The sequence below is a fragment of the Emydura macquarii genome, unplaced genomic scaffold (genome assembly GCF_026122565.2).
Source record: "Emydura macquarii macquarii isolate MOO-44397 ecotype Brisbane River unplaced genomic scaffold, CSIRO-AGI_Emac_v2 contig_1027, whole genome shotgun sequence".
NCBI lineage: Eukaryota > Metazoa > Chordata > Testudines > Chelidae > Emydura > Emydura macquarii.
The window spans coordinates 2,734,744-2,806,832 of record NW_027131164.1 but is presented as its reverse complement, the minus strand read 5'-3'; the positions used below and the strand labels follow the sequence as shown (position 1 = coordinate 2,806,832).

The 72,089-nt window shown below is 40.9% G+C and overlaps 2 long non-coding RNA genes across 2 annotated transcripts; both read right to left on the bottom strand.

Annotated features, from left to right (window-relative positions):
- Nucleotides 1-7,129: 7,129 nt before the first annotated feature.
- Nucleotides 7,130-10,529, bottom strand: LOC137150804 (uncharacterized). The gene is made up of 3 exons (XR_010919063.1): nt 10,193-10,529; nt 8,290-8,455; nt 7,130-7,868 (listed from the first exon to the last, which is right to left on the bottom strand). It is a non-coding gene; the product is annotated as an uncharacterized lncRNA (long non-coding RNA).
- A 20,082-nt stretch (nt 10,530-30,611) lies between these two features.
- On the bottom strand, nt 30,612-32,426 carry LOC137150803 (uncharacterized). The gene is made up of 2 exons (XR_010919062.1): nt 32,311-32,426; nt 30,612-31,638 (listed from the first exon to the last, which is right to left on the bottom strand). It is a non-coding gene; the product is annotated as an uncharacterized lncRNA (long non-coding RNA).
- Between the last annotated feature and the right edge of the window lie 39,663 nt (nt 32,427-72,089).

Sequence of the window (72,089 nt, the reverse complement as noted above, 5' to 3'; positions counted from 1 at the left end):
TCCATTTATAATACACCAATTTATTCTTGCAGTGGTTCAACTGATATGTCTTTCCTTGTGATATGTATTGTTATTAAATATGATGGATAATTTGGATATATATTAGTTTCCTGCAAAATAGCTTAATAAAACAAGTATTTTAGGTCCTTTAAAGGCTTTAAGAAGCATTCATTAAGTAAATATTTAATGAGTCATTGACTCAATTTGGGGAATACACTTTTATATTTCTCAGCAGCATACTCCCCCCACACCTTTCTAGTTTCTTATGAAAACACATTTGTTTGCTTTAAAGCTTCCCTCATTGTAAATCATGTCCCACTTACATACTAAGCTTTGTTTGCCATCACAAATAGGATCCCCACACTTTCTTCCTTCCAATGAAATCATCTGCTCTTTGGCATTTAGTATACAGTATATGCCATTTCTTTCTAAATAAACCTATTGCTGCTTGCATTTATCTTATTGCTCAATTATAATGCACTCCAAATGCATTATGGAAAATCTGAAGCTATGGAAAGTAAAACATCATTTGCAAGAAAAGCATATACAAAAGGTCACCTTTCATAGTTAGATATGATTGATGCATTACTGCCTCCCGACTACTCTCTTTCTGATCCATGGTGCTGTATTGATAAGCATGCTTATCTTTCTCTGTGGTAAAAAATGTGCTGCATATTAGAATCAGTCAAGTGATACAAAAACTAGTGGGGTCTCCCCAGAGGCTTGTCCTCATGTCTAGTTGTTCATATTTGTGTTTTCAGCTGTCTCGCACAAGCACAGCGTCCACATTTGGGCACATTCATCACTTCAGCATTAGGAGGCTTATCACTTGCTGTCATAAGGTGATCCACTGACAGACATGCTGGCATTTTCATCATCCTTGACACTGTTTCCATTATATCTAGCATAGTTTCTCTAAGGGGAGATGACAAGCACATGTGGAGACAAATTCTTTGAAACACTATGTAAACCCTAGTTTTTCTTTTCAAGAAAGAGAGACTCTTTCTCTCTCTCTCTCTCACACACACACACACACTTTAAAAGGAGAAACTTTTCAATGAAAGTCTCGTATCCATAAGAAAATACAATTGTTTTAAATGATTTTGGTTCACCGCACTGCCTATTTATTGTACAACACAATCCATTTGAGGATCTCAAAGCATTTTTTAAATAAAATCTGTTTTCATGCCCATGTTCCTTTAGGGCAAGCATTATAAAAGCTTATCATGTGGTTAAACTGAAGCTCATAGAGATTATAAATAACCTGCCCAAAATCATGCAGTAAATCAGAATGCTCCCTCTTAGTAGGGCCATGTTATTATTGCTCCTACATGAAAGGATAGATGCACTGTTTCTTCACATTAAAGCAGGAAACCAGACAAGAAGGAATTTGGGGAAGGCTCTTGGCATAAGCTGTGCTGAGAAGAGGAGAGAGAGACTAAGTGGCTTTAGCGAGAACACTGCTTTATTACTAGAATAAAGTTCCTTGCTCAGTCTTAGAAGAAAAAGCTCTTTGTGATTCTTTGCTATTGTCAGTGGATAGTGTCAGCTGACAACCCTTCCTTCATATACAATGCAGCTGCTTCATAAACAGCTAGTCAGTCACCTTTCATATGCACATGCGCCAGCACAATAATAGGTGCATATGACTCCCTGGGTAACATTTCATTCTTCGATCTGCTCCCAGGGAAGACTGTACCCTATACTAGGGTACTGCTGTTGCTGCCTGATGTGCATGTACTCTTGATAGTATTTCCCACACTTAGGCAATATGGGATAGTTGCCCTGATTCTCACAGGGTTAGGGAATGGGACAGGTATGGATGTACAAACACTGCTGGGAATCAGCAGAGAGGCAGCGTGGGTGCAATTGAAAGTAGTATTTGTGCTAATTGGGTCAGATGTTATGATCTGGTTACAAAAATCCAGTTATACTTTTAGTGTGGGCAGGGTCACAGACAGTGTGCGTGTGTTGGTTGTTTGGTTTTGTTTTGTTTAATTATTGGGTGATGCGTTTGTGATAGTATATTTTGGTGATGTGGTATAGGAGCTTTGCAGAAGGAGTGACTTTTGAGGATGGACTTAAAAAGAGAATAGAGAAAATAATTATCCACTCTCTGTCATTTTTAAAAGATTCTGATATATCCTGTTAAACAAAGGCGCTTTTGTCCAAGTGTATTCTGGAGGTTTTACCTTTACAAAACCCCAGCCCAATTCTGCTCAGTGGTTTGACTGAGTTGGTGAAGCAGATTTTTTTGTGTGTGTGGTTAGGCAAATATCTACAGATTCTGTCTCTAGATCACATTCTTTGAGACCACAACCAAGGTTTGAGCATACACCATGTTCAGCCTTCTCCAAAACAAGGCTTTCATTGATTAGAACCTCACCCCACTCTTGAAATTTGAATTTATTAACCAGAGACAAGACTTAGAGTCCAGTGAACTTCATGGGAGCCCTTCAATGATTTCAATGGGAGCTGGATTGGGTCCAGGTTTATTTAAAATAAAACAACCTAGAGTTATTTCCTTAGGAATTCACTATCACAGACCTGATTTATCCTCCATTTTTTCATGGGTACGTGTGGGGATTGTTAAACTCATTCTTTTTAAGTTTACATCATAGAATCATGGCATCAAAGAAATTAAATGTGGAACCGATCTGCTGGATCATACATTCCATTCCCATTATACCCCAAGATTGTTCCTTTAAATATTTCCCAGTTTAAGATTGTTTTTTTGTTTTGTTTTTTGTTTGTTTTGTTTATAGTCCTATTTTAAAGAGTTGAAGTGAGCCAGTGGAGTGAGTCCATTTTGAAAGATTATTCAATGGGTTAACAGAACTCATCTTTACAAAAATATCCCTGATATTCACGTTAGATTTTCCTTTCCTTAATTACACCCTAACTCTTTGGGCCTGAGGGCCAAATATCTGATAAGGAAAATTCTCCTATTCACAACAAGATGCTTATTCATGAATCCCATTAGTATCAGTGATCTGTGCTTTAGGAAAGAACAAATTCCAGTCTCTATCATACCCAAATTATACAAGTTTAGTGAGCAAGGATATAAATAACAGCCCTGATGTGTCAGAGAATCAATTGATGTTCGCTGAACATGACAGGTTCTAGTAATTGAAGAACCTGTGATTGACTTAGCACTGCCTCTGTCACTGTATGTTACTATAGAATGAAGCTTTCCTTTGGTTGGGGTGAGGAAGAGAGGGGAAGAATTTTGTAAAAGAAGGAAGGAAATAAACTTCAAATGTCAGGGCCAAATTGCCCTTAATTTTGGTTCCTTTTAGTTCATCCATTATTACTGATATCTGTTCCTGTACTTTCAAAAATCAGGAGAAAAGTTTGAAATCGGAAAAGGATAAAAAAAATAGGGATTTTTACCTGATAGTTACTTTTCTGTTCACTAGTTCATAGCTGATGGCTGTTCTTGCATCTCAGAGGACTAGCTGTTTCAGTGAGATACAAAAAATGTACTCAGCACCTGAGGAGCTACTCAGAGGCAGTTGATCCTCAGGAACTTTTTCTTTAAAACCATTTGTAATTCGGTGTATTGCCATGGCTCAAACTGTTTGTTTTGAAGTAGCATTTAAAGGACTCATTTGACTTTATAATATCTAATTTGTGAATGTTGTTATCATAGGGAGTGGGTTTGACATGAGCACTGGGGGAAAAAAAGCATAAATTAAGACCGTAGCTTGTCATAACACTCTGAAATTCCCCTTATTGCTTGTCAGAAATAGTGTCTGAAACCCCCATTAAATGTTAAAACTGGGGTCTGAATGCTTATAACTGGTAAAGTAAAGCATGCGAGTGAGACAAACTCCTCCTGTCTGTTACTGCTCTGATAGTGGTTTTAATCAGGTGGATAATTAGCAGGGAATGAACTGTATTAGAAGGGAAGATTTTTTAGGTATGACATCAGAGATAGGTATGTTCCACAGAGTTCAGGTGTGAACTGAAGTTTCCTCCAGGTTCTCAGGTGTTTGGATTTAATGTCTAGTTTCAGGTTGTTCGTGATAAATGCCAAGTTGTGAAGTTCTGATCTGGATCCAAATTTCAACAAAGTTTTGGCCAGGCATTCAGATCCACTGTTCCACTCAGAGCTGTGGAGGTTCTCTCATGATACAGAAGAATCAGGAGTATGTTATAGTGGATTCAAAGTGTGTTTTTTGTGGAGGCTGCTGGATTCAAATAGTATCTTACGATTCTCTTTGGCTTTCTACCTCACAAGGTATCGAAACACTTTCTGCACCGTCTAATGCCACCACATATCAATCAATCACATACACATAGTCTACTAAGGACCATTGTGCCTGCCAGGGTGACCCCAGTTGATGGCATCATGTCAGGCATTGTGCAGTGAAGTTTCCAAATCTAGCTCAATCCTGCGAATCCATGAATCTCTGGGGCACCCCTCACATGGCACCAGCTAGAGACAGGGCATGCACCTCTTTGTGTGCTGATGGACAGTTTGAGAGCATGATGTGCTGGGGTGTTTTTGTCCATCCTGGCAACGTGGCTGAAGAGTATGTGACGCCACTTTTGAATATAATGAGCGATTGATAGATCTTTGCGATATTGTGACATTTTGCACAAAGTCAAATTACTTTATGCTCAGGATTGGTTCTGACAGCACAAATGGAATGTCTCTAGTCACTCTAAGTCTGTCTGTAAGAGGGTCCTGGTTTCTGTCCCGTATAGCAGTACAAGCAATACACAGGTTTGGTAGATTCTGAACTTAGTCTCAGGACAAAGATGTTTTTGCGTCAATAAGTGAGACATGGACTTCATGCAGAAGGTGGCAAAAACTAAAACATCTGGTTTGCTGCAATCAATTGAACTGTGATTGCTGTCTAGGTAGATGAATTCATCAGTGCTCTCCATGATTCTTGACCCCACCTGCACCAAGGGTTCGGGTGGCTCAACTTCAAGATTCTGGACGTTGGTCCTCTCCTAGGAGATATTCAACCCCATAGTGTGAGTGGCATCTTGGAGAGTGGGGCTGAAATTCTCTGACTTCTCCACAAGCAAAGCAGCATAGTTGGCATAATCTTGGTCTGTCTGTAAATACTTCTTGACCAACCTTGATTCCAACATATGGAGCAGCAAGTCCTAATATCCAGTCTATAGCTTGAAATAATTATGCCCTATATGGTGTCCCTAATTCCTGGCCAGGACTAAACAGTCATGACTAGACTATTGGAACATCTCTAGATTAAATAAATACATAATATAAAACACTGGGAATATTATGGAGCTCAAGTCTGAACTTTTGACAGTCAGGAGCTGTGCATTCTCAAAACTAAGGTTGACAATTATGGACTTCACTTGCACCACAAATAAATTAGTGTCTGATTCTCAGTAACTTCATGAAGAACTGCAGAGCACATTTTTTTAGGCATGCATTTCCCATAAATAACCAGATGGTAGGATTTTCAACGCAGCCCTCACAAAAGTCAACTACAAGCATCTGATCATTGCAAAAAGGTGGATTAGAATGAGAAAGCAAGAGATGAGTATTCTTCCTCTTAGAATTCATCTGGGACGGGATCCAGAAAGGGATTTTGTCATTTCCACACTGAATATCGCAGTGCCTAACTTTCAGATGCCTAGAAAATCACAAAATCAACAATATAATCTACAAAACCAAGCTAGGTGCCTAGGCCCCCTACACAACGAACAGACAGAGAGAGAGGCATCTTAGAATGCAGTCCACAAAATCCAGCACATTAGGTGGAAAGCTGACTGAGCTAGCGAAAGGGAGATGCCAACCACAGGAGTGTGTGATAAATCCCACCTCTCTTACAGAGATAGTTTGGGCTGCAAGCAACGCCTATCTCTGCTTAGGAACCCATAAATGGGAACCAGCTTCTGGGAGTCAGGCAGTTTAGGTGCCTAAGTGTTTCTGGTGGGAACGAGTTAGGCACCTGCCTGTCTCCACACAAAACAGCCACCAGAGAGAAGATGCCCAACTTACAGCTCACTCAATGTGGGAGTCCAGGTTCACTTTCCCTCCTACTTGCTAGAGGAGGAGGAAGGGTTTTAACAGGGGTCTCCCCTCTCTTAAAAAGTCTCTTGACATTGATTACTGGGATAGTTTGATGTGAGGCTTCCTCAGTCTCTTTAGTGGAAACTGTTCCACTGGGGATAAATAATAAAAGAGTGAGAGGAGCAGGGAATTGGACCCTGGATCTCCCACCTCATAACTGGGTGCCTTAACCACTGGACTACAGAGCAATTCTCTTGTTTGTTTGCTCACTCTCCTTCTCTATACCCATGACTGTTACATTATGGATAAGTACTTAAATAATCATTGGGCCAGGGAGAGAGCAAGAGAATGACTCTGTGGTCAACTGGTTTGAGCCACCACCTGGGAGGTGGGAGACCCACAATCCAGTCCGCCTGCTCCAATGACTCTCATTATTTATCTATAGTGAAGCAGCTTCAACAGGAGAGATTCAGGGAGCCCCACACCAGAATAGCCCACTGCTCAGTGGTTTGAGCACCCTCCTGAGAGGTGGAAGAACCTCTACTCAAATCCCTTCCTTCCATCAGCAAAGAGGGAGGATTTGAACCTGGATCTCCCACATCCCAGGTAAGTGCTGGGCTAAAATTTCCAAGCTGGATACCCACCTCCTCCAACCAGACTTTGAATGAGATCCACTCTGGTAAACGTATTCAGAAGCCACCTACCAGATTGGGCCTCACATGCCACTTAGGCTGATGAATGCCTATCTTCCCCCAGTTTGTGAATCACACTGCTATTTACGTGGGGGATAGGCATCTGGATGCCACACTAGAGACAGCAGTGTGCATGTCCAGAGGCCAAAACATAGGGAACTCTTACCCTGAAAATTTAGGCATTGAGTGAGTTTAGGTGTCTATGGGGTCAGCAGCAATTTTGTGGATGATAATGGAGTCAAAACTGGGATTTAGGTGCCTAAACTTGGGATGCCTTTGTACATCTGGACCCTGACGTATATTTGATTTTATAGGATGCCCCTACACCCTGCCAACAAGTGCTTTAGATAGGCGTATTATAATAACTAATCATTAACATAACTCAGATATGTCACAGCATTGCACAATAAAAAGAAAGTGCCAACAGAAGATTGGATTATATTAATTTACGTTTGTTCTCGGTTAACTGAACTCTCCTTTGGGAGAGGTCTCAGGCAGGGTTAAACAGCTCAATTATTTGCCAAGAAGAGAAAATAACTGAAGGAGATAAAGGGTTGTTTTCTTTCCTACAGTGTGTCCTTTCTCTTCTAAAGTTTTAGAGTGATTAGCCTAATTGGGGGATGTTAACTAGAGAATGAGGTACCAGCTGTTGAAGAAGTGGATAATAGAATAGAGCTTGTGAAAGAAGTTTGAGCTGTAGAGTCTTTTGGAAGCTAAATTATAAGTTATCTGAATAAACTCTTCAGTATAATATTCAGCTGAATTCCAGACATAAAAAAATTTGCTGATTTATTTATTTATTTGTATGCACGTTGAAATAACAGAACTGTTGCCTGGTGAAAATAAACCTGTTCTGCAGACATTTAAAAGACTGAGCACTGTGTCTGATCTGTGTGAGCGTCCTATAGGGGAAAGTATGAACACCTGTTCCAGCAGCAGCCAGGTGGAGAACAGGGACCCTCTCCGGCTATCATTTCCTTGTCAGCACAACACAGAACTATTTCAGGCAGTTCTCATCTGGTATGGATGCTCCTCACACATTTTTTTTCTTTTCATTGTGCAAGTTAATATTGTATGTTGGCCGTGAAGCATTCCAGTAGTATCATAAAGGTGACAGTCCATGTTTCTTCCCTATTCTGTATTTCCAGAGGGTAACACCATAAAGCTGAACAAAACTACAAAGAAATAGAAATAGGGATAACTGGGGAGAGGAAGAAGGAACAGCATATAAAGCAATACAAACTTTACTCAATAGAGCATGCCATGTCCACCCAAATAAAAGCCTCAGTAAATCTTCCAGTGCTATTGCTTGTTCTGCCAGTGTATCTGAGGGCAATGCTGGCCTAGCTGAGGCCAAGAAAGCCCATCAGTTATTGTCTTATTCCAGTATCTCTTGGGAACAACTGATCTGATATTGTCTCTCTCACTCATCTGAGTTGTGATGGAATCCTCACTCTGAGAGCTGAAGACTGAAATGCTACAGACACCTCTGCAATGGGTAGTGCAGAAATATTGGTGAAACTCTTAGGGCTAGACACATCTTGAAGTGCTTGAGATGAAATATATTACTTCGTTGGAAGCACTTTTTGTTCTTACAATATCGGAATGTTTCCTCTTCCTTTGTTGGACCCTCTTTGTACAGCACTGGCCACCCACTCATGATACCAGGATATTTTTAGAAGGTATATTGCTGTTAATTCCTTCCATTTTGAGTAATACTTTTGTTCTGATGGTATTCTGATCTCTGTGTGTCCCCTTCCTTCTGTAAAACAAACAGCAGGCCCAAATTCCAAATTATAAAGGAATGCAGTTTGCCCACCACACAGCCCTATTAATGCCAAGTGTTATTTCCATAGTTAATAGGTAATACTATATTTATAGAGATTTTTTCATCTGAAGTGCTTTATGAAGATGGTGAAGTATCATTATTCCATATTTTCAGAGGGGTAATCTGAGGCACTGACCCAAAACCACACAGCTATGTATGTCTACTCAGCAGCTGGAAATGTAATTTCCAACTCTGCTATATGCATATGCACTAGTACACTAAAAATAGCCAGGTACATAGCAAGGATTGGATTGGATTCAGGCAGCTAGCCCAAGCCACTACACTGCTGTTTTCAGGACATAGGTGCATGTGCATCCACTCGCAGTAGAAATTACATCTTTAGTTCCACAGTTGACATACCACAGCAAACTAAAAGCAGAGCTGGGACTAGGACTCAGTTTGCCTAACTCAAGGTCTACTTCTTTGTGCATGGTCCTGAAAGACATCTTTGGGCAAAAGACTTATTAGACTGAGTTTTGAGCTAACCTGTGTCCAGTCGGTGCCCCCGTCATCCTAACCACTTGGCACCCCCTCGTCCCTCCCAAAAAAGAGAATGTTTTATACGTACATAGCCCTTGTAAGAGAGGAAGGATGATCCAGTGGTTAGGATGCTAGCCTAGGACCCAGAAACATGGGCTCAATTCCCCACTCCACCACAGCCTTCCTATATGACCTTGGGCAAGTCACTCAGCCTCTCTGTGCCTCAATTCCCCATCTGTAAAATGAGGATGTCAATATTCCCTTACCTCATAGGGGTGCTGTGAGTGTAAATACTTCTAAAGATTTCGATGTTCTTTTGAGATTTACTGATAAAAAAGCCCAATATAAGAGATTATTATCAAGTAGCTCCAAGTTCAACTGCCTGTAGCAGACATAAACAGTCAGTGCCAGTGGGGAAAGTCTTGTTCCCCACTGCAGAGATACTGCCTGTCAAAAGGTCACTGGCCCATGCCCAGTTCTGAACTACTGAACTGAAGAATGCAGAATTCAACTTGCCGCATCAGCAAGTGGTAGGTAAAAATTCCCAATGGCGGAACAAATCCCAAATTACAGTAGGTTTTTATGAGATGCATATTTGCCTAGCGCAGGTCAGATGGAATGTTTTCCTAGAAACGTTTTTCACACTCACAGGGAAAAAGATGGTCTCATTTTTAGCTTACTCTCAGAATAAAGGAAATGATAAGACAGTGCCACAGAGTAAGTGTGTGAGGCAGGAGCCTGTTTATTATCTAGTTCTGTGGACACACACAAAAAAAGCCTCTGGATGTCTGAGGTAGTGTGTGTGTTTCAGCTAATAAAGCTGATGCAAAGCAGTCTGTGGTGATTGTAGCAAACTATTTATAGAGGTGTCTGCACATGTTGCAATAGCTAAGGGTCTGTCAGAGTTTCCATTACAAATATACCCTGCTAGCAAGAGTTTATATCTCACTTGTAACAATTCTCTCCGCACTGCAACTTACCAAATAAAGTCTGAGACTGAAAGTGAATGTTTTGTTCCTTTTCCCTGTTATCCACACAAAATATGCAGTTTTAGCCTCATTATATATATATATGATGGACAGTAAGATGTGGTGCTTTTTATTCTACCATTTGACATGGTTTACAGTTTATATTATGCATCACTGTTATTATTATTTATTATTTGTGTAGCGCCGCTATCCACCCAGTTACCTCCTGTAATGCCAATCTCCTTATGGGCTTTGATAGACAGGCCTGGGTTCATCTGGATCCCGCCTCCAGCTCAACAGGGTGTAACTTCCTTATTTTCTTCTTCCATGAATTTATTTGGCAGTGCCTCCACCCCGCCTCATTCCTTCCTGGCAGGGTCATCAGGGCAGCTTGGAAGGAACATTCTAACCACAGGGTAACTCCGACTTCCTTGCCAGATAGCTGGAGACTCCCAAGAAATAACACAACCACACACAATATATTCAGAGCAATTATATCAAACAGCAAGTGAATATAAGATGACACTATTCTCAGGGTCACAGGTGCCCGTGCTGATAATACCCATAAATTCCCACACTCACATAATGTGATATGGCAAGAGTCAAATGTAGACACCCCCACTGCACGGGTACTTCAGAGGGGCCTTTGATGACCTGTGACAAAAGTATCTTCTGTAGCAGCAATAAGCAACTTGGTTGAGTTGGTTCAGCACAGCTCAAAGACTCACATGAGGGATAAGATGATAAGTCCTTCCACAGGTTTAAAAGGCAGCAGGTAATAAAATCCACAAACCCTTCTCCCCTGGCTTGAGAATGCAGTTCAGGGAACAGGGGGGGGGTCTCTCAAACAATTTTCCTGACTATCTAACTAAAAGACAGTGCCCTCACAACCCTGCAAATGGTTCTCAGGTTCAGAGATGAACCCACTGCAGAGGGGCTGACAATCGCAGCTGGCAGGCATCCTCGTCATACAGGAGTCAGGCTGCTTCTGTTCCCTAAATTTCCTCCTCACCATAAAAGGGATCCAGGGACCAGGTGCAAATTACACTAACTAACTCCTGATCTCCTACCCTAGAGCTCAGATACAATCACAACAGCAGCCAGAGCAGTACTTACTTGCCACATGGTAACCACTTTATCTAGGTAGCTGGAGGGCTAACTCAGCTCAATGGGTAGGGAGTTTTCCCAACAATACTCTATAAACAAGGAGTTACCTCAAACAGGTCCATGACCAGGCTGAGGGATACTGCTTCCAGGTACCCAGAGGCCCATTCTCAGGAGGAACCCTAAATGCACCCTGGAAGCCATGATCTCACCACACAGCAAGTCCTTCACTTTCAGTGGTTGGCTCCAGACTCCTCCAAAATGGCTTCTCCCCACTCACAAAGCTCCTGCGGGAGCACCTCACTGAAGACCTTCCTACAGGCCTGGCTAGCTCTTCTTCTCAGGCTTTCATTTGTCTGTCATTTCACTCTAACCCCCTCTTTTCTCTCAGACACTGCTCCTCCTCTAAGCAAGTGTCCTGGTGACCATCCAGGCACCCTGCTATCCTCCCCTGAGCCCATCACTCAAGATAGCATCTCTCCTCTCTCCCACCGGGTTGCCTAGCAGACTGAGTCTGTCCTTGGCCCCTCTTCCTCCCAGGGACAGTACGCTTCTTCCTGAGTTGCTAGTGCACAGTGAGTAAGGAACCAAGGTAAGCTCCTTGGGGGGTTATATTTGCATAATGATATCTGAAGAACTCAATCAGGAAGGGGGTCCCATTGTGCTAGGTGCCATATAAACAGATGAAGACAGTTCCTGACCTCCCTGACAAGTTAACAGTTTAAGATGTTAATCCTGTACATTTATGCACTTTCAGAATTTCAGTAGCACCACCTATTATTAAGGTGGCCTGACACGTCTCATTATAAGATCCTGTTTTATGTCATGTATAGCGCTTCTACACTTAAACCATTTGAGCTGAAGTTTTACAAGCCTGGTGTCCCTGGGAAAATTTCATCCAAAACCGATTAAGCTGTTTCCAAGAGTAAGGCTAAGGGAAAATACACTATTTTGTCCATGTTCAAAAGTTACATTGATCTTTTCCTTGAGAAGCTGTAGCACTCCTAGGCTTTGGAACAGGAACTTGAAATTTAACAGGAGCCTTTGTGTGGCGATAGTCTATCCACATTGAGCATGCTCCAGCCAGAGGCTCAGCATGACTATCCTTGCAATTGCCCTGGGCGGGGCTGGATCCAGATGCAGGAAATGAGAGCACAGAGCTTGAGTCTCTTGTGCTCTCAATATTGCACTGGCTGGGCCCAGCCAGCGTGGAGGAAGAAGTTTTCTGACAAAGGCAGAGAGGAGTAGAGCTAGACCTGAGGGCGGGTAGAAAGAGGAGAGAGGGACCCTGTGAAGGGAGACGGGCAAGGTGGAGGAAAAGGAAACTGGGATTGGGAGCTGGTTCACAGCCGGAACTTGAACTTGGGTCTCCCAAATTCCAGATGGCTGCCCTCTCCATTGAGTTGTAAAGTTAGTCTCCCTTGCCCAATGAATATTCAGTATTTATACAAAGTGGAGCAGCTCAGGTGAGAGAAAAGCTGACTCTAGAGCCTGGTGGTGAAGCATTCACCAGAAAATTACACCTTTAGAATTTTTTTAATGAAAGAGCACATGAAAGAGACAAACCCCTCCATGCCCCTGCCCGAATAGCCAATGTCCCAGGGATCAGGGCACTCACCTGGGATCCAGATTCAGTTCCCTTCTTCAAATCAGCCAGAGCAGAGACATGACCCTACACATTTCGAAACCTCAGTCTCTAACTTTGCATCTATCTGTATTAAAAAGGATTTTTGTCTGACCATGCCCAGCCTACCAAACAATCCAAATCACTCTGTATGACTGCACTGTGAGACAACTGTTACCTGGTCTCCACATCTCTAGTATACAGCACGCATTGGAATCTGGTGAAATTTGCGTCAGTGCTGTTTGTTGCAGGACATGTGTGTGGAGGGGAATTCACCAGTGGAGGTTCTCCAAGATAAATGGGGTTGGAAGAAGGAATCCGTTTCAACAGCATTTTTTTTTTTTTTTTTTTTGCTTTTTGCTTCATGAAGTTATAATGTGTGTGCAGCTGCAATCAGCTGAGAAGTGCAGAAATGAGCACTCTAAACTGTGGCAATGATCTCTGTAGCTCAAACAGGAACCCTGCCAGATCCTGTAAATGGAGTCACCTGCAATCGTTTTACCTGACAATCCCGCATCACAAAGAAGGTTCTGCTAAAGATCAGTATTGGACTACGGCATGTTGTATTACCTGGGGATATATTCACCCTGCAGTACGCTCATGTAATTCCTATTAACAACAATGGAGCTAAGGATGCACAGCGAAAGGCATTCAGGCTGAATATCTTAGGATGGACCATCAGGGCTCTGGGCTCCTCATCATAGAATCATATAATATTAGGGTTGGAAGGGACCTCTGGAGATCATCTAGTCCAACCCCCTGCTCAAAGCAGGACCAACCTCAGCTAAATCACCCCAGCTAGGCCTTTGTCAAGCCACACCTTATAAACCTCTAAGGATGGAGATTCCACCACCTCCCTAGGTAACCCATTCCAGTACTTCACCACCCACCAAGTGACATTTTTTCCCCCTAATATCCAATCTAGACCACCACCAGGATGTTATCTTGGCAAAGAAGAGAAACTCACACATTCATGAGAGAATCAGGAGAAGAAAACAGGAACACATCACCTAAGTATTTTGCGCATATCTAAGTGGCTGTCCGATTTTCAAGAATCCAGTCCTATGAAGTGCTGAGCAATGAAGGTGCTGAGCACCACGCAGGACTGGGTTGTCTGAATGTGAACTTCTGCTATAGAAGAAGTGAGATAAAACCTTACAGATTGGTTGTCAGGAACTCTGCAAATGGTAAAAGATCAGTTGAAAAATGTTTTTAGTTTTGTTACATCCCAGGCCAGGATGCTGTTTATAACAGCAGCATGTTATAAAAACTTTTGCATAATCCAGCAAACACACTCTCATCACCACTTTGCTCTTGTGACCACACTCTGCTTACTAGAGCTGAGTCTATTTTAACATGTCCAGCATAGCTCCAAATCTTAAAGGGACAGGGAACAGGAAAATATATCTCTGACATTCCACCCAGTTCTTATACACAAAATAGTTACATTTACATTAAACCACTTTAATGTGTTGTAACTTATGCCTGGTACCTTTTCTACTCATTTTTTCCAAATACCTAATGGGCTATCATCAGAATATTAGAGTCCCTACAGAATTAATGTGAGATGTGCAGAGAGGGAAACTCCATGATCACCTTACCATGAAGCTATATGTTTATATAAAGGTGGTATTTAAATAAGCACTCTTGCACGAGAGCTGAATTGGAATATGGTTCAGTTCAGGGAGATTGTATTGGCTGGACAAGATGTGCAAGCATTGCCAAAGTATAACAAAGTGTCAGGCCTCTCCAGTATCTCTCAGGGGTGGGTAGAGATACTGGCAATTCAGGTATCAAACATCTGACAATATGTGGTATTATGCAGCTGGTCATTGGGTTGCCTCCTACTGTCAGCAGAATTGTATTTCTCAAAGGGTAGCATAGAGAGTCAGCAGAATGGCCATAACATTAAGTCGGCATAGTTCTGGGATGGACTATCCAGGGACCTTCGAATGGATGAAGATATTGCCCAAGGAGTTAGCCAATATTTGGGGCATTGCAGGTTTGTTTCTGTTAGGATGAGAAATCGGTGATACATGTCAGGTATCATCTTGTTTATTTACAGAGAATGTGGAGTGCTGTTTCTCTGAACGCAGAAATCCCATGCCTGCCATTCAGGTAAGCTGTGTGCCCAAGAAACCCTATCCTTCTGCTTCCTCTCAGGACCACATCCATAGCTCCTTCTCCTGGCATTCTGGCTCCAGTATACCCTGCCTACCATCAACATCCTAGTCCTTGTGTTTGCCACAAGGGAAAACCCTGTTAATAATCAACCCAGATTAGTTCTGGCCTGCCACACAGCCTGTTGTCTTGGGTTGTCATCCTCATTGTGTGCAGCTGTTCTTTACGATTTAAAAGGGCTTGATTAGTCTTTCTGTTGAGCTGAAAGAGAGTACTCAACTTCTAAAAAGTCTGGTATCGCCTTTGGCTCTGAGGCCCACCTGCTGAAAGTCATTAGCACCCTTCAACACCACAGTATTTTCATTTGCACATAGAGAGGTCACATCTATTTCCAGGCCTTTGACTATAAGAAAAGCCTCCATTAGTTGCAGATGTTGGTCTTTTTACCCACATTAATAATAAATAAAATAATAATAGTAATAGCTACTGGGTTAGCTGCAACGGCTGAAATTGATTAGTTTGATTCACTCACTAAAGCCTAGATATTTAAAGGCATTTAGCCACCATTGCGCTCAGTGTTGCAACACCTAGCTAATTAAGAAGCTTAAATCTCACTTTCAAAAGTGATTTAGGCATTTAGGAGCCTAAATCCCATTGACTGATTTGGCTTCTAAATGCCTAAATCTGTTTTGAAAGTGAGGTTTAGGCTCCATATTTTGTTAGGTGTTACAACACAGAGCATGAATGTGTGTTAAATTGTAATATGAGTACTCACAGATGGGATTATGCGGTTGAGTGTTCATGTTTGGAAATTGGATGACTATTGCCTGTACCCAAATGTTTAAATTAACTTTTCTTTTAGCCTCCAGTTGCTACAGCTTTGCTATATGTTTAAAGGCAGCGTGTTCCACCAGAGGAAATCAGTGGTATGCAGATGAATGATGAAGATAGAAGGCAGTGTGGTCACATCGCCTCTAAATGACACATTGCTTGATCTCACGATAGCGGAACACCAAACCTGATCTGAAAGTAAATGTCTTCTTTCCTCCATCAGTAAAAGAAGATCAGTTTGTACATGGCCACCTAATTAATTTGTTCTCAGAAGTATCTCAAAGTTCTGTTTCCTTTTCCTTTATTTTGCCTAGTATTTTCTCAGCTGTGAAGTACGGAGAACTATGTAGACTTCAATAGTCCCGGTGTTAACCAGCAGTCCCAGCCTTATTGATCTGCAACATGTTAGGAATAAAAAAACCTAGCCCTCCCCCTCTCTGGTGTATTTCCTCCATATGCCAACTTCTTTCCATATTTCCTGTCCTCAGAAATTTCTTACCATAACTGGCTATCACTGCCAACAGTGTAACATTTGGGCTCCCATATAAATTGTGATGTAGTTGGACTGTAAAGGGATATGCAGCAGACAGATGGCAGGAAATGAGATTTTATTGCTATGCCGCTTTTCCCTTCAGAACAAATCCCAGAAAGCATATTGTTGAACTTACAAATAAGAAACAGCCGCTAGGTGGTGTTTTGAAAGAGACACATTAAACATTATAATTGCTGCATGCCCTGATTGCTATATAATGGAATTAAAGACCCAAGAAGGAAACAGGGATGGGAAACAAGAAAGATGGAGAGAAAATGTCTTGCTAGTGGTGAGGGAAAAAGGGCAAAAATACCCTGAGGTCTGCACACCCTTTTGCAAAACAGTCTGAAAAGAAAAACAACAGCATTGCTATTGATTTTTGTTCTCCTCCTGGATTGGAAGACCTGTAGCAACGCAATCTGCTGTTTGTATAGAAAATGTGTCAGCAGAGAAAGGAGGGTACACACATGGGAACATCTGTTCTGAGAAGCTACTTGAAAAAGAACCGTGCAATAGCATGGTAGCAACATCTGTGCAGCAAGCAGCATACCACAAGCCACACACTGGGGGAGAAGAGGATGCAAGCAAGACGGGGAATAGGAGGTCAGGGACAGGCACCCTGCTGAGTGGAAAACACTTGTACGAGCCCTTTTCTCATTAGACTTCCATTTCAATTTAAAAGGTAGCAGTCCAGAAAGAGAGGTAGCGGTGTGTGACATGGGCAGATGCTGCAGGCACAATGGCATATCGCCCATCAGATGGCACATCTAACTGTTGAGGAAAGATTTGAAAGGATAATAATTAAGGAAACAGCAGAAGCCATTCTGCACTCCACAAGCTAAATTTAACATAAACCAGAGCTGCAGTGCAGTGTGTTTCTACTACAGACCTCTTTATTTTGAGGAGTGGAGATTTTAGAGAGAGGGAACTCAGGTCTTACAGCTCAAAGTAGCAAATATCAAGCTGAATCTCTATTTCCAGCAGCGTGGATAAATATCAGTGATTTTAAAAAAATGATTTTTTTCATTTAAATTGGATATTTTAGTTAGACTATTTTTTTAAAAAAATAAATACACTTAACGTTAAATTTGAAATTATGACAGCCTATATTAAAGCCTGAATTTACCATAATCTATTAAAAGCCTTTACATTCAATTAAATAACTATTCAAGCAGTATATGTTTGCTGCCAAAGTTTTAAAGAAAATCACAGAATTGAACTGGTGGAAGTCGCAGGGTCAGTACCTGGAAGCAGAATTTGCTGAAAAGCTGAACAGCTTATGGCAGCAGTTGCCTCGTCAGCAAGAGTAAAGAGAATAATTTCTTCATTTCAGTTCAATGACTCATTCATTCTCAGTTGAGAAACTGCTTGGGAGCTAAAAAAGCAGGAAATCTTGTTTTTCTCTTCCAATCAATGAATGAAAACTGAGTGTGAGAGGATGAGATCAACTAGTTCTAAAATCTTGAAGGAGGTAACCGGAAACAATCCGTTTGATTCACAAACTACAGATAACACTTCCTTGGTTTAATAAATCACATAGTTTTAAATGCAAAACATGTTTTGATAAGCTGACTTTTTTTTCTTATGTATCCAGAACATTTAAGGTTTTTTATTTAACTGATAAGAAACAATTTTAAAATGCTGTTTTTGTGCATTTTTAACTGAATTCCAATTTCCATCCAGGCTTCTTAACACAAATGACAAATAAAAAAATCATCATCTAATAAATAAGAAATGTCATTCATACCTTTCTAATATAATAAAAATATAACAATTAAGAAGTTGAATAAATGTATTTATAAGCTATATAATTGCTAAAATAAATTTGTATAGACGTAGTGTATCCTCCTGGTTAGCAAAAAGAAGCACCAAATTTAGTGTAAAGGCTATATTTAGTCAGAAATCAACATGTTATAATGGTTATCAAGGGTTCCTAATTTTAGGAAATTAACTAAAAAGTACAAATGCAAAACAAGATTAAAGCTAAATGAATACAAAATTCTTGTTTGCTGACTTAAATCATGATTAAAATGAGTGATTTAAATTACTTTGATTTAAATCAATCTACCTTGATTTCCAGCAGAGGGAGAGTCTGTTCTATAAAATTCTATGCACATATCCCAGTGTCCAAGGCTTAGAGTATCATAGATGACAAAGAGCCTAACCCAGTGGTTCTCAACCTGCAGCCCGTAAGCCACTTGCAGCCCAATCCGCACACAGCTGCTGCCCATGTGACATACAGGCCATACAGGTAATATATATTTTGTGTGGATGCAGCCCACATAACACACAGAGAGCTGCATACGTGGCCCACATGGCAAATAGGTTGAGAACAACTGGTCTAACCTAGAGTTTCAGTAAATCATCAATATTAGAAAAGCTCTATTGGCTCACCCAGTCTCTCTCCCAGACAGTGCAGGATATGTGTGAACTAATGGGCAGAACTAGGACAACTATGTAGGACCTGAGCTCACATAATGCAATTTTCATATCAGTGTTCAGCAAGGGGACAGAGATTTCTTGTTCTTCAGCCATCATGGGTTTGGCAAGACACCGTCTGCATGAGCTGCTCTGAATGCAATTCCACGCGGCAGTGAGATTTTAGAAAGGTGTATGTCAGGACATGACATATGTCATATTTTTATATGTCATATTTTAGAAAGGTGTATGACATGGATATGACAGGACAGTTGACTCTTTGCTATTTCTGTCATGTGATTATTGCCTCCTACAGTAACACTGATAAGGATGGAGAATGTTTTCTGGTACTCGGTTTTGCATGCTGCCTCCCCATATTCCATAGCAGCTTAAGTAAAAGAAAGAATAATACAATCTTGCACCCCACTGTGGATCAAACGTTCAGTGCAGAGCCCTGCGAGGGATTATGTTTTAAATCCCGCTCCCATCTCACCCCACAATATCCACTCCCATGTTGTTTCTTGCATTTTTATCCCTCTCCCACCTGCAAAAACCTCAAGAGAGACAGATTCCCCCATGCTACTAAAAAAAAACCCCCCAACAAAACACATAATATAACGTTAATATATTTGATATATATATAAACAGAATTCAGACACATTTGTTATGTAGTAAACTGATGAGAGATTTACTATTTTCTCACAAATTACTGCAGTTTTTTGTCCACCCAATCCACTCACAACAAAGTACATTTTACCTACTTCCACTAATATGGCAGCAAGTCCCACGGGATCATGGTCTCACTTCAGGGCTCTATTATAAAGAACCATGCAAAAGGTGAGGCACACCAAATGCATGCTTCCCTACAAAACACTGGATTTGCACACATGGCTAGGTGTTTGTGTAAGCAAATGAATTGTGTGCACAAGCAAGTACTTTTGCATTCATCCTGAACATACACACACACAAATATCAGTGTTGCAGGCTCAACAGTACATGCATTGTACTGACCCTTTGAAAATTTGGCCCTTTATGCCAAGTCGGCTATCATTTTGGCCATTCTCTGGCTGCTTATTTCAGACCTAGTGGAATTCCACTGTTGCCAATGTAAACACGACCTAATTCTCAAGAGTGTCTCCTGGTATAATAATAATTTTTTTTACTAATTATTTATATTGTATGTTTCAGTAACTATGAGCCATATAAAGCTGGTTCTTTGTGATTATAATGCTGAAAAAAAGGTGATGGTTGGTCAATTTTTTTCTATGCCTGCTTAATGACGCCTTATGGAAGACAGTAAACTAGCTGGAGACCTCTGTAGGAGGTTGATGCTGATTTCAGATAAATAATATTCCTTGATTTCTCGGCTGAAGGCGGTGGGGGGGGGACCAGAAGGAGATGGTTTTGTTTGCCAGAACCTTCTGAAATGGTTGATGGAGTTATTATAGTGTATTTAGTGGCCAGCATGTTAGATACAATAAAGAAAAACTCTCATATGTAGGAAACTAAATTAACATCACTGATTGCATGCTCACTTTTTTAGTACTTCAATTCCAATATGCTTTGCCTATTATCTTTGCTGAAAGGGTTGGGCTGACCTAGAAAACTATAGGCACTTTCGATTAGAAACATTGCCAGATGCTTCTTGGAGATGGCTAGCAACGAAGAAAAGATTACGTCATGTACTGATACCAGAGGACTCATAGAGAAGAGTGTGAAAAAGCTAAAAAAACTCTCAGTGAGAAAGGACTGATTGCCAGCAGTATTCCCTGCAAAGCTGCTGTTGCTTTATCACACCTTCTTCCATATGCATCACATTCTTCCTCCTCCTCAGGAAAGTAATTCTTGGATGGCCTCCTGGGTTTAACTTCAGTGACAGTCTGTCTAAGTAAGGACTGAATATATCTAGAGAAGTCCTGAGGTTTTTGTCAAGAAATCACAAAGTAGCCTTTACTTAGAGGTTTGGCTTTGGTGAAGATTTGCGCAACAGCACAGGCAAAAAAATAGTTAAGAAGTTTATGCTTATGAACAAATTAATTTTTCTAACATCCAAAAGTGGGCCAAGTACCTCAGAGAGCAAACTAATGACAGTCCCTGTCCCAGAGAGTTTATAGTCTAAATATGGACAAGACACGGCAAAGGAATACCAGAAAATGGGTGGGAAATGGGATTGGAGGAGGCACAACACGTGTAACATCACCAGGTTGTATAAGCCTCTTCTATTCACAAGCTGATGGTTCCATTAAACATTTCTAGATGTGTCATGGCCTAGTCCCTCTGCAGCATCTCTGTGGGGTGGTGTACTCACTCAGGCTCTTGTTGTCTGGGTTGGAGTGGTTGTCATCACCACCTCGAGGACAAAAACTCAGTCCTTTAGCTGAATTCCTCTGGAGTTTACCCCGTCCAGGATTCCCAAACAAAACAAAAAGAAAGACAACAAGTAAAAAAAGAAGCTAACAACAAATTCCAGATGAGCTGTCAGCCTTTTTTCCTACAGGAGGCCTTGGGCAAGCCATGGTCCTGCTCAATATCCTTTGGTCAACCACCAGAAAGTGTCATGAGGTGATTTTTTATTGTCTAACCTGTCTTTCTCTTAGGTTGCTCAGACAGTCTATACACATCAGAGCAGTCTCCGATCTCTGTCAGGCTTCTCCCCAGGATCTGAGGTGACTAGAGGTCTGCCTCTCCCCTTTTAAACTCTTCCTCTAGGCTTGACATGCCTTACAGGTATGGTGTGATAGGGCTGTTTGAGCCCAAAGCAACTCCTTAACTCATTCTGGACTGGTGCAGGGTTTAGACACCCCATCACAAGGTGTTAATAGGCTTGTGGTGGGTTTATTTTTGGGAACTGAAAGGGAGCAGAGGTGATAGGAATGAGGGAAGTTGGAAAGCACATGTGAGTGGGATAGGTGGAAAGAACAAAGGTGAAGAGGACGGTGCACTGAGAACATGTATAAGAGGGAAGTAAAGGGATAGGAAATGGGAAAGGGTAGAGGCAAGCATCTGGAGGATGAAAGCATTTCCAGATTTATTACACAGAACATTGTTTTATATTAAATTTAATTAATAGGAACTATTCATAGTCATTTGAAATGCACTTCACATTGATTGAAATAATTAGTGTAGGGCCACTCAATATTTACTTAAGATATGAATCTAGAGGGATTTGATAAAATTAATTAGCAGGAGCTAATTAAAGTTAGGACATGAGTTAGGGTTTAATAAATATAATTACAGAGTACAAACGATGGATTCTTAATTACTAGATACTAGTTGCCAAATATTGAAGAGAGATTATCTTATTTCCATGCAGGACATGCTATACAGCACACCTTCCATATGTCAGTTACACTGCAAACAGTGGCATTTAAAGCATCAGGAGGAGGAAGAAGTGAGAGTTATAAACAAACTAATTTGTTTCAGTTTTCCAATGAAAATATCCAATCAATGAGGAAAAAGATGCCTTCTACATTCCTTGTCATTCCTGCTTCTGACATATTGGCCTACGGTGTAGTGGGTTGGGGCCAGATTTTTAAAGGTATTTTTAAAGATATTTAGACACTTAAAGATGCAGATAAATGCCTACATCCCACTAGGTGCCTATCCGCACCTGTCAGTGCCTAAATACTTTTTAAAATCCGGGCCTCAGTCCCTCACCTGTAAAATCAGGATAATAGCACTTCTCTACCTCACAGGGGTGTTGTGGGAATAAATGCTCTAAAGACTGTGATGCACTCAGATACTACAGTAATGGCAACCATATAGGAATAAGGAATACATAGAAATGTCCCTCATTCATAATATTTGCCAGGAAGGAATGCCGGCCTTATGCTGACTCAGATTTCCGCAGTTGGATTCTGCCACTAGCTAGAGATCAATGTAACCTAGGCCCTCTTTCGGTCCAAAAGTCTGAGGAAGGGCTGTAGAAAGAGGGCTATCAAGCTGACAGTGGGGATCAGGCCTTCATCTCCATCTGGATGAGATGGTGATTGGACTATGACAGCAGCATATTTTTAACATTTCCTTTTCCCAGTCCCTAAGATTCGATCCAAATTGTTCTCACTGGCAGAGATTGAAGCCGATATCATTTGAAATAATTCCATCGTTGTTGTGGAGGCTATGAGACTCTGAGGGAAGGGACAAGAGATGTCAGCTGCATGAACAGTGGTGTAACCAAGAACAACAGCTCTTGGTGAGTCTTGTATCTGCCCTGAAAAGGCTTCAAGTGGCTCAGGTAGGAATTTAGACGAAGAGCAGGGTGAACTGTGCACTAACAGAATTCTCCAGTTCATCTGGGACTGAATCTCTCAACCTATGTGGAAGCCCTCAAATGACTGGCTATGATCGACACCAGAAATCACATACAACAGACAAAGCTTTGTTGCCTCATCTCTCTCCTGTAGGCACAGGATTCCTTTTGGAGCATGCAAAAATAGTACCATTTATTCTTTTCCTCAATCTCACCCCTTTTTAGGCACTTAACTAAGAAAATGTCCTGATTGTCAGATATGCTGAGTACATGTAGCTCCCATGGATTTATGTGCTACATTTTTGCCAATACTTGTCTATCCCTTCAGCTTTGGCCCTACTTTTCTCTTTATGATCCCCATCAGCAAAATGTCCAGCTGGTGTGGCTATGCAGTGATGCAAATTGCCCACAGCAGCCTTCTGCAATAAGGGGTTGTCAGCTAATCAAAAAAGCCCATAATATGAGCCAGCCAGGGAAGACATGCAGACAGGCCAACCAAGGGATCCGGTGACTCAGCATATCTCCCAGGCATCTTCCACCAGCCAGACTTCAATATATAATATGTACTTGCTAGATTTCATCTTCTTCATACCTTCTTCTAAGTATCACTGTAAAATGTAAGGCTTTAAACTTTAGTCACTCTGAATATCCCAGGTTTTTCTTCCTTTAAATTTAATTTATACTGACCAAAAAAGTTTTACTGGACATTTTACACTTGCTGTAAGCATGACATAGTAGTAACTCCAGCCATTTTATTAGAGATGCTATAATATTGTATTATACGCATCATTCATAATAACGTAATCATGTAAACTAATGGTGCATCTTTCCATTCACCAAAGCATCTCAAAGCTCTTTATGCAACATGGCTGTTCTCCCATTGAAGCCAATAGCAAAATTCCCCTCAGCTTCAGTGGGAGCAAGAGTGGGCCCCAAAGGCCAGATTTTGGCTGACCCTGAATGAGCAGGCAAGGGAGAGAGAATGAGCAAAGACTCTCTCCCCTGCACCCTGAACAGGAGGGCTAACAGTCGCACCCTGGTCACTGAATTTGCTGCAGCACAGAGTGAGTCGGCTGCAGGCTCAGCTGGGAGCAATTAAACACTTTCTGTTGGGGGATTACAAACACCTGGGTGATAATTGCTGGGCTAATGATACAATTAGCAGTAATTGGGAGTATAGAATAGAGAAGAAACAGGAGGGGAGAGCTCAGAGCTTGTGCTGCACAGAGGAGAGAAGCTGTGTGGAAGTTGTCTCCTGCAACAAGTCTGTGTTCTGCTTTTGGGAGAGCTGAGGAACAAAGGTACATGTGATGAAAGAGGAACCACAAGAACAGGCTAGGCAGTGAGGCACACTGGAGGCTCGTCTATACTTACCGCCAAGATTCGGCAGCAGTTGACCGGAGTTACGCAAGCTATGCAAAAAACTTGCGTAACTCCCATTGACTTCTCTGCTTCTCTTCTGCATGCTGTCTTCACTGCACTGCGCTGACGGGAACCGCGTTCCCAGCGACACAGCGCTACGCCACTTGAGGAGGTGGTCTTAACGAGTCGATTTCTGGATCGACTGAGCGGGTCTGCACTGACCTCTCAGTCGATCCAGAGCAATCGATCTTTGCCGCCGTCGGTGTTGCCGTAGCCTGGGTGGCTGAAAACGCACCCTGTGTTCACTCATGCCCCAGGACCGGATGCAGGTGCATTCCTTTTTGCTGTTGCACCCATTCCATGTGATATGGGACATTGTGTATCGAGTGGGGGAGAATGTGTCCCCCTCTAAGGCCCCTGTGGTTCCTTAGTATGGGCTACACTGTACTTTGTAGGCACAGCTCACGCTAAGACTATGACTACACTGCAACTGGGAGGGGGCTTCTCAGCCCAAGCAGACAGCAACATGCTAGCCCTGCTCGAGCTACTGGGCTAACACCAGCAGTGTGGCCAAGGGGAGCGTGGCAGCTGGGGCTAGGTACCCCAGTGCATACCCGGCAGGTTTGTGCTCAGGTGGCTAGCCTGAGTTGCTGCCTGTGCTACCTCCTGCTACACTGCTATTTTTAGTGCCCGCCCTGGAGCAGAGCTAGTGAGTGTCTGTCTACCTATAGAGGAAAGCATGGTCCCAGCTGCAGTGTAGACGTAGGGGGCAGAAAAGGGAAGCATTCTGCTTCGGGAGGCAGAACACCCCTCCAAGTCTGTGCCCCCCCCCTCCACAATACACCTTTGTCTTCCTCTGAGCAGTAGGCCAGCTCTCCCTGAACAAAGGACTGCAAATCCTACTTGGCCTTTGCACAGGCTTTGCAATAGGGAAGAGCGTGGGGATGAATCCTTACACTCATCCATTCCTTCCACTTTAAGTACGTACATCAGGGCTGGGCAGAATGAAGTCTTAACAGACGAGAGTGGGATTTTCCCCTCAGGTAGTGATTGGGCTAGATGAAGAGAAGGGAAGAGCAGGTATGTGAATGGAAAGGGGGGAGAGAGAGAGCGGCTGGAATCAGAGTTTTCAGATTTATGAAGCAGTTCGCCCCTCCCTTGCAAATTATAATAGTTTAAAAGCATATGATGAGACACACAGAAGGAGGGAAAATAAAACATCAAACATTTCAAATGTATAGAAAGCAGAACACATCTTTTATCTAAGAATTTATTGCTTTAGCCCATTAAATGCACCGTCACGGTGGCAAGGTGGAGGGGGGAATGATTCTTTATCAATTCATACTGAAAGACATTTTAAATATATATATATAGAGAGAGAGAGACAGTATGGGAATATTTGCCAAGAACATAATGCAGAACACACTTTGCCTTTGCATTGTTTTTCTTCTCCATCTTCCCTTGAAGGCATCAGTAATAGATGCTTGAAGGATCTTTTTTCCCCTGCTCCATCGTGCAAAGCATCCCTGACAGACACACTGCTGCAGTTTCTCTTTATTCAGCAGCTGTACGTATCTAAAAGAAATTTGCTCATGTATGAAGACTCGCCCAGCCACACACCTATTTTCTGCTGTCATTACCTTTCCAGAGTTTATTGCTTTCCAGAGTCGCCAGTCATCTGTGCTTCATCACAGAGCAATCTCACCAGAGAGGAGCTAGCTAAAAGCTATTGTCTCTACAGGGCAACCTTGTCAAAGTACCCCCTGGTTCCTCCTTGTCAGTGATAATGTACATATAAAATTTCTGTCTGTGGATACTGCCTGCCTGAGTGCAAAATTCACAGCATGTACAGACTGCCTCCAGAGTTGTTTAATTGCAACACAGGTCAGAAAGAAATGCGGGCATGTGGCAGCGGATGTGGTCTAGTGAATAGAACAGAGGACTGGGAGCTAGGACTCCTGGTATGTATCCCTAGTTCATCCACAGACTTTGTGTGTGACCACAGGTAAATCATCTAACCTGCCCAGGCTTTAACAAACTCTGTGTTCTGCAAATAAATCCATGTTTTTAAATCACTTTAACATGGGACCTTAATATTAATTTGTCCCAGGAATCCACAGGAGTAGGGACATGGGAATGTAAAAGGCTTGCATTGTTTGACTGAAACATCCCACTCGGTTAGCAGGGGTTCATCCTGTTGGGAAAGGGTTAAGTGGGATCTGCTGACTCACTGAGGCAAGTGACTTGTTACCAATGTGGTTATAAGAGAGATAAATGTGGCGCTCTGGGGACGATCACTGGAGCTGTGCACTTCACCCAGCCATGCCTGAACAGAAGTTTTAAGATCTTTATATTGTTTTCTTTGTTAGTAAAGCCCAAGCGTAGGAAGGAGTTGATTTTGAACATTGCACACAGTGTTCACAGATCAGTTTAGGAAAAGCAACTGATGACAGGGAACTTTCCGAGAGGAGTCACTGAATCAGCACAGTTCTTATCCATTCCAGTTCATGTCCATGGCTTGGTTAACACTACTCACTTTTTGGGCTACACGGGCTTGTCATGCTAACTCCTCAGTAAATTTGTAGCCACTGTGTGCCACCGTCCTCGAAGTGCATTTTCACCGTCATGCAACACAAATTGGCAGCTTAAATAATATTTCTCTATTATTGTTGAAGCCAACAAATCTCCTAGTTTAGAACACTATGTATCCTTTACAAAGCAATCCCTAAATTAGGCATATGTGTCTTAAGGCCAAGAGTTAAGCAGAAGTAGATGTTATCTAAATAGCAAGAGTATCCAGAGTTACAACAGAAAATACTAAAAACAATGTTTTGAGAAAGGATAAACCCTCATGCTTCTGGGCAAAAGCCAACCTCTAACTACTGGGGTTAGGAGAAAACATACCCTGGAGCAGATTGTTTCATAACTGTCTTCTGCTGGGCTCCTCCACCTTCCTTAAAGTAACCAAGCATCCTGCCTCTGACTGTGATCAGTGACTGGATGGACCACTGGACCTACCCTGTATGACAATTGCTATCTTTCCACTTCATCAGCATGGAGTTCTCCAGAAGGGTTTACACCAGCTCCAAGCTAAGTGTTATGGTCACTCCACACTTAGGGGAAGATTATAAGGACTCCACTTTATCAGTCTGATAGTGGTGCCTGTGCCTCGAAAAAAACTTTCAGCCCTGAAGAACCCTTCCATCTACCAAGCAAGGATCAGTTCTAGAGGCAATCAGCAGCACAGCTATTGCCCCATAGTCCTTATTGAGGAATAATTTTCATTGCAAGCGTTTGTGGAGAATTAGACCTCTGTGAGGAACGAAAAATATCTGAAGTGGAATTTTATTTTGTCTCTCTACTCAAAGGTGAGTTTAAAAAAAAAAATCTAGTGGGTCATGTGACACCTGCAATACCAGCAGCTTTCACACATAGTCAGAAGAGATTCTGACAATCAGGTAACTAAATGCACATTCTATTAAAAATTGCTGCTTTTTATGGCCTGCGTTCTCAGTGAGGATGAGGTGCCTTTGACATGTCTGAAAGAGAAATTCAACGTGCATTAGAAAATTGCCTAGCTCCCCAAGCTATAAAATTAGCCAACTCTTGGGTTATCCAGTCTTCCTATGTGACCTTGGGCAAGTAGTTGATGGCCTCAAATGCCCATCTGTGAAATGGAGATAATCTGTGATACTTACAGAGGTACTGGGAGGATAAAATCCATTAATGCTTGAGAGGTGCTCAGTTACTGGGGTGATGAGGGCTCTATCACGGGGAGAAATGGATAGATGTAAAGATGTAAAGAAATGTAAAGACAGACAGCTGCGTCCATGTGGATCACTCTGCAGGATCGGGGCCATAGGCTGTAGGCAGAATGTGACTGCACCAGGGTCTCCCATCTTAGCAGTCATTACACACACACACACTTATATAGGAAGCAACATTTAAAGCTCATATAACAGCTTAAGTACCAAAATTCCTCACTTGGACACTCAAGAGACCACAAGGGGCTTCAGGTATTATTAATATCCATTTATGTTCCAATATGGAACTCTGCCAGCTAGAAGTGTTGCCGATTATTGTGACTTGATTGTGAAACTTGCTATTGTTGGTGTTTTTCTTAAAGCCCCAGGCCTTAAATCTCATAGACTATTGATTAGCTCTCAGCTCTTACGTGCCTAAGTCCCTTCTGCAAAAAAATATTTAGGTTCCTAAATCATTTAGGTGTTGCAACAACTAAATGCCATTTAAAAACTGGGCTTCCACTCCTAGAGACAAGTGGTTATGCAGGAATCTCAGTTTTCATTTAAAAAACCCCCCATACTAAGTTTCTAGCCCTCCTGGTTGCAAAATAAAGCTTGGAAATGTAACACAGGTGTTCCCTAAAGACTCAAAAACAGGATGACAAACAAAAAGAACCCCCAGTTTATTATATTTTTAAAATCTCGTGATTTTTGTTGCCTGCAGCATGATTTTTGAATGCTTGGCTTTTTAACATACTAAACTAACTTTTCACTCCATTTAATATTGGGCCTGCTGTCTCTGAAGTGCTTTAGGAGATTTCATGCTGAAGGATGCCATGTAAAATCATTAAGGTATTAAACACATGGCTGAAGCCACCTAGACAAAAGGCTGTTGCGTGAGTATAGTATTTGAGAAAACATCCATGAGTACTGGGATCCTTACTTGCCTGCTCAGCTAACAAAAAACAAAAACCCAACAAATACAATGAAAAAACAACAGTTAAATGATGCAGTAAGACAACATAGGCAGAGAGTCCTTGTTCTTCATCTTTCAGCTACCTCCATTATCAGTCTCCTCTGCATGGCAGAACAGCAGACATGCAAGAACTTGTCCCTGTGAAACCACTGATTTTGTTCAGCGCCAACCTGGATTGGAGTGTCACTAAAATGATTGCGCCATAATAAGAAACTCTGATCAATTCTGTGTTAACTTAGATCTCAATAAGAGCAGATGCCTTCGTTTGCTTTCAGGAAGCAAGTGGAATGTTCTAAGCAATGGAAAAAGAGCTTCTGAGGCATGCCCAATGGGAATCTTGTTATGACTTTTAAGAGATCTTAAAGAAGCCCAACCTCGTTTTTAACTCACCTAGGGTGTGACTACACTGAGTTAGACACCTGTGGATGGCCCATGCTTGCTGACTTGGGCTCACCAGGCTCAGGCTAAGGGGCTGCATAACTGCAGTGTGGACAACCGGGCTCGAGCAGGGCTCCTAGAGCCAGGACTCCAGACCAAGCCCAAACATCTGCACTGCAATTGAACAGCCCCTTAGCCCAAGTCAGCTGGCACAGGCCAGCTGGCAGGAAGCGGGAGGTATTAAATGCAGTGTAGATTTCCCATAATGCCCATCATCTTGGTGTCTGGGCTGGACTGACCAGAAGGCTCAGGAAACAATGGTGTTGAATCCTTGCTGTCTACACAATATTAAGAATACAAGGAACCCACACAGACAGTTGGATTCCCAGTAACTGTTTACAAACTATACCCAGACATACAAGGCCTAGCTACATATATATGCAGTTGCTCTCAGCTTTTGGTGGCTTTTGCAATAAAAGGCAAAAAGGTCTACTAGAGCATGCCCAAACTATTTAAAGGGTTATTATCCAATTCCTCTATACCACAGATAGGGCCTGCTGCTCTCATTTTTTTGCCTGGACAGTTTGCATGAAAGGAACTGTAAATGATTAATTGAAACTCATACTGCAAAATCCTTCCCAAAAGGATCTTAACCTCATTAGCAAAAGAAAACTGTGGCTGTGGGAGAAATGTGAGTCCTCTCTTTCAGTGATTTCTTATCTTTGTGTTTGCATTCTGTAATAATCTGCAAAATCCAGATTCTCCCAACTCCGGTTCCACCATTGTGAGGTAAATTACTGGAAGACAGTCTGCAGTCAAACATTAACTGTGATGAAATGGGAAGTCAGTCACCTCAATGAGCTGCAGACTTCAGAGATTAAAGGCAATTACTGAAATTAAAAGATTGTTAAGCACAGATTGTTTTTAAAAGAAAACATACTGTAAAAGCAAATACTCCATCATTATGCAACATTCTGCTTGCAGAATTCAATAAGTAAAAAAAATCTGTGTTATGGTGGCTATATTATACATATGTACTATTTGTTTTATATAGAATTGTGTGTGTGTGTGTGTGTGTGTGTGTGTGTGTATATATATATAAAATTTGAGAATGTTACTAAAACTGTTAACTTCCCATTTCCTGACTTTTTGTGTTTTAATCATTACAACTGTAAACATTGACAAAGGTGTTTTTGCATCCCATTATCTCTCTGTATCAAGCTATCCATAACAGTCTGGAATTTGTGAATGCTCACAAGAATCAGTCATAAGTTCACATGACACAAAACAGAATCAAAACACAGTTGATCAATTCAAATTGTACTATACATTACATCAAGCAATTTCCATGAAGCAATAAATCAAACCTCAGTTCTATATATGAGTGTTACTACTAAACTACCCCCAGTTAACTATTAAGAAGAAATACATACATCTCAGAAATTTCATGTCACAGCCCTTTGAGTTCCATTTGGAATTGGGGGATCTAACCCAAAAACTCAAAGCACAGTTCAGTCAAAACTACTAAGATTAACCTGGTTTTGTATCAAAATGTCAAAAATCTGTAAATTTCACATGACCTGAATGCGGAACTATAAACCACCCAGGTTTCCTAAATATTAGAGATATTCTGAGATAGTTAAGTTTTGATTTTTGCGAAAAAGGTGACAGGAAGGGTTTGCAAAACCCAAACCCAGAATAGTTCAGATTTGGGTTCCGCTTTATCTGAACCATTAACATTTCGGCTAAGATGGGGGACTCAGGTGAAGATAAAAGAGCGGTATGTTGATAACTGGGTCCAAAATTGTGTGAAATTGGGCCCAGGTTCCCTTTGAAGTTTGTGAATCTTAGCACATTTATTGACAAACCTGGGCTGAGATTCAGGTTTGTATCAAAATCTGATAACAGCTGGATGACTTTGAGTTTTACGGTAAATGTTTCATGGTGGTGCAGCTCTATAAAGAGGGGTATTTATAAGCCCAGAGATTTCACAACGAAGGAGACATCTGACACATGCTTTGTTAAGCAGAAGTGAATAAACCCCAAATCCTTCAATTTCAGAGATTAGGGACAAATTAACTATAAACCCCAAACAAGTAACCAATGCTCCAAGAATTTAGTGGAGATGGAAATGGGGAAACATCTAGCTTCCCCTTTCTACCTTCTCCTGATGATGGGTTCGTGGAGCACAGTGCTCTTCTTGGCTGGCATTCTCAACAAGGGTCAGGTCCTTCTTGCCACTCCCTCTCCAGTTCTGGCCTTGGCTCCCCAGAGTGCTCACTCTTCTGGGGTAAGACCACAGTTTGAAAAACACCATGGGAACAAATCTTCCTAATTGAAAATAATACATTCAGCTGATGAAAAACCATTTGACTGGGATACATTTGTGCTAGTTCAAAAAAAGAAGTTGGGCCCAGGCTCGCCTATCAAACCCCTAATGGGGCTAGAGCCAAAAAGCCTATTCCTGATACTAGAGACTCAGAACTAGGAAACCCCACATCCCAGAGAGTTTGACTCTGGGACGTCATTCAGGTGAAGTCTGAAGCCACTTGCTGGGCAGTGGAACTAGCCTTTGTTGGACTCCTTACATCCTCCAAAAGGGGTGGATTCAACTTATGATCCAGCCAGAGGACCAGAAGGAGACAGGCCAATACAGCATCAACAAAGGGTGCCAAGACAGAAAAGCAACGGTCACATCCTTGCCCAACTGCTAAGTGGTGCCAGTGGGAAGCAGAGCCCTTCATACCTTCCTACCATAAATGTTGTCTCTGTTCTTCATCCCCTCTCTCTCTTCCCCGCCCCCATGCCAATCCTGGCTCTCTCTCCAGCTACAGTAGCAAAGCTAATATTTCATTCACTTCAGTTTTCAGGTAGTGTTCATAAAAGGAGCTGACTGACAACTCCAGACTCTGGAGTCCTGTATCGCTGTAACAGAGGTAGCAGGCAGAGTGCAAATATCTCCATGACTGACCCACCAGTGTTTCCATGTGCCTCAACCCATACCTCTCATAGGAGAAACTAATATAATTCAGCTTCTGTGCTTATTCAGTCCTCGCTTTCCTGCTGAGATTCTCAATCCATTCCATTTTGGTGTCAGATTTGTGATGTGGGGACCTGTCTGGGAGGAACGAAACGAAAGCCAATATCTCATTTCACATAATCCACCAAGCAGCTGTCACATAGTAATACTTTCTAGTCACTGTGGGTGCAGTGACTCTAGCTCTCATCTATAAATTCTTTTTTAGTTGCTCATTTCTGTCAAACTGGTCTAATCTACTTACACCTGGCACATTAATTCTTATCTTTTCCCTGCAACATTGTAATTATATGTTATTTCCAGCAATAATTAATTCTCTCTCAGGCGGGCTTTTTATAGCTTAAAAGTCAAAATGGGCTGCACCATACTAAATAATTAATTCAGACTGTTTTGTATCATGACATACCCACAGCCCCCAGCTGTAATTGTTATAGAATTCTTTTGAGAAGAAGGCCCTTGGCTCCCAGGGGCTGTACAAATGAGCAAGCACCAATTATAATGGTATTTCTTTCAGAACAATTGTAGGTGTGTTAGATACTTTCCATCAACAATGTATTTATGGCATCATTTCCAGAAGGTCCTGCAACAAAATTAACCTACAAGAACAGGCAGCTGAGGACTACGCAAATGAGAAATCTGGTGCTAACTAGTGATGGACACACTCTAATTAGAGTGGGTAAGTAGCTCTCTTCAGAAAAGCTTTCAGTGGTTCACATACCTATCCACAACCATCTTCATTTTGGTCCCTTCATTGGAACCCACCTTCCCGTGGAGAAAGAGGCAATTTCATGACAAAAATGTGAGACATACAGCTTGTGGCTTTAGTGACTCAGTCATAAGAAAAAAATAGCTGGCTATGGTGTCTTACATACAGGATGTGAATGTGGAATATTTCACACAACATGTAGGCATTACTGAAATATGGTGGAATAATCAAAATCAGTGTGATACTGTAATATCTGGTGAGAAACTGACCAGGAAGGACAGACTGGGTCACAGAAATGGGGGAGGTGCACTATCCTTAGAAGACACCCTAGTCATTAATGAGGTAACACTTCTAAATGAAAGAACCATCTAGTAGAATGTGTGTAGTTACCAACCTAAACCATCAGAATATTAATAGGGTTATACCACCAATCTTCTGAGGAGGAAAAGGACATGATCTCCCTTTATGTCATGTGCTCAAAAGAGGCAACTAAAATCTAATAAAACAGTAATAATGAATAACTTCAACTACCTGCATACAATAAACTGGTTAAAATGTCACAAGGGAACAACCATTAAAGATGTAATGTCTTGACACCTTCAGAGATTGTCTAGGTTCAGGAGCATACAAGATGAGACGTTATTCTCAACTTAGTAGAAGTGGCACTCAGGAGTTGGTACAAAAATTAGCTCTGATTGAGACAGTCATGGCTACAGGGCTAACTGAAGCTATGACTCCTTCTCTTGTCCCTCTGAGTGCACTCCCCCATTCCTTTGCCTTCCCTGGGGTGGAATCCTGTGATTCTCCCACATTTTGATCAGGTGTGAGTATTCTGTGGATCAACCACTCTTGCCCAGCAGGTCTATCGTGGTACCATACTTGCAGTTCTTCCCTTTCAGAACTTGTAACTAGCAGTGAATGCAATGAATTGAAAGATCCATCTTAAAACAATAGGAGAAAAGGATTGTTAAAACAGACTATGTGCACACATGCCTATCTAACGTAGCATGCTAGGTGGACTTATGTTACCCATCTCTGGAGCTTTAGTCTTCCCCTGTCTTGGAGGTTCTGTCTTTTTGTTCTCTTGTGTTTTCTTCGCCTGGTTAAACCAGTTCAGGCAGCTCAGAAGGAGTAGGGGTAACACTGAAGACAATAGTCCTGAGTGTTTGCTGAGAAGCTGTTATCTATGCTTTTGTCCTCCTTCCTGACTGCATGTGTAGATAGACTTTCACTGAAATAACTCAACGTATGCAAACAGTAAGCAGCAAAATAACCCAGGTCAAGAGACAGTAAAGTCTCCTTACAATAATCAGACAAATGTATAGCATTCAAGAATTATTACGAGCAGCTCCAAATCCATCACAGAGCCCCTACCTAATAAGAGTGCAAAGACACTGCCCTAAATATTGTATGTGCTCAGTCTTCACTATGGAAGATGAAGAGATGCCTACCCAGGATTTATAGTTTCCAGAAAACACGAATGAGGCCCTGATGGAGGTTGATACTTGAACATTGCAAGCTGGGAGTTGTAGTCTTTGAGTTTAAAAAAAACTAACAGGAAGCAGGAACTGCACTGGTGTGTGTGAGTGAGAGAGAGAGAGAGAGCACGAGAGAGACACATACACAACCGGGAAGGGCTGCAGCGTCTGCTTCTGGAGCTGCATGGTTATTGTCTAAATAAAACCTTGTTGGATTTCACCCTTTCAGTATCTACTTCCACTAGTCAACAATTTGGCCATGAGGATGGCTCTCCTGCCTTTGAATTCACCTGCACCTTGCTTCGAAGCCCAGGTGAGCCTCCAATTGCTTTTAATGCTTGGATTAGAGTGTTTGAGAATGATGTCCTTGAAATTAATGACAGACCTTTCTGAAGCAAAAGAAGTGCTCTGCTCATACACTGTCTTGGAGCAGAAAGTCAGGACATATTTTACTCTCTTCTGCTCCTGGATGATAAATATGATACTGTACTCACTGTGTTAAAGAATTTTTTTGTGCCTAATGTAAGTGTGGCAGCTGAATACTATCAATTCTGCCAGTGTGAGCAGAAACTAGGGAAATCGACAGACCATTAGATGGCTACTTTGAGGGAATTGTTTGTCACGTGATTTTGGCAACGTGACAGATGAAGTGATTTGAGATCAGCTCGTGGAGAAAACAGCTGTGCCTTGTATTAGAGACCCCCTGTTACTTGAACTGGAGGTAACGTTACAGAGAGCCATAACCAATGCTAATTACATTTAGTCAACTATGGCAGAGGCAAAAAGAAGGAGTCCAGGCAGAAGAGGTGCAATCCAAGCTCTGCAACCACCATAGACATCAAGTACAACAAGGCAGCCCAAAAGTTACAAGGGCAGTGCAAATGAGAAGTCACAGACCCAGTGACTTCAAAACACACTAAGAAAAGTATGTTACTGCTGTGGAGCTACACAACACACCACAAATTACACAGGATGTCCTGCGAAGGGAGCTCAGTGCAAGCCTTGCAAAAATACCAGGTATTTTGCTAAGGTATGTCAAAGCCACCAGCCTAATCAACAAATGCATGTGGTTATTGTGCCTGATGTTGCTGTTTTGAGCATGAATGGAAGCTGCATTGCAGATAAAATAATATGTACTGTGCATATTTCTGATAAAGCAGGAAGGAATCCCTCTGCGGTGTAATTAATATTAGACACTGGCTCAGCAGTGTTTATACTATCTGAGTCGATTTACTTGCAATGCTTTGGATGTATGCCACTTGCTGAACCAAGCTTATACCAACTGTGCTACTTGGTGAGCCATATTTCTGCGCTTGGTTGCTTCCCTGTAACTTTTGATATGTCCTGCATACCGGTGCAATTCTCTTTTGTGCATACGAGTGCTTCTATGGTAGGTAGGCAGAATTTTGTTTGATACAATAAACATGCAAGTTGTTAGTGGGTGCATTGCTTCTACCCCACCTGGCACCATCACAACACAAACTCCAGTCCCCATTCTTAATGAGGATGGTACAGAGGAGACCCTTGGCTGTGCATTCGGATTTGTTCACAAAATTAAAATTCGACCTAATGTGACACCTGTATGACAGAAGTTGTGCTGTCTACCGTTCTCAGTGAGAGATGCTGTATCACGAGAACTTAAAAAAATACAGAATGGTATCTGTCACCAGTCCTGGTCACAGAGAAGACTGGAAGTATTCATCTTTGCGTAGACTTCAGGGAGCCTAATACAGCTGTCATGGCTGACAGCTACCCACTCCCACATACAGGAGAAGCATTCACGGAACTTCATGGCACAAAGATGTTTTCTGCTCTTGATCTACAGAGTGTATATGACCAAGTTATGCTACAGGAGGACAGCAGAGACCTCACAGTATTTATTATGCATGATGAATTATTTCACTTTAAATGCTAACCTTATGGACTTGCATCAGCACCCAGAGGTTTCCAAAGAATGATGTCAGTGATTCTAAAGAACCAGCCTGGAGTCCAGTGTTATTTGGATGATGATATTGTGTTTGGCAAGACACATAAGGAGAACAAAAAACATCTCCACAGAGTACTATGCCATATTAAAACAGCAGGGCTGAAACTGAATTTGGCCAAATGCCAATTCAGATAGAGTTGTTATTTCTGGGGCATATAAATTCACAAACTGGACTGAAACCTGACCCGAACCATGTCATGGTGGTTATGAAAGCGCCATTTGTGAGAGACTTAGCAATGTTATGTGCTTTCTTTGGCCTCACTCATGCTATGCCAAGTTTATTCCAAACTACACTTCAGTCATCATTATGAGCACTTCTCTGGGACCTCAAGCTTATCCTGGATGGCTGTTGAACAAGTTAGTTTCAAAATGGAGACATATTTGCTTGTAAATAGCCCAGAATTTACATTATTTGACCCTGCATTAGCCACAATTGTGACTACAAATGCCTCATATTATGGGTAGGGAATAACACTGACTCAAATCCATGACGACAACATGGAGATGACTGTTGCATTTCCTTCAAGAACACTTACAAAAACTGAGAGGAAGTATTCAGCTGTTGAAAAGGAGGCACTTGCTTGGCGTATGGGCTATGGAAAATAGAGAACTTACCTTTGGGGTTCTACTTTCAAACTGCGTACAGATCACAGCCCTGTAACAACACTATTACCATCTAAAGGACTCAGACAAGCAGGAAGAAGAATTGCTAGATGGTCATCAAGACTGTTCTCATGTATGACAGAGTGGGAATTAAAAATGATAGCTGTTTGCTTGTCCTGCCTGTCCTTCCTTTGCCCCATATACCAATGGATGATGATGAAGAATGAGTTGCACTCATAACTGGCACTCTCACATTACAAGAACAATTCAAAGCTGCTTGCTTAGAGTGCCTGATTCAACAAAGATGTCAAGAACTGCTGATGACAAAGTGGCCACACAACCCCAAATGCCTTACTACTGCTTTGCTACCTTAGTTTAGGCTATGCAACGAACTCTCTCTACGAGATGGATACGAGATATGAGGCACTAACCAATTGATCGGGCCAAGTGAACTGCAGCCAAAATTCATGTACGTGGCACATGACACACATCGGGGGACTGTCAGAATGAAACAGCATCCACAGGACCGGTGTTGGTGGACAAGAATGGATACTCACGTTGAAGTGGCTATAAAAACATGCATTACCTGCTGGTTACACAGCAAGATAGTGGTGACGCATGTGCCACCATTCCTCTTCTAGATGCAGCATGGGGAAGGTTGCAAATTGATATTATTTGTCCATGTGACAAAGTGACTGTTGTTATGCTGTCATCCGACTGACTAATTTAGTAAATGGTCGAAAGTGGTGTTTACATCACAGGTCATCTCTGCTATAGCGATCAAGTTCTTATTGATAGTCTTTAGCAGGGAAGAGAACTCAAAAGAATTAGAAGCAGACAATGGAAGGCTGTTTACCTCACAGGCATTTGATACTTCTCTCGCAGAAAGGAATATTAGACATAGGAAATCAGCTATATATTACCCTCAAGCTAACAGAGAAATTGAATGATTCAACAGAAGTTTGAAAGACAGTCTGCAGACAGCTACATTGGAAAGAAAAGCCTGGACAACCTTCCCTACAGACTTCTTATAAATCCACAGGCATGCACCATGCCACAATGCAAAAGTCACCTGCTGAATTATTGCATGGTAGAGAGATGCATACTAACCTAATCATTGCTGGACTATAGGGGCCTACATTTCACATCTGTGCAGTCAAATATAAGACAAACAGTTCAATAAAAGCAGCAAAAATATAAGGCACATACAGATAAATGTTGTGGGGAAGAAGAAACCAAAATTTGAATATGATTTTCTTTGTAAGAAAATGAAAACCTGAAATCTTACAAAAAGGGGAATGCAGGTTCACATCTCCATTGAAAAGTGGTGTGAAAAAAGGGCTTTCCACTTACAAGCTGTCAGATGTTCAGTTATGGAATGCTGTTCATCTTGCACCTGCTTACCAAAAGCAAAGCAGAGATTTTGGTCCCAATTTTACTTTACCACTGACAATACAGGATAACCAACAGGACATTGAGCCTGACAGATGTGCTATCAGAGTCAGATGGGCCCCTATATGGACTAGAGATTTCTGTAAAAATTAACCGAAAAGGAGATTAGTCCCTTGGTTGTAACTAAAAGTTTAATTATAGTTACATAGCCATTTCTTCTTAGTTATTGTTTGTTTGCTAATTACTCAGTTGGTGTTCATTAATATAAGTTATTTTATTATTATTGCTATAAAATTGGATGTCTTCTTAAGGTGCGGAAAATATGACGTAGCTAGATCTAGTTATAGTCTCTGAGTTTAGAAAAACTGACAGGAAGAGTGTGTGTGTGTGAGACAGAGAGAGAGAGAGCGTGCATGCGTGTCACAGCTGGGGTCAGGATCTGCTGCTGCTGCATCCGGAATTGTATGGTTGTAAAACTTTGTTGGATTTCACCCTTTCAGTCTCGACTTCCACCACTCAACAGGATCTCAGCAAGAGACTTTCTAAGGCCCAGTCTCCCCCCCAAAACACTCCCTGGGTTACAGCAACCCCATCGGGACCCCACACTCACAACAGTGCCTCCAAGGCGCAATCTAGCCCTAAGCAGAAAGGAGGGTGGGGAAGATGACTTTGCAAACTGCTTGAGGGTAGCTGCAGAGTCTCTGAATCTCAATAAAGAAGGAAGGAGGTGACTAGCAGAAGCGAGCAGCATGGCAGCAAGGATGGGTTCTGCGGTAACAAGACAAGGTCAGAAATGCTCAGTGAACACAATCAATCATAACTGCACTCCTGGTGAAAATGCATGGGCTTCTCAAATTTCAAAGAGACATAGCCCTGTTCTGAAGTTATCAAGCCAGCATAGTCCTTTGCTGTTCATACTTGCATTGTATTTCCAGCCATCACACATCTCTTAAGAACTGCAAGCAGGTTAACAGACTGACAATTAACAGTAACCTTCAGCTGTACAATGACTAAGAGGCCTGGCACAGTCCTGCAGCCTCTCAACACGCAAAGTGTTGGTAATATGTATTTGCTTTTAAGGTTGTGGTAGATGGGCCAGCGCTAAAAAGTATGAAAATGTCCATCATTTTTGCAGCCTCCCTATAATGAAAAGTGCTCAACATTGCTTTTCTGCTGTTCATCTCACGCACACACAGCGGTTGGTGAATAAGAAGAGTGTTGCATTTGTGAAATTTCATGAAAATGAATGGAGGTTTTGGTCCTCACTGAGCTTCCCCACTTCTCCTCAACCCCCTCCCCCGGATGGAAACATAAAGCGGTCAAGAGGGAGCAAAGTTTATTTTAAAATAAAACAAAACCCTTCTCACTTACTAAATGACAGGGTTCTTCAGACTTGGCAAAAGAGAAAACACTAGCTATCTCCTTTCCTGCACTGCATATGCAGATTGCTAAAAAGACAGTATCAGACCAGCCCTGCATAAAATCCTTGCATTTTGCAAATTTACTTCACAAGGTCATTAATGCTGTTGGAATTCTGTATTTGTTATTTACACTGTGGCATCTGGCTACATTGCAATCATTAAAATAAAATATCAGTCCCTAATGCAGTAATAATTGTCATCCCCCTCTTAACCACCCCTATTAATCATAAAACGAAGAAAAATGCTCTTTGCTAGTGTTCTAGCTTGACTCAGCCAGATTTGGGGCCAGAATGATGAGTCTTGCACCATGTTCTGAATGTCAATAAACCTCTGTCCTGGCCTCCACCCAGAGGGATTCTAAGAATGTTATGCCTTCCGTCTTCAAGAGTTTAAATCTAAGGACTTCAGCAAAAACAACTTCAGTGGTCTTCATCATCAGAATGGTCTTTTGGGGCAAAGATCCAGGAAGTTTGGGATCAATCCTGCAAGGTGCTCGGCAGCGCTGACTGGCCCCAACTTCCATTGATGTCAATGGAAGTGGAGGGTGCTCATCACCAGAAGAGCTTAAAAATTTCCAGAATTTATATAGGCAATTGCATACCAAGAAACAAAGTCAGGAAATGCCAGATTTATGGCTGCCTGTGTAACCTTATTTCTGGCCTTTGCTGCATTCAACTCATGCACTGAATGAGGCTGGAGTGATGTGTGTATGCATTATGATACCATTTTTAATTACATGACCCCATATCATTTGTTCACACAAGGAGGGCAAATTAAGGTTGCACAGGCAAGCATAAATCTGACATTTCCTTACTTGTGAGCACTTGACTTTGCAACCCAAATTTTTGCCATTTTGTGACCTTGGCTAAAATAATGGGTTTTCCAAAAAAAAAAAAAAACTATGAACTTTAGCTATTTTGCATATTTATATGCAAAACTGACCTCCATTGAAACACATTTCAAGGACTTGTTTTATGAATAAAAACTGCAAATATTTCACATTTTTTACAACATTGAAATGGAAAGGAAATGCAATTTCCTTAAATGTCAAGAGTTTCAAACTTGTCTGAATATTTCACACAGTATTAACAACAAGTAATTACACAGGTGCTTGTTATTTACATCCTACCACTACTTTCTGACTGGTTACTAATGAAGATTAGGAGAGTTTATGGGTAGAGACAAATCCAGTGATTTCCTCTTATTTTGGTGTCTCCAAATTAAAGAGTTTGGAGTCCTGACTCCATAGTTAAGGCTGCAGGAATCTTGACATTCTAAGTGTTGTTTGTCTCTCATTCTAACATACTTAGTTAAATGTCTCCTCTTAGACTGAAAAGTCTCCTATTTTTGTCAGGGCTGATGGAAACAGGACTGGGTATCTCTAGGGTGTCCCTTTGGGATGAGGGTGGGCACTTCTCTCATCCCAGAAGTCCTTCTCTGGCTGTTGGCATTGCTGTAGTGGTTTGGAATGCAGGTGCCATCCTTCAGCTGTAAATTTTAGGGAGGCAGCTCTCATATTCCTGGGCATAACCGCAGTCCAAAACAAACAAGGCAAACAAAATAATCCTGTAGTTTACAACATGGTCCAGTTTCACCCCACTGCGCCTCACAAGGCAAATGGCAGATAGTCTCTGTGAAAAAGTTCCTGAGCATCTGAGGAGCCCAGGCTGAGTGTCCAGGGTTCTAGAAAAAGAAAATCAAAGTAAAGCTGGTCCTTTTACCTCTCCAGAGGGTCCAGACAGCAGAGGCTCCCTCAGCAGCATTTTTTTTCTTCTTCTTCAATAAGCAGCTCCTGCTTTGAGGGAGCCTCAGGAGCTCTGTGTTTTAATTCTGCTTCCCTCTGATTGCCCCTTTGCACTGGCTTCTCTTTTAAGAAGCTGCCCTTCTCCAGGTTTGACAAGCCTCACAGGTGTACTGGGTTGGGGATGATTCCCAGGCATTGTTTAACCCCTTCCTGCCTAACGTGGGAAGCAGTCCCACTACCAGGCCTTTATCAGGAAGATGGGTGGATTGGGGACAGAATTTAATATGGACACTTTAAGTGAACATGTTTTGTGTCATTTGCCTTAACTGTCCATTAGCTAAGGGCCCTCTTACTTGTTGCAGTCAATGGAACTATGCCAACTCACTATTGTAAGTAAAGGGTTCACAGTAAGGACCTGATTATTTTGCTATGGGGTATAGACAGAGATGGGCAGGTTAGATATATACACTAGAGGTGTGCAATACTGTTGCAATGTGACCCAAAACCACTGGACTGAGTTTTCATTACAAATCCAAAACTCCAACCAGGTTCAGCAGGAGTTAGGCTGAATTCACAAATTTTTCAGTGAATCTGGGACACGTTTCAAGACAAGCGGGGCCAAGTTTCAAGTGAGCTTGAGCAGAATGTCAAGTGATTACAGCTGATTTATGCTCTAAGGCACAAACCACGCAGCAACTGATGGCCTGAATTTTCCTTTGACTGGGGGTTGGAGAAGCTTAAAGACAAGAAACTTGGGGGTTGCTGACTAAATTCACACAGAACAAAATAATTTGTCAAAGGTCACTTGGGAAGCTAACAGCCCAGTTTTGCACATTTCCCCTCTGTAAGGCTTGTTACCTGTGGGAAAGATATGATTAATAAACACTTAGAATGAAATCTTATCTCCATTGAAGTCAATGGCAAAACTCTCATGGACTTCAATGGGACCAGGATTTCATTCACACGCTGGGGGGATTTAAATAGGCCTAGAACCATTTTTCATTAAAAAATTAGTTAGGGCCTAATCGTGAAAACCATTCCTTGTGTGGGTAGTTCCAATGAACTCAATGGGATTCTTTGTGTGTGGATCACTCCTGTGACTATGGCAGGTATTTACTGTCAATATTTGTCCTGTTTTTGAGTCATTCAAGGCTATGATTCTGTCAATGTATCCATTATTCATTACTGGCCAAAGGGTCTGAATGAACAACTCTCATCATGTGGACTTGGCAAACTGATTAATTTGATTATTTATTCTTTGCTATTTATCTTGTGTGATTGGTCACTTAAGGCACATGATACTGATTCTGTTTCCACACTGGTTGACCAAAACTTTTCAGATGAAGAAGACCATACTTCTGGTACTAGTTTTTCGATTTTTATAGTTTCTGCTACAATTCTGGAAACTTTCAGAACGCATGAACATTTTCTCAAATATTTTTACAGATATCTATTGGTAGCCTCAATTTTTCCAAAAAAAAAAGAAGCCATACTCTTGTTCACACTAACCTTATAAAGAGCAGGATTCGGCTCTAAGGGTAGAATTTTTGATATTATAGAATTTGAACAGAAGTGCATTTGGCACTGCAATCTCAGTAGAAGGTGTGTTTTCTTGAATTTCCAATGTTGTTGCCAGTCACATCACATTACATGGTTGATATATCCAGATGTGACATGCCAATATAACATGCCATCAGCCCAGGATATGGATGTGGTTTTCTGAAAACTGTGATTATAACAGTTAAAAACAAAAGGACTTTATGTATTTTATTTCTTTTTGAAAGTTTTTAAACCCATTTACCAAGTGTCAATGCCCATGAAACAGAATGATGCAGGGTTCACACGTTAAGATGCTAGAGCAGAAATACAAGAAAAACCTGGGTAATTTTCCATTACCTGCTAGTATCAAAGTCTTGAATTCTGGCTTCCCTGTCTGCATCACAATAAAGCCATTCTTTTTCTTGTGAGAAGCAACAGAATCTTAACCAGCTTCATCATTTCCTTTTCTCTGTTGCTTTATTTCGGTTCTTATTAACCAGTGCATTAACACAGCCTGAAACTCCCTGGCAAAATACAAGCAACAGAAACAAACCAGTGAGGGTTTTAATGTTAAAGCTGGAGAAAACATTCACAATAAACAAAAACCACTCGCTTCTTGCTACTAATTACCCTTCCCACATTGTCTCTTTACCTTGGACAACTTTTATTTATAGGTTTTTCTATGGCATATGCCACAATCACATGGGAACCTCTAGGACATACATTTCTGGATTTAGCCTCACAACACCCTTTTGAGGTACAGAAATGTTCTTATCCCCATTTCACAGATGCTCTTATCCCCATTTTACAGTAGACACAGCAAAGTGACTTGCCTAAATGTCTGTGACAGAACCAGAAACAAAACTTAGATCTCCTGATTCCCAGTCCAGTTCCTTTGCAGACCAGATGGCCTGTCCCCTTCTTGCTTCGGTTCTGGAGTCTGATAGCTCCTTCTCCACCTCATTTTAAGGGCAGATTGAATGTCCATATTGCATCTCTCTGCCCTTTCTCAATACAGGTGAGTGATGGTATGTAAATAGTTTCTCCTGTTCCCACTGCATTAGTACAGAGGGGCATCTGTAGCCTTCCTCCCCTTTGTGCAAGGAGTGAGACAGAGGGCTGTACCAGGTGATTATCTGAAGAACCTGCTCAAGGGAAAGCATTTGTCTCTTGTAAAGACTAATGTGAGCTGGAGTCTCCAAGCTCACATGAAGCAGCTGGTTTGCTTCCAGCCCTTATGACCCAAGCTTCACAAAGTTCTTCCCAGAGCTCCATTTAAAGAGAACATGTAGCGGGGACAAGCTACAATAATTAATCAAAAGTCTGCACTATTGTCAGACAGGAGCAAGACATCCCAAGTCTTTTAATCACTTGGAATAAGTCATTAGTTAAGGATTTGCACTTGCTATCATTAAATCTCAAATGGGATTTTTTTCAAAGGAATTAGTGTCATTGAGTACATAGGGCATGAGCCAAAGCCTGCTGATGATCTTGCCATTGACTTCAAGGGGCTTTGCATCAGGTCTTTAGCACAGAGGCCCAAAGTCAACATTCCTGAGTTCTACTCCAACCCATGCTGTTGACTCCTTTTGTCACTTTGGGGAAGTTACATGACATTTCTACCCCTGAGTTTACCCCCATTTGCCTGAAATGGGTCTTTTGAGAAACAATTAATTAAAATGTGCAAAATACATTGATGAAAGCACAGCGTGTTATCATAATTCTCCCCAAAGGGAACTCTACTCCCATGCTGTGCCTAACAGAGGAAGGACTGTTTTCACAGTGAGGGTATTGCAATCCTGTCCTGGATTCTGCAGCTGGCTATGGACCACTTAGAAAAGATATGACTTCTTACCTCATAGTAAGTAAGGCAGTGGTGGCAAAGTGCTGACTCCACACTCTGTATCAGCAAAGGCATGCAAACCAAACCGTGTTTCCTTTTACAACAATTGTAATTTGTTCTTTTTATTTATCATTTAACTTCCATTTAAAAAAAAAGTGAGACCATGTGACAAAGAGTTTTTAAATTACATGGGTCAAAGCTGTCTGTCACACTATCTTCCTAAATCCATAGAATGGGATGGAAACCCCAAAATAACTGACAATGGGAGACACTAGTCTTTGAAATGAGAGACACAAGAGGACATAAGATTCCCCACTTGTGTCCCTCCATTGACCCAATCCATCCCTCTTTTCCTCCACATCGCCCTCCTTCTACCTTCCAGCCTCCTTCTACCTTCCATGCTTAGTCTCTGCCACCTGGTATCATCATGATGAGCACAGTATAATTGTCTATGTATGATATACAGTCAGCTTTCTCACTATGATATGGTTCTCACTACTAGCTGACACTCCGAGGTCATGTGTGTCCAACTTCACTGGACCCAATCACCTAGTGAAGGATGGAAGGATAGAAATATGGGATGGGAAGTATTGACAATGGAGGGGCGCTTGTTATCATATGTAGAATTTTGCCATGTGGTCTAGTAATTGTATTTTTGCTAGCTGTAGCATGTATGTTTTTTACCCTAATGCCTATAGCTGAGCAAGCACTTTTTTACACAAATATATATACTTTTTGTTTGCATTTTTAGCCATGAATAAGTTTTGATCCATTTTTAGACTTCCTCTAAATCCTGCTTTTCTCAGCATTATCCATTAAGCAAAGTTTAACATTCTGGAACTTTCATCCCAACTTGAAAGCTGTATGTTAAATTATGCGGCTGAATTCCATCAGTCAATTTCTCCTTTGCTGTCAACACAGCAACTACATTTTTTATTGTCTGAACAAACTCATCCCATATACTGGGCTGCAAAATATCAGAGAAAAATGGTTCAACATAGGATGATGTTTATGACTTGAGTCTGTGTATATATATAGGATTTTTGTTTGTAAACATTTACAAACAAAACCTTTAATCCTTTCCATACCCAGTTAGCTGAAAATTGTAATCTTTAACTTGCAAAAGTCTAGGGACCATTCAGTGCAAAATGATGCTGCAGATGTCTAACATAAAAAATGTCTGTGATGGTTTGGTATAGGTTGGCTGAAATATTAGTCTTATAAAATTCATAACAGCTAATGAAATCATGGCACAAAAGCCTTTTACTACACCTCAGACAATTGTGGAGTGTTTACCTCTGCAGAAAATCATTGTAAATAACATGTTATCACAATATGGATGATAGTTTTGCATAGCTATGTGCTTTTATAATACGTTAAAGCAATTGCCACTGCAATTTTTCTAGACTAAGTCTCTGTGACCTACCATTCATGTAATGTTAATGGTAACTAAAATAAGAATAAAATCTTTATGAAATCCACCATGGTTAGCCCATTTAAAGAAAGGAATAGAATCAGCAGCCCTCTCAAATTACTTATGTTTTGACTAAGGTATTTGCCTTTTTTTTATTGAACATTCTGCTTTGAATGCACACATCACATGGATATGAAATGATGGATCTCCTTGGATTTTAAACCAGAGGCACTTTATACCATTAATAAATATTCATTTTCCTGCTATCCCTTCAGTGGTATTTCATCATCAATCATGGCTGAAATCACAGCTGTGAAAGTTGTTTATGCTTTACTGTTCTCCTCTATATGATCTGGCAGATACTTATGAAATTATTGGAGTGTGGAGTTAATGGGGGGAGAAAGAGGTAAGGGGGAGAGAGAAGGGGGCTGCTTTGTTTTATTTGTAAAAAATCTTTGTACCCATACTTATTCCCAGAGCAATACTGTTTTGTTTGTCTTCCCAAAGTACACATAAATCACTCCATTGGTCTCAACTGTCCTGTAAAAATAAAAATGATCCCAAACCGTTCAGGAATTACTTAGGGACTATTCAGTGTTCAATATGTCAGAGAAGCAAAGACAGACGCTCAGGAAGAAGAAGATTACAATCAATGAAGAAAAATCAATAGCGTGTAGAAGCTATCCTGCATTGTCAGGAAAAGGCCTCTACATTCCCCAATCTCATTACATATAGGAGATTATTAGCATCTGAGCAGCAAGACTGAAGCTATAATCATTTTTTTCCTTCCTTTTTATGTTCTTAGTGCAAATCAACATTTTGCTTTGACTTAATAAACATAACAAACTGCTACCCAACTGATGTCGCATTTTATGTATTTATAAAATGCTGTAGTAAATGGAAAGGGGTAATATTTAAAGTACTTTAAAGTACAACTTGGAGAATCACTGGAGTTCATGTCCGCATTATTTTACGTTTGCTTGCTTTTTACCTCTTTCTCTGTGTGTGTCTCTCTATCATGCAGAATCAGTGCATCATGAGATCTGCTTGCTAATGTGGTGGTCACATTTTTACTGTGAAAATCAATTAACCAGCCAATGTAACCATTTGATTTTATAGAGCAACATTTGCATGATTTCAGGAAGATACACACACTTTATTGCATGAATTCATAGAGAGAGATAGCAACAAAGCTAACAATAAAATTTTTCTGGCCCTGATTCATAAAAAGCATTGAGGAAAGCAATTAAGTACACGCTGAAGTCTCGTTGGAGTCAAGTTAAGTAAATGCTTACATGCCTTCCTGAACTGGGTCTTAAATTGGTAAAGAACAGTTAGAGCACAACAGCTACATAGAAAAAAGAACAATTCATGTTTACTCATTACACTTCATATTTGTGAGAGCAAAGGCCCACTTATGTGTGCAATTGCCTTTTTTACATATGAACATGCCAGTTTTTGTGTGCAGAAATGAGTGCAAATTTTGCAACTGGAAATTTGGAGTGTTCTTTAATATGTCTCCCCAATATGTTTGTTATATTTCTATCATTATATAATTTATACTGTTGGCTATGGTACACAATGTATTGGTGGCAAAAGAGAAGTGCTACTGGTCTGGCTATGCCATTTTTATGCCAGAAGAGGATTCTCTGCACAATGGGGAAATCGACTATGCTGCTTTAAGGCATCTTTAAATTATGCCCCTGGAGCAGTGCAAAGAGGACTTAAGAGGAGTTGATGATTTGGATCCTGTGTTATCTTTGAGCCCTCATCTTTGTGGTGCCTGATAGTAGACTTCCTGCAGAAGGAGGAGTCACTGACTCAGCATCCCTTCCTTCTGAGACCTCTCTTTCCAGATCTATTGGGCTACAGTCCATCCAGCTCTTGGAAACAAAAAGGAGCAGGGGAACATAAACATCCAGAGATTGGTTCTCATTTACACCTAGACCCCTTTACACTACTCTGGCACTACAAAGGAACTGTAGTTTAAATGAGAATCAGGCCCTGAAAAGTCCTACTCCAGAATGTAGCCGTCTCCTTTTTTTCTTTTTTCTTTTGCACTTCCAAAGCTTCTAATCACAATTCTGTAGAGAATCTTCCAGGGACATTAAAATTCTGAGGTGTGGGGTTTTGGGATTTTTTTATTATACATGGGTAGTGATGTTTACAATTATAAGATTCTGTTTTCAGTTGCTTATAACTTTGCCAAACTGTAACCGTTTGCGATGAAATTTTTCATGTCATATATCTGTCTCAGCCTGAAGTTTGGAAAGTTTCATTTAAAATAGTTCAGTCATTTTTCAGAAGAAGGTTAAGGAAAAATACATAGAATTGCCTAGGTAAAAAATTCTTACTGGTTTTTCACTAACACTAACACCCCCACACTTTGGATTAGGGCAGCGGTGGGCAAAATATGGCCCACAAGTCGGATGCAGCCTGTCTAACTTTTCTCTCCGACCTACCGGCCTGCCATTCAGGAGCACTACACTGGAACGTCAGGCAGCTTTGGCCAGTCACTACCTGAACTTCCTGCTTCTGGTCATGTGGCAGGAAGTTCAGGAAGCGACTGGCCAAAAGCTGCCTGATGCTGCAGCATCATGTGGCCCACAAGACTTACCAGAATTCATGGCGTGGCCTGTCTGCAAAAATTATTGCCCACCCCTGGATCAGGGGGACTTCAAGTTTAGCAGAGGGTTGCCCTGTTGTCAGTGATGTGCCTTCTACTGTCCCCATGAAAATCTACCCAGTTTTGGTAAATTTATGAGCATCTGAAAATCTCAGTTCATATAGGGTCTGTTGAGACTAGCTAGTTTGGCACCTAAATTATCCAAAGATTCCATCTAGAGGCTGAGTAGGACTTTCACTGCAATTTCCTTCCCAGCAACAGGGGCCACTGTGGTACTGGGTACAGGCACTAAAACCAGGGAAACTCTCTCTCCTGTGCTCTCAATGGTATTGGGCCAACGCAATGAGGAGGAGAGGAGAAGGCAGCTTGACTGGGGAATGCATAGGACTAAGGAATCAGGCTGGGGGAGGAGGTGGCAAAAAGGGAGACTGGAAAGAGGGACTAGAATGTGGAGGGGAGGGACGGGGAGGGGGATGTTAAGCCAGAGGTGGGTGGGAGCTAGGGACAAGTAACTGGGGGGGGGCTGGCCCCATAAAGAATGATAACCTATTATAGCTCTGGTTTACTTCCTTTGCAGCTGGTCAAAATTTTTCAGCCAACTCTTTTTTTCAGTGAAAAATTAATTTGATAACACCAAAACATTTTCCAAATTTCTATCAGTTTTGCCAAATTATTTCAATTAAAAAAAACCCTGATTTAATATTTTCTAAATGAAACATTTAAAAAATTCCTCTAATTTCATTTTTTAAAAATCCTAAATTAAAAACGGCGCAACTCAAAACAAAAAATATTTTGATTTTGTCTCACTCCATTTTTTTTACCCAAAACATTTTTTCGGACTCTTCAATTCACTGAAATTTTTGAAAAATTGGTTCAACCCAAAATCATTTTTTAAATTTTATTTTTAATTGCCAGCAAACCAAAAAATCTGTTATTCACACAGTTCTACGTGCATTAGCTTAAGGGACAGAGGCATGTGGTGAATTTAAAGATCTTAGTGCTGTTAAAGATCCATGCGGGACTGAATATGTTTCCATATGATGGAATTCTGAGTTTTTTCCATTTGCTTTTTGACAAAAAATGAAGTAATTACACACACAAATCCATATTAAAAGAATGTTAACGTTGCAAATTCAAGCACTCAAGAGTTAGGAAATGCCAGACTTAAGGTTGCCTGGGCAACATTAGTTCAGCCGCCTTGTGTGTCTGCATTATGTTACAGTCTTTAATTCCATGATCTCAATCTATTTTTTCCATAGGAGGCCTTTCTTATTCAGTGCACAAGGTAGACCTGCTCTGGGCATGAATCAGGGTTGTGTAGTGATTCCTGCTTATTTGTTGCAGAGTGTAGAAGAGGTGTAGTGTAGAAGAGGTGTAGTGTAGAAGAGGTGTAGAGGCAGGGGATTGCAAGCAGAGGAAAGTTTGTCTTGAGGTTTGGGTAGTTGATAGCCACTCTGGAGAATTGGATTTATCCCTGCTTCTGTCACAGAGTTCCTGCATGATGCTGGGGAAGTCACTTAAGCCAAATTTATCACAAGTGTCCATTACCTGTGTGTTCCTCATGTTCTGGGTACCCAACTTCAGACACTTAGACTCTAATTTGCAGAAGTGCTAGATGCTGACAACTGCAAGACAGTGGGAGCTGTGCTCTGAACAATTAACATGCTATGAAATAGTAGGTTGTCCAAAATAATGCCACAGTATCTCAGATTGGACACTCAAAATTATTGTTCACTTTTGACCATAATACCTCTGTGCCTCAGTCTCCACATCTATAAAATGGGGATAAAAATGCCACCTTACTTCACAGGAGTGTTGAAAGATAAAATCATTTATGATTGTGAAGCACTGAGATGCTACAGTCATAAATGCCATAGAAAAGACCCAATGGAAATGAATAATTCTTTAGCCAGAGCAAGAGCAGGATAAAGCAGTAGTTTACAGTAAATAAGCCATGGGGCTACACACTGAATGATGACAATAAATTGAAATATTTAGTAGCTGCTTATTCACTAGTCTAACCAGCGTCTATCCTGTGTATTGAATGAGGCAAAGATCTTGTGTTTAAAAAAATAGCATATGATCATGTAATTAAAATAATGTATCCTAGTTGGGGGGCAAATTAGGATTGAATGGGCAAGCTTAATTCTGCATTTTCTAACTTGCATGCTTGACTTTGCAATCTCACTATGTTCTTTTAAAATAGCATTTTGTACATAACATTTACATTAGGATAATCAGTAATTAACAAGAATCTAGAACAATTATTAATTATTATAATATAATTGCTTCTGTTGAATTCATGCCCAGAATCTCCATTAACACTGTGTTAGGCACCATTGAAACATAAAAGAAGACAGGATCGCAGTCTAAACTGGTCTACACTGTCCGTCAAATTTGGCGACAGTCAACAGGAGTTATGCAAGCTTGCGTAATTTACGTCGACTTCCTAACTTCTGTTCTACGCTCCATCTCCACTATGCTGCGCCGGTGGGAAATGCATACCCGTCGACGCAGCACTACAATTTTTCTGGAGGTGGTTTTAATAGATCAAGTTCTGGTTTGATTGAGCATGTCTTCATTGCCGTTCAACTGAACCAGATAAATCAATCTGACGGCAGCGAATTTGCCGCCGTCATTGTAGACATAGCTTAAAACAATGATTTTAACAATCCCATCAAAGACTCACAGTGGAATAATGTTGCTAACCATTTTTTTAAAAATCTACAATTGATCTAGGACTACAGTTAATCCATCAGAAATTAATCTTCAGGGGGTATCAGATTCCAGTGAGAGCAGCTGTTGGTAGTATTTAAGCTAATAACAAGAGCTGTAGGTGAATGCTGAACCTGGAACATGTGGTATTATGTTCAGTTTCTACTACATATGGTGGGGGAATGAAATAAAATCAATTCTTTCCAGGGAAGAAATCATAAATAGTGCTAAGTGTTGCTTTCCCATGTGATCTTTCAAGCTATGTGCTAGGTAATTTGTCACTTTTTTTAAAACTATGGTAGCCAAAAAGTTAATTCTTCAAAAGTGCAATACTCTGGCAGTTCCTGCAATAACTGACTAGGCTAAAGACATGAGTGATTTTTCTGGCCTGGCAAAAATATACTTTTAAGTTAAAAAGAAAATGTCAAACACAGTAGTTTAGGCCCAAAATTCAACTTTCATTTATAGAAGAAAAAAAAAGTTTTCCAAAATCTAATATGAATAAAAATTATCTTGCCAATGTTCAAATTACATTAAAAAAAATAATCTTGACTTCTTCCTGTAGTATTGGAAATCCAAGCGCAAAGATCATGTGCTAAGGTATACAAATACCAGAAAACCAAACTGCCCAATCTAGATTCATTACCTAAACTGACTGAAGAAGAAATAATAAGAGGAGAACTTCCACTGACTGGTGTTAACAGCTCTGTCTATTTCACAGGCTTTATTACTGAAGAAGGTCTCATATCCCTGCCTGAGGAAACCAGCAAGTATCATTCCTCCCCACCCCTGATTGCTTCTTGAGAAGTTGCACACCCTCCTCTGGTAGAGCTGGGAATAGAATATTGTCTCCAGAATAACAGACCCAACGCTCATCCATTACCCCTCAGACTGAATGTGCCAATTCTGTACACTTGGCTTCATGCTACCATTAAGGACTACGCCACACTCCACTCTAGAGCCATGAAGAGAACTGAAGAATCCTGATTCCCAACATTCCTGTGCTGTGTTACAAGCACTGGAAAGGAACTGAAAGGGTAGTAAAAATTCTTTCCCTGATCTCCCTTATTTCTATGGATAAGTAACAGCATAGCTCTTTACTGTGTGCAGGTTACTTCCTCCCTTGTGCCTGAATTGGAAGTAGACCATTCACTCTCTGGCCATCTCAACCACCTCCATACCCACGTGCTTGCCAAGGGGAGCAGTATCTAATGATCAGGCAATAGGCTCCCTGCAAGATCTGGATAGGTTGGGCAAAGGTGATGGGAAGGGGCCTACATTCATTTCAAGGGACCTCCACTTGGCCAAGTAACACACAGGCACAGCTGAGCAGTCTGTGAACATCTCTTATGGAGCCTTCTGAAGTCTCAGCTGGCTTCTAGAAGCATTTGCTACATTTTTCATACTCGTAGTTCACATCATATTTACTAAAAAAATGTCCCCCGTGCTTTTGTTCACCACTTCATGTTCTCTTGCTGCTCAGCAGTTAAAAGAGTTATGCAGGCAGGATAGCACCTGCTTCATCACCCATGAACTATGAGCCCAATCCTGCACCCGTTGATGTCAATGGCAAACTTCTCACTGTCTTACTTAGAGCAGGATCAAGGCCGGTCGGAGGGTCTGACCTTGCAAACTTTTATGCAGATGAGCAACTTTACACATGGCAGTAGTGCCAGGGACTACTTATGTGAATAAGGGTTTGCAGGACCAGGAACTTGGTGCCAAGTTTTTAAGTGCCTAAAAATTCAGCTAGGCACCTGGTGGGATTTTGTTTGTATGTTTTTTAGAATCATAATTTTCTAAAATAAAGCATTTCCATTTGCAAGAATCCTACAATGTGACTAAGCTGTCTAAAAAATTTGACACTAGCCCCATAAAAAAACTGAAAAATGATACATTAAAAAGCTAGCAATAATGAAACCTGATTTTGAAATTTAAAAAAAAAAACAAACTGAAAAACCCAGAAAATTTCAAGAAAATCAAAATATTTTCATGAAAAACCTGATACTAAAAAGAGGCCAAATTTTATTGGAAAAAATACTTGAACGAAAATTTCACTCAGAAGTTGTATCGTGTGATGGATATTCAGTGGCTTTTTCTGAACTCAGCTGATGTTTTCAGTACAGTTTCCAGCAGAGGACACAAAATACCCTGTGGAACTTGTTGCCCCAAAATTTCACTGAGGCTAAGAGCTTAACAAGATTCTAAAAAAGAATTAGCTATTTATATGGATAACAAGAATATGCAGAGTTATAATAGTAAATATTAAAAAATAAGAATGAATAGTTTTGAAAGGGATATAGCTGGTCATTTGTCAGCATAAACCAACCTCTCTCTAACACCCAAATGTTAGAAACCTTCTCTGCAGACTGCTTATCCCATAACCATAGCCACATCTCCTACTGCAGGGTTTTCTCACACTTTCTTTTGAGGAAGTTGGTGTTGGCCACTATTGGAGACAGGCTACTGGATTAGCTGGACCTCAGGTTTGATTCAGTATGTCCATTCCTGTATATACTATATGTTCCTATGTTAAAACCTCCATAATTACAATTGGCATCTTTGCTGACTGACACATCAAAGAGATTAAGAAACTGATTGTTAATGGAAACTGGACTATAGTCTTATCAATAGGGATGATTTTTGCTGAATGTCTTTACATCCTGTTCTTTCAGTATTTCCAACCTTACAGAGAATAATGGAACTCTCTCATGCAAGTCCCATTTTATGTTGCCAACTCAAGATAGGTGGGTAGTTCAAAGAAGCTGAAGAAAAACATATCAATTTCTGCGGCATCCATTCAAAATTAACCCAAACTGAGCCTGATTCTCTGATGTTAGTTAGTTTCACTGCCTACCAATTAAAATATCATCTCATCACACTTTTTCTTCTGTCAGTATTTGTTGCCTTTAGACTGCAAGCTCTCCAAGGTGAAGACTTAAATTTCCCATGTTCAAAGTACTGTGCATCTCTTTGGTGCTATATAGATAGCAATAAAAGTAATGATGCCAAAGAAGATAAACAAAATAAAACGAAAAGGTTTTAGGCCTGTAAAAGCTGTTCTGAGGCCTAAGATATGACATTTAGTAGCTCAAGTAATGGAAAACAATCAACCCTCTCAAACAATAAAATGGAGACAGTTATCGAGGCTGTCAAAAAAAAAAAGAAATAAATTAGAAACAGGTTGTATCTAGGACATTGATGTTCACTTAAGAAAAAAGACAGGCATGGAATTCAATAATACTGAAAGCACTAAAACCCACAGACAGCTTAAAATCCAGCCCTCTGGATAGCTATGAAGAAACAATGAAGCAGAAGAGCAGCTGCATACATTTGAAAAAGAAATAACTAAAACTAATTATTTGGCTATATATTATCAAGTAGTAATTGTAAAAATGATAACTTGCATAGCTGGAAAAAAACTGACATGAGTAAAGCTTAGAAACTGTGGTCTGCTGATATGGAAAATGGAATACCCCGTAGGCTCAAAAAGAGGATTAAACATCTCAGGATTAAATACACGACAACCATCAGGAGGAAGCGAAAAGGTGATTAATTAAGGTACATAAGGAATGAATACTGATGTTCTGCTGTAGACAGTTAATGTGATAGCCCTAGAAGTAGAAGAATAGGAAAAATAGTTGACAGATACAGAAAAATGATAGACTACAAACAGCAGAGTCTAGAAATGATTGTCTTGTGCATTCTCTGCTTCCAATCTGCATAGGTTTTATGCTTTGCTACCTTGTAAAAATCCTCTCATGCACTTCACTAAACTATTCTTTATTGTCCTACAGCAGACTCTTGGATTGGTCCTATTACTCTAATTAAAGTCAATTGAAGAACTCTCATCAGCTTCAGTGGGAGCAGGAACTCTCATCAGCTTCAGTGGGAGCAGGACCCCATCCACTATCATAAAACACAAAGAAAGAATTAACACTGAGATTGATCAATGCTTTTCCAGTTCAGAAACAAGTGCAACACTCTAGGTTTTCTGACATTAGCAGTTTGCTCAAATGCAGGTTCTTTTTTCACTTTGAAAAGTCTCTGGTGCCCTTAATGTCTGTATATTTCTGTGGTCCCTTACCAACCCAAGCACCTCAAAGTCATTTGTGTGCTTCACATATCCTCTGGATGGTACTTTGTTCAACTGCATTCAGGCAATATCTTTCACCACTACTAATATTCTAAGAAACATACATAGAAAAATAAATTTAGTCTTAGCTATAGCACTTCTCACCATACCGACTGTAACAATCAACTCTATAATGAGAAACTTCCAGAAATATTCCAATGATATCATAAACTGCAAAGGAGACGCTAGCCTCAAGGAGTGGAGAAAGACATAAATGATACTCAACCTGGAATAGTCGCTAATATGCAGTAATATACAGTTCAAGAGAGCCAGGTCTGATCAACACTTAAAGAAGAGACGGCACACACAGAACCAATAGAATTTGGTGACCATCTGGACACTATTAAAGGCCTGTTTACTCCAGGGCAGCGGGGTGAGGAGCAGTCATTACTGATATTGAACTAACTAGAATTGATCTGTATATTTGTTTATCGTGTGAATTTTCATGCACCTACCGCCTTAGATAGGTGATATTTTAATAGAAATATAAATAAATTAATATTTAATTGTATTTAAAATGTTTGTTTGTTGACTAATTGAGGTGCCAATGGGTTCATAAAGGCCCAGAACTGGCTCTCTATAAAAAGATAATGGAGGAGGGATGCAAAATAGTTTGGTCCCAAGCATATCATAAATGGACAGAAAGTTCAAACCAGGGTGTACAAAGTTAAGCACCAAATCCTTATTTAGACATCTAAAGCAATGGCCTGAATTTCGAAAGTGCTAAGCACCTGCAGCATTAACTAGTGTTATTGGTCTCTTCTCTATTTCTTTCAATTTTTTATGTTTACCTTAAGATAACGATATTGAATCACTTTTAAAGCATACAAAATGGTTTTGTGGGTGCTTCAAACATTGTTCATCTTCATTTATATTTTTAAAAAATCTCTGCCTATTTGGAAGCCTTGGTCTGCTTTGACTCAAGTCCAGTGAGAGGCTTTGCCTGCCAGCCTCCTCTGCAAACAATTTTTTAGTACTCCAAAAGTGATAAATATCAGGTGTTGTCCAGATGTATCTATAAAAACCTCTTTGCCAGTGTTTGCTTTGGTGGGATTTTATTGATTTGAACGGAAAACCATAAATATATGTTAGGTGTCGCTGTTCAAATCAGCCAACAAGAGTCTTTCTTATATTGACACCCAAATACAGAACACTTAACATAAAGAGTTGCATGTTGTATGTCTGGGATACACACCTAGACACACTTAAAACCACTTTCACTAATAAAGGATACTCCACCAGAGAAGTAGATTGTATCATGGAATGGCTCCCCAAATACCCTGGAAGAACCTGCTTCAATACTGGGCAGGGGGTAACCCTCTGACTGCCCACCCCTACTTGTGACTACCACCCCATACTAAAGCCCATAAAAGCTATCATCTAACAGTTACAACCGATACTTGATGGGAACCACATCCTGAAAGAAATCATTCCCAAACCCCCATCTTCTGGCCTTCCAACAACTCCCCATCTCACCATCAGAAGCAATTTCCAGACCAGGATAAACCAACCCAAAGCATTACCTGCCTGTGATGCTGAGCCAGCAAGGGTTAAGCAACTAGCAGGCTGAGTGATCCAAAAGCAATCCATAAGGACATATTGGAAGAGTACTGAAAGGCTAAACAGGGCCATTCATTGCAAAAAGTTAGCAAAACCATGTTAAATAGACTACAGTCCTTGAAATGTAGGCCCATATGGTTAGAGAATTAAGAATAGACACTGATTGTGTTTGTCTGTGTTAACCAATATCTTGTTAGAAGTTTAACAATGTGATCTAAATCGCTTGTAAAGGCTAAACGTCTGTTCCTGTATATAATATTTCATTACTGTGTTATATTGATTCAGAGATCAAAGGAGGATATTACCATTTAGATGAGACTTTTGGTGTAATAATACTATTGTCTTCATGTCTTTGAATTTTGTAGTAAACTACTTGTGAACTGGTTGATGGTTAATTGCCTTATGCTAATGAATGCAATTAGTTACTGAGGTGTGCCTAGAACACAGATTAGCTTCAAAGCAACATATATATTATCTATTTTTCAGTCAAAGAGAGCCTGTTGTAACCACAGCTGAACTTCAGGTGTAAAGAAAGTTTTGGACCTGATCCTTGCTATCTCAGATCTGCTTAAACTTTGCAGGGAAAGTCTAAGTCTGTAACACTAAGGACTCCAGATCTATTTTAGATTAACCTTGCAATTTCTCAGGGAAGAATTTGAACAAACTCTGCCCACAGACTGCCTATTGGGCTATAACCTTTTAAATTGATTCCAGAAAGACTTTTACAAATAAGCAGCCTCCCCATCTCTCTATGAAACTGACCTAAGAACTGTACTCATATCTGTGTGTATATTGATCTTTTAACCATAACAATTATCTTCTCTCTTTTTATTAATCAATCTTAGATTTAGTTTATAAGGTTTAGCTGTAAACATGTATTTGGATGAGATCTGAAATATTCATTGACCTGGCGGGCAATGTGTCTGATCTCTTGGGATTGGTAGAACTTTATATATAGTGAATAAGGTTTTTAGTAACCCTCACTATATTAGGTTTGGCTGTCTGGATGGGAGCCAGAGGCTGGATTACTTAAAGGGAACTGTGGTTTTGACTTCTTGGTAACCAGTAAGGTATTACAGAAGCTGTGTGGTTACTGGCTTGGTGAAATCTAATTATAGAATAAACCACCAATTTTGGGTAACGTCTGCCCTAGTCTTTTGCAGTTTGCCCTGAATGAGCATTTTCACTGTAGCCCCTCCAGTGATCACTGTCACACAGCCCCTGCCAGGACAAAAGATGCAAAACCTGAAGTCCTGTTTCCACTGCCCAATACCACCCTCAACACATCTTTCAAGATCCAGGGGTCCTACACATGCCTATCACAACATCTGATATACCTCATCCAGAGCATTAAATGCACAACTATGTGGGTGAAACCAGACAATTGCTACACTCTCAAATGAACTCACACAGCAAAATGATAAAAGACAAAAACACCCCATCACCCCTGGGCATACACTTAGTACAAAGTGATCACTCCATGTTTCACCACTCAGTCCTCAGCCTCAAAGGAAACCTGCACAAAAATTTCAAAAGACGAGCCTGGGAACTTAAATTCATCACTCTGTTGGATACTTAAAAACTACAGACTTAAAAGGAACACTGGTTTCATGGCTCATTACAACAACTTGTAACACACCCTTCTGTTTGCTACTTCTTCATTGGCCCTCCTACAGCGAGTGTCAACCCCTGATACTTAACAATCTGTCCCACCTTGTATTTAGCTTAGAGCTCTGATTACATTGTCCAGATCTAAGGAAGAGCTCTGAAGCTCGAAAACTGGTCCGTTCCACCAATAGAAGTTGGTCCAGCACAAGACATTACCTCACCTGCCGTGAGTAATATAGCAGTGAATCAGGCCCAATGTGTCAATCAGAATTTTTTTAATTTAGATCTGAACTGTTGTGAGTATGTGCAAATGGCACACTGTAATCACATTGTTAATGAATACATTAACACAATTCCAATCTCTTTGTACTATAAATTAAATCCAATTATATATATAGTATCAACAGTGTGTGTGTGTGTGTATATATAGCCTTTATTGACAACAGTACCAGTGCAGTGTTTATAAAAAGAAAGTTTGAGAGAGTTTTCACAAAGGACTGTTTCCTTCAGGCAGGTGAATGATAGACGTGACCTCCAGGACCCTGTTTTCTAGCACCAATTCCACACTGAATAAACTCAGCAGCTGGCAACATGTCAACGATTCATTTATTTTCCTGCCCCAGTTTCAAGAGCTCTGTGTTGTGGCAATTCTAGTCACGGGAATCCCAGAAGCAGAATGGGATCTTGTATGGATTTGTGTGCATGCCAATACCCCAAAATTCCCTGCCAGCTCACAGTTATCTCATAGGTGTGCTGTCTGTGTTCTGAAAACAACCCAAAAGTTACAGTATTTTTCCTTCTTACAAAGCACAAGCTCATTATGGCTAGCCAGTTGTTTGTCTGTTTGAGGTACAATTAATTATGAGTTTTCCGGTCTAAAGACTTTGGAGGGGGATAAAATTATGATGAAGCAGTAAATACTGAAGAATATTGATGGATCTAGTCATTTTGTGTCTACATTTTACCAACAGAGTGGATGAGCTGGACCCTGCAAAGATCCATTAGTGCTGTCAGAATGGCACAAAGGCACTTTAAATCAACCCTAAAGGGACTGATGATTATTTCCCCACTTTGGGGGAATCCTGGTCTGGCATAATGCCAGTGTAGCTATCTTTGTGCTAGTCTCTCCTGGTGCCCCAGCCAAAGACATGTCAGGGCCAGCTGGCAAAATGACTGGGACTGCAAAGGACAGAGCTGGAGACTGTTGTAGCCAGCATGAGTTAGTGAATCTTGGGAAGCAATGGCAGTACCAAGGAGAGACCATGGTGCATTTTGGGAAATGTTTTCCAGCCGGGGAGCTGCGGAAAATGGGAGTTTGAGGTACCCAGAACTACTATTCCTCTAAGGCATTGTGGCAGCTCAGACAGACACAGAGATTAATGTCCACTAGATACTGAACATTTCATTTTGGATCAACAAACCAAAATGCTTCATTTCTATTTAGGAATGTCACAACTTTTGTTTTGATCCAAAATGTTGAAATGAACATTTCTGGAACAAAAATTATCAGAACTTTTTGGTGTGTGAAAAGTTTTGACATTTTGACTTTTTGTTCTGATTCAGGCTGAAAACAAATGTCAAAATATCAGGGTTTCCTGTGGGATGAAAATCCCATGATTCAATCAGCTCTAGTATTGACCCATTGCTTCAGCATGTTATAATGGAGGTCTGTGCTGGTGGCATCATTTGGATAAAGCATAGGAAACAGCTAGTCACATAATCAAGCTGTTCAGTGAAAACTGTACAAAACTCCGGTCTTATATTAAGATATTTCTGAGCAATATTAGCATGGTGTTGAAAGAGAATGTTTGAGAATAATTATTACAGAGGATTGTTGTCTTCAGGCAGGATTAAAGATGTCATGGCGCTTATAACAAAAACATCTCACTAGTGTTCTGGCCAAATTTCAATTTGAGAAATTACATTCTGCCTACCTAAATTTCCACAGCAGTTTTAAATGGATACCATATTGAGGACTTAGTACAAATTAGCTATCTTGCAAATAATCCGATTATTCTTTTCCTGTTCCAAAACTATTACTGTGCACTGCTGCTGTGCAATGTTAGGACTCAATCCTGAAAGATGCTGTGCACCTGAGTTCAAGAACACTCAGCACCTCCTCGGAAATGCTCAATATCTTACAGGATCAGGCCCTTACAAAGATACCACTTTCCACCTAACAGAGGGCTGCATTTCATTTTATGTAGATGAGGTGAAGTGAGTCTTATTAATATGGTGTATCTGAATAGATACAGATACACAGCACTACATCTGTGTCCAACAAGACCTCTGTTCTTAATTCCGTAAGGGTATCATTCAGCAAAGAACTTAAACACATGCTTAACTTTAAACTCTTCTTGATGCACGGGGGATAGACGTGTGATGGCTGCTATGTTGGCTAATGCAGCAGGCACTGAAGCATGGACCTCCAGAGCTAAAACAAGCTAGATTACAGCTCAAGCTAGAGAACCAACATGCTGTAATTAGGGGCTGTAACTACTCATATCTCTGTGAGCGGGCACAGAGGGGGCTTTGTCTCACAAGCTCATCAATGGATTACAGAGATACAGCAAATGAGAATTAAATGGATAGAATGTCCTGCCAATTGGAGAGATCTCCAAACTTGAACATGGAACAGTCTAATAAAGGAATCCATGAACAGAAATATCCATAACATGCCAATGTAGGCTGGGTTTAATTATGAAAATTGCTTGTGCACATGTATACACTGAGTGTGCACACTTTGAGATCTCATTACACTCTTCATCCCCAAACAACTGTTGTCCTTTTGCTTCCTGCTTACTGAAGAGTAACCTAGGCACAGTTCATTCACCCTATGTTGAAAAGCGCATGGGGCAAGAAATACAGTGAGGTTCCTCTTGTATAATTTCCACCTTTAATCTGAATTATTTAAATAGATATTACATTAAATATTTCCATAAATAAATCATTATAGCAGGGCAGAGGAAGAGGGAGGACACAGGAGGACTGCTGTCCAGCGAGGAACGGAGACCTGCCCAGACCCACCAGCCATCCATGTGAATGCTAGGTGCCCCTGTATTGTCTCCCAGTCCTGTGCTCTCCCCTAGCCCTGTATCATTATGATTCAGGTACAGTTTACACTAACAGGTTCAGGTGGGGATGGAGGTCCATGATATAGAAAGGGAAATGCACAAAGTTTAGTATAGTTTCATTCTCTATTAACTTTACAGTAGATTCCTCACTGAGTTCCAAGGGAAATAAGGCATGTAGTGCACTTGTCCCTCTGACTCTGCCTATAGCCCTTCCCCTATTGCCACTGGCCTACTTTGCATGAATCTCCAACTCTGTTGAGGGGCCTCTACAGGGCAGGCATTTGATGCTGTATAGTTTGCATAGAGGAAGAAGGTTAAATACAAGCCTCTACAGGAAAGCTGGATGAAGCTCACTTCTAAATCAGTGCTGCTTAGGAGAGAACAGAAATCAAACTCACTGACCAAATCCTGCTCTCTGCTACACCAGTGGCTTTCAGTCTTAATCCCGTACAAAGAATAGCAGAAGTTAACCTACTTCTTAAAAGAAACTAACATTTAGATGGTGCCCTGTGACGGGGTGTACTAGGCATCTGCTGCTCCCTGCTGGCAACCCTGTCACCTTGGCCCACCCTACTCTAAGAAGGTGTCTTGGGCGGGGGCGAGGGGAAGCAGCGAATTTAGACCTCCAAGAGCAGCTGAGAGAGGCTACCCAAAATGAGCTGCTGATGGAACCAACAAGAATTGTTCCTCCAGGAGCTAGAAGGGCCAGGAGCAGCCAGCAGCCAGTAAGTGCTCAGCGGACAAGAGACAAAGTTCTGGAATATCTGCGGGATGGTGGGTGGGATGGCTGGCCTGCTCAGGACCCTAACTCCAACTGCACCTGCTGGCTTGCTCCAGTGAAGGAGTATCTTGTTTAAGTTGTGTTTAAAACCTAGCTGGATAGCAATTGACTGGAGGGATGCTCCACTAGTGGAGGAGAGTCTGTGGCATGCCTGCACACATACATGTACATGCAAACCTGTTGCTTGTAGCTAAGAACTTGAAAACAAGTTTCATTCCAAATCTTAATTTTAAAGTCATCAAATTATTTATCTAATTAAAAAAGGGAGCTGAGGGGGATTTTCGCTGACATGAACTTCAGCAGAATGATCAAGTGTTGCAATAATTCTTCTAAGTGGATGATTGGAAGGTGCGGGCTAGAAAATGGGATACAATAATAATAAGAGCATGTGGTCTCTCAATTTAGGCAGAAGACAGAAGAAGGCATGGATGCAAGAGCTGAGGAAGCAAATGAAAGGAACATTTGAAACCCAATACTATGTTTAGCAATGAATTCACAACCTCACTCCCTTTCTTGTCCTCTTACAGATGCAATAAAACAGAGCTTCACACATAATCCCAAAGAAGCTGATAGAACAAGAAAATTAATGAATGTCATAAAGACAAATGAAAAAGGGACTGAGATCTATATTCCTCTAAAGCAAATATAGTCAGCTTGTGGCTGAGGAACAATTCATGGTTCATTGCCTGGCATTCAACCCTCTTCTTGGGTTTTCGTAAGATTGTACACAATATCCTAATTCCAATGTCTCTGTTTCTCATTGAGGGAAAAAGTCCATTTAAAATAAAAACTCAAAGACAAAGCCAACCTCCCATACAGACATAAATGTAGGTGGCAGTGACATTGACAGAAGCAGACTTCCTGATTCTGGTGACAGGCTTCAACTGCCAGGATCTATCACTGATCCCTAAACAATATGGTCAAATTGGAACCCTCCTTAGCTATTTTTGAGAAAAGCATTAACTGTAACTTCATAGTAAACTTTGTTCTTGACTTCATGAATTCTTAATATGCATAATTCTTTAGTGACTCTCTACAGCTCTGTTCAATGCTGAAGAGCCTCTCATGCTGCTGAAAGCTGACTGCTACTATGCTGAAGGGTCTGGAGGAGATTTACTCAAGGACTGAACAATGGCAATGCAACATTGAATATAAGATTGGGTGAGTGTGAAATAGCTTACCACAATATGCTGGATAAAAGGAAAACGCTGCCTTTCAATAGCAAAAGCAGAGCCATAAATTATGAGCAGCCTGGATCTCATTGCCAAAACACACTGGGTGCAAATCAGAAACAATATTAATGTTCTGAGGTCTCATTCACGTTGAGACCTTTGGGGTTTATAGAGTTCAGAGTGACTATCCAGAAGGCTATGCCTATTAATGTCATCCGTGAAGACCTGAAATTTATAAATAAAAGCCCCCAGTTTCAGAATATTAATTCCATCTTTTAATAGTTTTTCCACAGGATCGTGAGTTCTTAGACTACAGAATAGAAAGGAGAATGGAGTGCCATAAAAATGAGTTTGCTGCGTTACTCCTCTGTCTCTTTCTCTCACGGCTCACCACTGCTGTGCTATCCAGGGCTGCACCACCTTGAGGGGCTGCGAAAAGGAATGGGCCATTCCTGCTGGAAAGTATCAGCTTCACTGACTAAAACAATAGCCAATTGTTTGCCAAATTCAATTGCTTACACTCGGCAAGATAATGCCAGTCATTCATGCAGGATTGTGCAAGGTTAATTGCTATATTATAATTTTAGGGCTCATCTGTGGTATGACGGCCTGGGAGAAGTCTCAGACACACAGCGGGACTAATTAAGGAGACAGCTGAAGAATAGGACTAGCACAAATTGCCTCAAACCAACTCACCTTGTTCTCTTCCCAAGTATTTAAAGGCAATGGGGAGATAATAACTCACAGTGTACTCCAGGTTAGCCCATAAATTCACGCTATGAGATAATTCACTTCCATTACCATATACTGGGTGTGCATCTATGACTACAAGTTAGGAATGGAGATTTTAGCACGCACCACCAGTAACACAACTCTGACCACATTGCTTAGTTGAGCTATGTATATAACCAGGATTTCATCCAGAGGATGAAATTCATCCCTCTACAGAGTGTTACTGCTATCACAAAGTCTATACAACATATAAGTCCCACTTAAATCATTAAAATTCACCTTTAGTGAGTAAATGGAAACAAATGCTTGTTGTGAACATTATTCTATCAACACATGCTATTTTGGACCTAAACCTGCATTCTTTGCATACCAAACTCTACCACTGATTTCAATGAGAGATTTGGGTGTACATGAATGTAGGATCACGCCTTTTGGGAACAGGATATGTACCTGCTTTAAAGTGCACAGTACACTTTATCCAGTTCCCCAAATTTATTTTTATATATCGCTCTTCATTCAAACCCTGTCTATCAGGTGTACTTCCAAAGCATTCCATCACACTGTTGTTCTGATGGTTAAATTTCACTGAAGAAATGTAACCTCAATTTCATGTAGAGGTTTAGCAGGAAAACCATACCAGCATATACCTACGTAACTCAATAAGTGTTAGAAAAAGAAGCCATAATGTGTTACATTTTCCTTTTGTTATCCCCAAAAGTCATCCAAAGAAAATCTAGGCTCAAAATATATTTCAAAGGATGAAATAAGATCTAGGGCTTGTCTTCACTTACCTCGGAGATTTGGCGGCAGTCGCCCGGAGTTACGCAAACTACGCAAAAAACTTACATAACTCCCATTGACTTCTGTGCTTCTGTTCTGCGTGCCATCTTCACTGCACTGCGCCAACAGGAACTGCGTTCTCATCAATGCAGCGCTATGCCATTTAAAAAGGTGGTCTTAATACGTCAATTTCTGGATCGACTGAGCAGGTCTTCACTGACCGCTCAGTCAATCCAGATAAGTCGATCTGACGGCGGCAAATTTGCCACTGTCAGTGAAGACATATCCCTAGAGAACAGTATATACACTAAATGGTCTAAAGCTCAGAAACTATTCTGACACAATACAGTGGTTGGTTACCATTTAAAAAGTCAGTATTTCCCAGCAAGTACCAAACAATAGTATCTGAGAGGACCCCCTATTTAAAATAAGAAAAATATATGGTATCTGCTTGGTCACAGTCAGCAAATTTTGCATTTTGAATAGCTTCTCCTGTACACACTGGATACAATAATTCAGTTCTAAACTCAGAACCTGATCCTCAGCTGGTATGAATCAGCATAGATCTATTGCATTCGAGACAATCGAGCTACATCAACTAACACTACATGCGGATCTAGACCTTTCTACTTAGCACTCTGAATTGTTCACTGGGACTCTGAAAATATAGGACCCAATCTGGCAGACCCAAATGTCAATAAGAGTTCTTCCATTCTCTTTAGTAAGTCCAGGACTAGGCCCACAATCTTCCAAGTGTCTCCTGTGATGTGTTAAACATTGTCAGCTCCCATTCATTGAAATCATTGGGAACTGAATAGTTGACTACTGCATGCAATTTTAATCGCCCCAATCTGAAAAAAGTTATATTAGAATTGGAAAAAGTACAGTGTAGGGCAACAAAAATGATTAGGCATATGGAACAGCTTCCCTATGTGGAGGAGATTGGACTGTTCACCAGAAAAGAGACTACTAAGGGGGATATGATATTGGTCTACAAAATCATGAATGGTGTGGAGAAAGTGAACAAGGAAGTGTTATTTACCTCTTCACATAACATGAGACCCAGAAGTCACCCAGTGAAATTAATAGGCAACAGGTATAAAACAAACATAAGGAAGTACTTCTTCACACAATGCACAGTCAACCTGTGGAACTCATTGTCAAGGGACAGCATGAAGGCCAGAAGTATAAATGAGTTCAAAAAAAGATTTAGATAAGTTCATGGAGGATAAATCCATCCATGGCTATTAGACAAGATGGTTAGGGATGCAACCCCATGTTCGGGGTGTTCCTAAATCTCTGACTGTTGGAAACTCAGACTGGATGATGGAATGGATCACTCGATAAATTACCTTGTACTGTTCATTCCCTCTGAACCACCTAGCACTGGTCTGACCCAATATGGCCATTCTTATGTTCTTTAACAGAGGGTGCTCAGCACCTTCAAGGAGGTACTCAGAAGCTTGGAGATTTGAGTTTATATGATCTGAAAAGCTGTGTTTCTTTAGAATTTAAATACAATATTTGTATTCGCTCTCATTTGTAAAATAATCCCGTGACACAAACAGTTTGAAGAAACTCAGAAAGTCTAGAAAACTAGAAAAAAAAAAGCACGGGAAAATAGTAAATATGTCACATTACTTTTAAAATAAATGAGGCCAAAATCACTGATGTAACTCTGCAACAGACAATTGAGTTACTCCAGGGACATATTTGGCATATAGGTTTAATGTACCAAAAATGAACACATAAAAAAGGAATATATCCAACTGGGTCATATCTGACATAATACATAACTCATTAAGACTCCCACAAGCATTGCCTAACTTGTCCAAATCTCTGACAGTTTAGTTCATTATAACAGTATGCTAATGATTAATACTTAGCAACTGTTTAGACTGCATGTACATTGTGTACTGTTAAATGTGTGTATTGTCTCCCTATAAATCTAATTGAGTTCATGAAAAAATATATGAAATATATTCCATTAGAGCATTATTAGTATGGGTGTTTTTACCACCCAAATATATACATAATAAACACATCAGTTATTCACAGATAGTGCATATATATTTATAATAAAAAATCTCTTCTCTGGGAGTCAAGCTATGTTTTTTTACTGCCAGATTAGTATTCCTTTGACTTCATATAAATGAAGCAACAATAGGCTACTTATAAATTAACATTTATATAAATTTCAGATTATGTATCTCAGGAATCGGTTTCCTGAATTCAAATGAGGCGACTGTCAACTCTGTAGCGTGTTCAGCAAAAAATACTGAGATGGTGAACGCCTCTCTTAATCACACAGTTCCCAAAGTGGCTTAGATACTGTAATATTGTGAGATTACCCTACATCTTTTTATGCTATGGTTAAAGATATTTACTATTACTATTCGTTGCTGGTATTACAGTAGGAGGATCAAGGCCCTATTGTGCTAGGTGCTGGTTAATATACAGTAAATAATCCCTTTTTTTAAAACACTATATATTTTCAGTCTGAGAAAAATATTCTCTTATGAAAATATTCAAATGTGTATCCATCCACTACACTATCTTATGAGCTCCAGTAGATTAAGTGTTCTTAACCAGGGTGTCACAGTAGTTATTGCTGTGGTTGGAAGTTTCCAGGTAGTTCCCAGATAAATGGGAGAGGGAGTCCAGTATGAAAAAGGGGTTATTCCAGGGACCTTTTCCAGAGTGGAAAAGCTTGTGAACCACCACTCCTGGTATTTTTAAACCAGGCACAGAGTGGGTCAGAAGTTTACAAGGCACTTGCAATCATATCATGCAAAAGTGCTGAATGCCTACCATGAAGTTCAACATCCTTCAGCCCTTGGAGCTGAGATTCCTTTGAACCTTGCAAAAATCACTCAGTACCATTGTGGATTTGTCCCTGAGTCATTAAGAATCCTAACATTCCGAAAGTTTTTTAACACCATTACCAGAGAGCTGACCACCCAACCTCTGACGTCCATGGATAATCTTGTGGGTTTACTGAAAAGTGCTGTGTTATATATTGTAGCACACAACCCCGGTGCTGAACAAATATAGTAACCAGGGATGCGTCGATGAGAATAATGACCCAATTAGAACTTTGCTTGAGGAAAGAAAGAATGCATATGAAAGTCTAGATTCTTAGTCCAATTTTACTGCAAACAAAGCACAGGATGAAACATTAGTGCTCAAACAAAGTTGCAGCAAATGCAAAATCAATAGTGGGACAGATAAGGTAATGAAATCCAATGGGACAAAGCACTTCGATACTGTCTGAAAGGTGGTGAATTTTCTGCAAGTAATTAATATTTATGCTACTGAAGCATATGGTGCCAAAAGAAAAGCAAGGCTTGGCCGAGCATGGCGGCTCCAGTACAAGGACTCCACAAGCCCCAAAGGAATCCTGCACGATGAAAAGAAAAAGATTGATCAAGGTTAGAGACACAAGAGTATCCTCAAGCAACACTATAATATCCTACGGATCCCTTCCTGACCAATACTTTGGAGAAAATAAAGAAGAGACAAGCCCCAAAAATCCTTCCCAGGTTTTATACTGAGGCCAGACCATTCTGAGAAAGGCCAACATTTTCCAGCATGCATGCCTAGTGATAGGCACCTAAATCCATATTTAAGCACCAAAATAAGTGGACTGTCTTTCAGAGGTGCAGAGTACCTACAGCTCCCATTGACTTGTGGATTTTGTTCATGGAATGCACCTGAGGAAGTTGGGCAAAAAACACAGAATACTCTTTCTGGAAGGTTGCAGTGCAATACTACTTATTTCTTAAAATCTAGAACCTTAATGACAAAAGAAACAAAAGCAGAGAGAGAGAGAGACAAAGCAGGCTGCTTCCTAAGCAGACGGGCATAATTCACCCCACCTTACTGTAAGCAATTTGTTTGCAAATTGACTGCTGCTAGATTTGGAGCCTCCTAGCCTGCAAGCAAGATGATGAAAAAACCCTGAGCATTTAAAGTGCCAGCTTACAATTTCAATATAATTTTCAGTGTACCACATTGGAACCCAGCACCCTTGAAATGAGGCCACTTATTTAGATGCTTGTCACAAGGTGATACTGACTTTAGAAGAGAGTAGAGGCTAGTGCAACTGTGACTGATCATCTGTGATGGGCCCCGGTTGGGTTTACACAAGGGCACCTGGACTCTAGAGAGAAGGAGACTGGATGAGTTGAAGACACAAGTCAGTCAAGAAAGGAACAGGTGAGAGCTACCTGACGACAGACTGAGATAGACTGAAGAGCAGGTGAGAGCTGCATGAGGAAGAAATGAGACACCCAGGGAACAACAGGAGCAGCGGAGGAAAGCTGGTACAGAAAGCCACTGGGAAAATCAGAAGGCTGATGATGAGAACTGGCCAGAACTGAGGAACCCCAACAGAGTGACAGGAGAACTTGCGCACAGGCCTCTTGGAACAAGTGGAAGAAGAACCAGCCGGATTAGGGGAAGTTGAGCTTGAAATAAGAGTTGACAGAGGTTCTCTGAGCCAGGGAGGCCTGGCTGAGTGAAATGCTGCAGCCTGCAGGGAGTTCTCTCCCAGCAGACCTGACTTGTGACAAGCAGAGAAGAGTCACACAAAAGAAGTAATTCTGGAAGCTCTCAGGTGGATGGCCTGGAGAAAGTGGATTCCCAGAACAAGGGCAGAAAGAGTCTGGAGATGGACTCTCAGGAAGGTTAACTGGAAATGACGCCCTGGGAGGGGGAATGGAAAACTGCTGGGAACCTGTTGTACTTGGGGATTTCAGAAGAATGGTTTTATCATGGGGGCTTGGTGAACTATTAAATATGTATAGGAATAAATTAGGCCTAGAGGCAGGCTTTTGAATTGGACATTGAGAGAGATTGTGTTCTTTTTATGGCTGGACCCAGGGAAAACTGAGGCAGGCACATGTGTCATGTCAAAGCCTGCCACAGAATGGCGCTTCAGGCAGAAGCCACCTGGTCACAATGCTTAAATATGGATTTAGATGCCTACGGTTAATCAGTACTGTGAAGATCAGCATGAAGCGCAGGCATGTTCAATAAAGCTGATACTTCTTCTATTCCCACATTTAGTCTCAATGATTCTCTAACCTACTCTGAGGGTGTGACTGTCTGTCTCCCTGCACTGACTGGACCGCACAGAGTTTTCTGAGTCTGCTCCTGGCGATGAGATACCAGTGCTGGCTCTTTAGCTCAAGCAGCAGAATCTGATGGTGCTAGACAGTTCAGTTTTTTTTGCCTTAATGTTAAGATACACCCATGAAGTGACACTTTCCACTCCCAGAGATCAGTCACATGGCCCAGATTGTCCCAATCAACTTCTACTTCACTGACACAACTCCCCTTATCTGCACAGAAGGAGAATTCCCAGCAGGGCACTACACCCTCCACCGGGAAATCCTTTCTGCTGGGACTCCATATGGAAGGGGGCAAGACCCTCCTGCCACTGAAAGCAACAGGAATTTTGCCAATGACAATGTCAACAGTCTTTCATGTCAATAGTGGCCTGCATTGTTGGCTGGCTGGGCATATTTAGAAAGAAAGAAAGAAAGAAAGAAAGAAAGAAAGAAAGAAAACTCGGATCATTTACCACATTTTTTATTAAACTATGCCCAGCCATGCAACAATAAAGCCCACTTTCCACAAAGAGGGAGCAAAGAGGTTTAAATATAACACTCTTAATGCTAAACATGTTGGTAACTCAAAGAGGAGGCACCGCGCATAAGAGAGCACACAGGCCAAACACCAGCGCTGAGTGAGTTGGCCATGAATATTACTGAGCACACCTAAGTGATCAGTGAAGGTAGGTGTCTTTCTGTGGAGGGAGAGAGAGAGGTGTGTAAGGGTCTGTGGTGTGGGGACTTCACTGGGAAGCTGAGTGGAGTGGGTTGCAATGAGGGAGGATGGATGGGAGCACGCTGTGGTCTTTGCTTGTAATATAACATTTTGTCTTGCCAACCAGCCTCATCAGTCACTGAACTGCATCCAGTCAGATGGTGTGGCACCCCCTCTTTGGTGCCTGCAGGAGATATTATGCAATCACCCTTCTACCCTTACTAGCAATCTCCTTTTTCTTGCTTATCTGTCATTCCTCTGGTAACAAGTATTTATGAGCTCTCACTGACACTGGCTGCAACCACGCCCTTTCACAGGTTTGGAGGGAGCTTGACCCTGTAAAGTAGAAGTGCAGATTCTCCGGGTGAAAACAGTTTATCATCACTGTTGCCCCTGAATAAAATGTTGTCATCATCACACACAACAGAGACATTGGGGTCCCTTTGGCTACTTTCATGTCAGAACAAGAGCACAATATCTGTCATGTTATCTCTCATATGAAACCCTTTATCCTATCATAATTTGGCCCTATAAAGAACTCCTATAGGTAATATGCTTTATTATTCAAAGTACAGCCATCCTAAATAGCTTCCCAGGTAACCA